Below are 72,089 nucleotides of genomic sequence, written 5' to 3'. Positions count from 1 at the left end.
CAACAAATCAAGAGACTATGCCCTGGTTGATAAATCATCAGGTTGTCTCTGATGAACAGTCCAGAGGTAGATCAAACTGGTGAAGGCGATAAAGAAACGCATAGGCGTTTTGTATTTTTTAAAATCTGATAATTACCTATCACCTAAAATCGTCAAAATATGTAACAAAAGTGTTGATAACATGAGTTTACACAATTGCTCAAGTAAAAAAATCGACTTTACCTGAAAATGTTGATTTTGATGAGATTTCTTACAAGGATTAAAAATGCATCGCCTCAACACAACTGAAATCACCTTCTTGTGGAGCCAAGAGCATGCACTCTGGCAAAAAAATCCAAATTACTATCGGAAATCGGCGTTCGTTGTTAAGGAGTTTCAAGGTCAAATCACTACGCCTTGACGCCATCGCCATTGAAAGAATGCACGCTGGAGATTACCAACCTTCAGTTGCCAGGCGTCTGAATGTTAGTCGAGCACGATATCACGGGTTGCAGCTCGTTACAACCAAACAGGTATAACAAATGACCGTCCCCGTACAGGCAGTCCTTGAGTCACCACTACAGCCCACGATCGGTACATCCGGGTACTACATTTGCGTGATCGTACTGCCACGGCTGAGAGCACAGCAGCCAGGGTGCCTGGACTTCAGAGGATATCCGGTCAAACTGTACGGAACATGTTGAGAGATTGGACTGAGAGCCAGGAGCCCCGACCGTCGGGACCGTGCGGGATCGCGCTCAACGTCTCCGTTATCTAAAAGTATCCACTTGGTTGTATAGACATTTCCTTCTTCTAAGTGATGTAAAATTGATGTACTAAAGTTTATTTGTGGACGAGTTATACATGTTTGAAAATACAACACTTTTGCAACAGATTTCTAAGTTATATGTTTCTTTTTTGAATAGTATATATGATTCAACACAATTGCATAGAAATAGTGAAATGTTGCTAACGATTCTATGTGCATTCATGTGGCAAATGTTACAGACAGATAACTAATTACTTTAGAACCAATCCTTTTCCAACAGGCCTGTGGGAGAGGTGGTGTAGCCCAGTGGTTAAGCATCCGCTCGTCACTCATCAGGCCCGGGTTCTATTCCACACATGGGTACAATGTGTGATGCCCATTTATGGTGTTCCCCGCCGTGATATTGCGGGAATATTGCTATAAGCGGCATAAAACCATACTTGCTCACTCACTCCGGCAGACCTGAACTTTTTATTACAATCTTCTAAAACCCTTTCACAGGCCTTGACAAGTTTAAACTGCCTGTTACACCTATCCAAAGGTGCTATTGAATAAACTTCATGTGCGTTACTAAGTCAGTACCCGTAAGTTCAACTGACAAAAGCATTGTCCAACGTTCCTGAAGCTATTTTAAGTTATCATCTCGAATTCATAATTCCTACAAATTAAGGGTTTCAAGTCTGCATTTTCTCTTTTTTTAAAGGTATTTAATAAAAGTAGTTTTAGCCAACCTCTCTCCAATTTTCCCCAAGAAAAGAATAATCATTCAAAATGTCTTTTCAAAGAATTGTGGTATAAACTCTGCGTATTTTATGTAACGTTAGGCCAATACAGTACTCTGAGCAAGAAGACTTCTACCTTCAACCGTAAACAACTATAAACAAATTATTTCCATCATATTGTTATAAGAACATGTCCCCACATTCCTTTACATGACCTTTTCTAAATGAAAGACTTTGAAAACTCACAATATAAACAAATGAATGAAACGTTCTAGTGTCAAGACAACCCTGTACCTAAGATTGCTATGTTTGATTGTATTGGTTTGAACTGACATCATTCCATGGACAGAGCATAACCAGTTCGGCTATTCTGGTGGAAATGCTAATAGCAATATTCCAGTTATATGCCGACGGTTTGTAAATAATCGAGTCAACACAATCCAGTGACCAACAGCATAACCATCGATATACACAGTTGGATACAATGACATGTGTCAACCAAGTCAGTGAGCCTTACCACCCGATAATGTTAGTCGCCTCTTCCGACAAGCATGGGTTGCTGAAGATCAAATTTAACCTGGATCTTAACACTGGGTGAGCATTTTCAGATTACACGTAATTGAAATAAAACAGTCATAACACCTACACTTCTTCTTTCTCATTTTCCGGTTTAAATTCAACATTGTTTTGTTCAGCTGGGTTATAATCTGCAAAGCCTCGTAAGGTTACGACCAGTCGTAATTCTATAGTTTACCATGGTTTTACGAATGTTGAAGCTCTACGAGCGCTTTGTGGATCGGGACCAGTACACATTGCTTTGATACCCATTCCTTTTGTAGACTTTAGTTTAAATATATTTGATTGTTGTGGCATCAGTGTGGCTCCTGTTATGTAGATGAACACACCGACACACGTCTACACGTACCTGAGTAACAGGGGCTGTAGGTAGCCTAGTGGTAAAGGCATTTGCTCCTCATGCCAAAAAGTTCGATTCCCCAGATGGGTACAATGTGAAAAGCTCATTGCTGCAAAATTGCTAAAAGCGGCGTAAAACTAAATTCACTCACTATCTAAGTAATATAAACATATCTTACACTGGGTCGATTCTCAGGATGAACGCTGGATCTGCCTGTCTCATCAGTCCTTTTGGATTCATCATTTAACCGACGACAGGATGCAAATATGAAGACATCTTGAAAACATTCAGTCTGGCACAACTTCATATCAATGTTTCTAAAAATGAGAGATCTGGCTCTCATTTTTTCTGTCATCTGAAGTCGACATGCTCTTGTGCTGCATGTAGAAAGTACAACCATTAAAGAAACAATAGCTGTTGAAGCAATCTGGAGACTGCCACTTAAACAAGGTGGCATCATCATGAAGTTGTTCACAGATCACTGAAAGTTCCAAACACTGGTCCGTGGACTATCAGAGTCTGCAACACTATAAAGAGACTGCCTTCAGGCAGACAGACTATTGATTATAAAGAGCGGTTGTTATAGTGACAGCACGTGACATTTACATATATAGAACAATATATCATGGGCCAATACGGTGGAATATATTTTGAAGTTTTCTGCTAAAGTATATCAGCAGATTATCCTTTGTGCCTCAAGTCGGGTACCCACTTGTTTTTTAGCATTGTCTGTATGAGACTCCGTGGTGGGTAGGAGCTCGGATGATGACATTTATACTTTAACAGAATAAACATCTATTTCACTGATCGTGAGTTGACTCCTGGCTGCTGGACACTTTTCATGGTGATTGAGACTCTAGATAAGACACCCCTTTAAACATTGTAGGCAAAAACATTACACGCTTGCCTTCAAATGCATCGCTTGTCGAATGCATGTTTGATCAAGGTTACAATATTCAAGGCCTCAGTGAAGCTCTTAAGGTGAGGTGAGGTGAAATTTGGTTTTACATCGTGCTTGAGAATATTTCGCTCATATGACGACGTGCATGCGTGTGTATGTGTATGTGCGGCTGCTTGTACTAGCCCAGATTTAAGCTGGTTTTATAGTGCTAGCCCACTGAGATACCATGAATCAGTGAAGCATGAATACCCCACTGAAACACATTATACTGACTCCGAGCCGACCAGTCCTTGTTGTACCCATTAATGCCGAGCGCCAGGCGGGGACCAAGAATTACCATATTATAACGTCTTTTGGTATGACGCGGTCGGGGATCGAACCCGCGACCTTCCGCTCTCCGCGGCGGACGTTCTAACCACTACACCACGGAGGCGGTCTGTAAAGCTTTCAAAAAAGTTTTATGGTAGACATGTGTCGTATCTTATAGCATGGCGACAACCAATGGACTGTCGGGTCCAGACTTGATTTCTTTACAAACAACATCCCACAGATATAATACTCCTGAAACAAATTTACTCAGCAGCAAAAAAAAACGTCAGTACGAATTCAAAATTAGATAGGCACTGTAATCAAATCATTACAAAAATGGACATAATAAGCGGATCAGAAACATTTTTTTGGGTACAATATCTTGACACATCAATGAATAACAATTTCAAGACATTACGTGAACGTTTGCAGTCCATTCAGACTCTTGACTTCAGTATGTAGTGTGACCACCACGAGCGGCTATAACTGCAGCACAGCGTCTATGCACCAATCGATTGATAAAGGCCATTGGCACCTGGAACCACACTCTGAGAAAGGCCTGGCGCAATAAATCGGCTGTGTTCGGCCTTGGTATGACATTATTCTGTCTCCTCTGAATTTCATCTAAAAAATGTTCAATTGGGTTTAAATCAGGACTAAGGGCTGGCCACTGCATAATGATGACACCGTTCTGCTGTAGGAAGTCCCGTGTAGCTCTGGCAGTATGTATGGACCTAGGCGTTATCATGCTTGAAAATGTTGTTCCGGTGACGTGCGAAATGCGGTATGATGTGGGGTCTGAGGAGAGCTTGGTCGATGTAGCGCACCACTGTGATGCCGCCTCCTCTCCATGGACCAAGGTTCTGGAACACCACAGGACCCACTCTCTGGTTCAGGCCTATTCCACCCCATACCATGATGCTTGCACCTCCCCATGAGTCTCTTTCCATAACACATTTGTCTGAGTAACGCTTGCCACGTCGTCGCCATGTTCTTGTTCTGCCATCTGCAGTTGATACGCAGTACCGACTCTCATCTGTGAACAGAACAGTTCTCCATTGCCTGTATTGCCAGTTTTGGTGTTGTAGGGCAAACTATAGGTTCACGCCGATGACGAGGGGTGAGGATAGGTCCACGGTAAGGTCTACGGCAATGGAGGTTCCCGCTGTTAAGTACTGATTGGTCTTCCGTGTGTTCCCACTGGCGTGCTGTTGCGGATGCCTGCATGGAAGGATTCTGTACATGCTGTCGGACAACATGGCGGTCTTGTCGTCTTGTGGTCACCCTTGGTCTGCAAGTACGGGGGCGATCATTTGTGGTGTTGGTGGCCCGGAAACGTTGCTGCAGCCTGTAGATGGTCCGAACGTTTACCTGGAAGTGATTGTCGTGAAGCTGTCGTGAGTCGCGGCATCCTGCTGACGTTGTAATGTGAATGTTTCAACCAGGTTATAGGGCTGGTCCTTGTGAACAGCACGTGCAGCATGAGTTGCATGAAAAACATGGAGAACACCGTACCATCTCCGAGATCAGGCTGCGTTTTTTAGACCATTTCCTGGGTTCCATTCTGAGTTTGGGAAGGAATGTCTTTGCTCAGGTAAAGTTGTAGATGATGTCTACAAAAAATATACCATCAAAACATTAAATGAGTTTACAATTATCCGTTTCTGCGAAGGAAAATTCCAAACTGACGTTTCTTTTGCTGCTTAGTATATATATGCTCAAGACATACAGTCCCTTTGATTTCATTTGCGACATATGAGTTACTCACTAACACAAATTCTAATAATTGCAACAAAACCAAATTTTGCACAGTCACATGAAATCGACAGACCATCACTCTGATGATTTGCCTCATAATTGTGGACACCCGAAGAAACCAGTTGTTTTAACATGTCATATAAGGTGTTGTAACTTTATTATGCGTGAAGATAAGTTAATATTTTTCCCATATTGTTGTTAAGATAATTGTCAATGTTCTAACACTTCTAAATCATATTTTGGAAGTTTGTTTAAAGGATGACGAGGGTCCAAAATACCCCAAAAATCGTGTTTTCAACCGAAAACGGTCTTTCAAAAAGCTGACAAATTCAATTGCATTATTTCAAAACTTTTTTCACATGTACTTATAAACAAATGATATAGGTGTATAATGGCATAAGAAATTTTATCATTGAAGCTGGAATTAAGGTCTCTTACGACAAGCATGGGTTACTGAAGATGAATTCTAACCCGGATCTTCACTGGTCTGTTCCCATATGGGAATATTGGCAGGATCATCGTTAAATCAGTATATTCACATAATGGATCAGAAAAACAATGAATGATCTGTTCAATTCTTTAATTTTGAATAATATGATAATAATATTATTATGTTTTACAGATTAAACATAGTATGCAGCAGAGAGGGTTCGGGCTACCCTGGCACAGTCAGGCTGGTAATGCTCATCATCAGCTCAGGACCCTTGCCCCTTCTACACGCAGCCCAGACAGTGAACTTCTCCCAGAAAACACTGCCTAGTCGAACGCACAAAGAACTTTCCGGAGAATATGAAGGCTCCCCAACACTGCACCCTTCTGCATTACCCAGAGTGTTGACCCGGGGCATATTGGTCCACAACACCTGTTGCTGGTCAATAAGACCGAATTGGGCAACCTTTTTATGTATTCATGTCATATTCACTTGTGTATAACACTCCTGTATTCCTGGTGTTAGCCATAGCATCTTGGAGATCCGGTTGACACCGTCCTTGTTGACACCTGATGGAGGGTGGGGAGCAGGGGTGCTGAACCATATTCTTTTCACTATGACAACACAACTACCTGGTTCATCACGAAATGAAAAAAAAAGAGACGAATTGACAATGTCGATGAATCTTTGAGAACTGTTTCCTCCAATGCTGATTCCTGGTCTCATTTCCTAGTGATTGAGGCAACTGACCGTCTCCCCATTAAACCAAATCCTTTTGCTATTTCTAAGGCAGTTTCAGGAATTTGTGGCCAAGTAAAGAACGTCACACGTCTCCGCAGCGGTTTACTTCTGGTGGAGTGTGCACGGAGACAGCAATCTCTCCATCTTTTGTCTATCAAAACATTTGTCAACATTGAAGTTGTTGCGTCTGTGCACAGAACTTTTAATTCCTGCAGAGGCATCATTCGGGACAGGGTTCGTTGTCTGTCCAACATGTCGGAGGGAGATATTACCTTGTAGGGCAATGTGTTACGGCAGTAAAACGTTTCACCATCAAGAAAAAGGGTGTAATCATGAAGACCCATACATATTTTTTGTCGTTGCTCATACATCCCTACCACAGATGATTAAAGCAGGGTACTGCAATATTAGAGTAGTCATGTATGTCCCTAGCCCACTTCGATGTTATAAATGTCAGAGGTTTGGACACGGGTCCAACTCTTGTCGTAACTCTGTTATATGCCATCGTTGTGGTGATAGCTACGTGAATTCAGATTGCAATAAAGAATATAAAAGCGCAAACTGTCTTGGTCCGCATGGTGCGTCATCAAACTCCTGCCCTGTGTGGCGCAAAGAATAAAAAATAAATAAACTTAAATGTGAAGAAAATAAGCTTTTGACAGATGAGATCTCACCTTCGATGAATCTCACATGCTCTGCTGCAGTCACCCACTCTGTGGCTACATCTATTGTGACATGTCAGACTGACTTGGGTCAAGTCAGAAAAACCCATTACTTCAGCTTCAGTTGTGCCACCGAATCCCCGAGTCACTCAGTCTTCATCAGGATCTCCGACTGCCATTCAACCTGAGATACCATCACAATCACCTGAGCAACAGCCCGATACTGTGCAGTCGTCAAAACAGAAAGGAAAGAAACCAAACAGGAAACAGACACCTACCATCCCGTTACCTTCAGAGGTTCCTCTAGAGAACCCGTTTGGGCCTCTAGACATGGCGGTTACACTGTCCTCCTCACAAGCCACCATCACTCAATTAGCCAATCTAATTCAGTGGAATTGAAGGGGACTGAAGAATAAAAATTACCTATACAAGATCTTGAATCATCAGCATTGTGTCTCCAAGAGACATATCTCAAAGATGCAGATAACTTTAATTTGAGACATAATGATTATCACTCCTTTTCTTCTCCGGGAGATAGAGCAACAGGAGGTGCTTCCGTTTTAGTACGTCAGGGTATCATACACATTCCTGTCATGTGACCTTGCACACTGCAATAACACTGTGTAGCTTGTATATCCCTCGAATATTCGACAGTCGGAGCTTCAAAATCTGTATGATCAACTTTGTCAGGGCTGATTGGTCATTATATGAGACTTTGTGTGTTGAACACTTGAAGCATGATCTTTTCAGGAACAGTGAAGATCCTATACAGTAGTTTTCGGATATTCTAAATGACATTGCTGACAGAACAATTCCACAGTCCTCTGCAACTCCACACACTCGTAAACCATGGTTTAATAATGAATGTAAGCAGGCCAGAAAGAGTAGGAAGAAAGCTGAAAAATATTTTCGCAAACATCCATGATTTAGACAAAGTTAAAATTTTAAATGCCAAGGCTCCACGCGCATTTAAGAAGAATAAACGTCAGTCTTGGAGGAACTATGTTTCCAAACTAAAAAAATTCCCGCACACCGATGTCAAAGGTGTGGAACATGGTCCAAATAATAAAAGTAAAAGGTTCAAAGTCTACCGTTTACCTTTTGAAGGATGGTGATACTCTATTAACTAATAAAACTCACAAAGCAAATAAACTTGGCGAAACTCCTGCCAAATATTCTTCATCATCCAATTATGTCCCTGAGTTTCAAAAGTATCAGAAACAACGTTACAGAAGGAAAGATTCAATTTTAACCCAGACAATGGTGAAGACTATAACGAATTATTTTCGTTACATGAGCTCCACACCGCCCTTTAGCAAGCTCATGATACAGCAACAGGGGCTGATAATAAACACTATCAGCTTTTGAAGCATATTCCTGAATCATGTTAAGGAATCCTTTTAGAAATTTTGGATCAAATATTGAATTCAGGGAATTTCCCAACTTCGTGGCGTAATGCCATTGTTGTCCTTATTCCGAAGCCTGGCCGGGATTATACTGATCCGTCTAATTACAGACCAATCACTTTAACGAGTTGTGTCTGCAAAACCATGGAACGAATGGTAAACAATAGATTAACTTGGTATCTTGAAACCAGTATATAATAACAAATATTCAATGTGGTTTTATGAAAAATCGTAGTACCATTGATAAGTTGGTACGTCTAGAATCCTTTGTTAAAAATGCTATAGTAAATAAACAACATCGTATATGGTGGAGCCTGTAAAAGCTACCTAAAGCTTCTTGAATCTGTCCACAACCAAGGTCTTAGACTTTGCCTTGGGTCTTTTAGAACGTCTCCTGTTGATAGTCTCTATGTTGAGGCAGATGAGCCTTCTTTTACTCAACGCCGTATAAAACTATCTCTACAATATATTACAAAAGTACCATATCGTACCATTCAAACGAGTCTAATTCTGCATTTAACTGTGTATTTCATCCTCTCTATGGGGATTTGTACAACAAGAAATCTTCTCTTCTTCCGGGTCTTGGTGTCAGGATTAAGCCATTCATTACTGCTGCCGGTATTGAGCTGGAAAATATAGCTCCTCCCCGTCTTCTTTCTTCTCCTCCTTGGCAACTGATGAGGCCTGAAGTTGACCTAACTCTGATAAAGTTTAAGAAATCTGTAACTAATGAATTACAATATAAACAAGAATATAATCAATTAAAAAGTAAATATAATACATATACATCCTTATTTACAGATGGGTCCAAGGATGGTGGCGCGGTGTCATTGAATCCCGGACCATATCTTCTCGACTACCAAATAACAGCTCTATTTTCACAGCAGAAGCTAGCTAACGCTATATTAACAGATCTTAATTATATCAATAAACACCGTAAACATAAACAATATATAATATTTTCTCTCTTTCTTGCCTTCAGGCTATTAAAAAACTTTCTTGTAAACATCCATTTTTTAATTGAGATTAGTGAACTTTATAATGATCTAGCTACTGACCAATGCGACATCGTCTTTTGTTGGTTACCCAGCCATGTTGGTATTTCAGGGAATACAATGGCCGATCTTGCTGCCAAGGCAGCACTCAACAAATCTGTGACACCACTTCTTATTCCATACTCTGATTACAAAGCTAGCATTAGAACCTACATCCATGATCTGATGCAGAAGAAGTGGACACCCAAGTTGGTATCAATAAATTACATGAAATAAAACCCTATATTAGTTACACCTACTTGGGTTGTCAGTCCAGATTTGAAGAGGTCATCATACGACGATGTCGTATTGGCCACACAAGATATACACATGAATATTTGCTTAAAGGTGAGGATCCTCCGTTTTGCATCCCTTGTGATGAAGGAATCAGGGTCAATCATGTCCTGCTTGACTGTATTGATTTTTCCATCACAAGGGATAACTATTTCAATGTTAAAACAGTGAAGGATCTTTTTAATGTAAATTATCATTTAATCATTGAATTTTTAATAGAAATAGAATTGCTAGATAAATTTTTAAAAATAGTTTGTAAATAAATAAGTATTCTGTTATTGGTAGCTTGGATTAGTAACTGGGATTGTTAGTGGCTGTACCCCCAAGGGGGGTTGAAGTATTGTAAAATTATTGTCCTCCTGAGAGGGTACATAAGTCCCCAAACTTTCAAAGTCAATTTAAACTTACCAGGATTTTTAAACGTAGTATTCTTGTTATTTTAATTTTGGCTAACATTTCTTACAATCGCCAGCAGCAGAAGGGAGGGAGTATATCCAACTAGGGTCCATGCAGGTTGCAAAGGTACTGTAAGTCCCCGTGGTCCCTAGTACGGTGATCTACCTTCAGTTGTTGGCGATATATAGCCTGTTTTTATATTGTCTTGTCCAAATAGTACTATTAGTTTAAACTTTCCACGCTAGTTTTAATTCTAATTGTGATATTCAAGTTGTTTTACTGTCCTTTGACAACAGGTTTATATAATATCCACACGATATGGTTGAAATATTGCCGATATGACGTGAAATATTAACTCACTCACTCACTTAAAAGAAATAAAAGATGTGTTACAAACATAGTTTTGTTTAATTTTTCACGATGATCCTGCCAATGTTCCCATGATAGCATACCTGTATCTCTGGAACCGTTTGTGATATCACTATAAAATTTGTAAAGTCCAGATTCGATTATTTACAGACCGCAGACATATAGCTGGAATATTGAGGAGTGCGGTGTTCAACAAGAAAACAGCCACATGAGCCTGCTTGTCGAGGTTGGGTAGTTTTATCACCAGGAGGCAGACAGAAATCAATAAAATATTAACAACCCGACAACTCTCTTTTGGATAAGAGGCGGTGTCTAAGCTTTGTGGTTAAAGCGTGACTGCCAGTCAGTATATTAGAAAATGAATACATGATATGTCTCTCTATTTAAAGGGCAAATTTACGCGGAAATTATATATATATATATATATATATATAAGAAGAGAAGTTTCTGAAATAATTACACAACACGGATCTTCTCCAACATGTTTCACTTTTATCTTCAGGGAGAAGTGATTACAGTTAAACGGATTATGTTATGACGTCAATTTGTCATGACGTCACAATGCAACTGTATACAAATGTTGTGACGCGGCGTTGCCATGACGTCACATTGGCGGCTTTATATTGACAGTACTAGTAGCACAATGAAAACAAGTATAATTCAGACACATTGCGTTACCTATTTAACGATGGACACAATTCTTTAATGAAAAAGTTTTCTTTAGCTTTACGCTGCATGGCGTCAGCAGTATTCATTTTATAGAAAGGGAATATTTTAAATTTTATTTCCTTTCCTGCTGCGCAATTGTCAATGTGAGCGCTTAAGGGGATGCACCTTGTTTTGGGGTCCTTAATCTGTTGTTTATGGACGCGCATTCTGTCCCTCAAGCACTCCGTTTGTCCAATGTATTCTTCATGACACCCTTGGCATATAATAACATAAATAATATGTTTTGCGGAGCAGTCCATGTTAGAGCGTACATGAAATAATTGTTTCCTGTTTTTGAACTTTATACATGAAGTTTCAAGTATATATTCACAAGTTCCACAATTTCCCCGTTTACATTTTGAGACACTGAATTCTGTAGGTTTAATACATGAGTCGAATGTGGCACGTGTCAATATGTGTTTTAAGTTACGGCTTTGGCGTTTACTCTTTATCATTGTTACATGAGCCATAATTCGATTCATTTTCATATCAGCATTTAAAATTGGAACATTTTGTCTTATGATATGAAAAAGTTCCGGATTCTTGGGGTTGTGCGTTGAAACATAGGCCAGATTGACAGTGTTATTTATTTGTTTATCACGAACTTTCAACAGTGTCCTTCTGTCTATGTTTATTGCTTTCTTTATTCCATCTTCCACAAGAAGAACTGGGTATCCACGGGACTGTAGATATGATTTTAGTTCTGCAAGTCGTATGTTCCTTGTCGGTATTTGTGACACAATCATGCAGATACGTCTTGCTAAGTTATAGGGAATGCTTCTCTTTATATGACTCGGGTGGCAAGATGAAAAATGAAGGTATTGTTTAGTATCTGTAGGTTTATAATATATATCTGTTTCTAGATTACGTCCACATAGTTTTACCATGATGTCCAAAAATGGAATTTCAGAATAATTTGAGTCCATGGTGAAATGTAAATGTTTGTTCAATTTATTTAGGATGTTATAAAACAGAGTTAATTTTTCATCTCCAAAGGGCCATAACATGAAGCAATCGTCAAGAAAACGTCGCCAATTTGTTCTAAAGTATTCAGCGACTTCAGGTCCTAACTGTTCTTTCACTTTCGTTTCCAGAGTTTGTTCCAAATAACCTAAAACTAACGTAGCATACGTGGGTGCCATTTTGAAAAGCTGAAAAGCGGATTTTGAACAAAGGACTTAAATTTACACCGACTCCAAATAGTAATAATGTGAATGAACTTCAAAGTGATATCAATAAGTTTTGTCGGAAATTAAGGAATATTGAGTATTTTGATGATTCTTACACAGGAGAGGATATATCACTCGTTAAAAACAAAAGTTATTGGATTCCAAAGAAAGGTAGGAATTCACATCTAGATAAATACATTGATTCTATATCTAATGTCCCTTTATTACCACAAAAATGTTCAAATAAGTCTAACATTTCCAATTCAGAACGGATTGCACTTAAAGATATTCTTAATGATAAAAACATCATTATCAAAGAGGCCGACAAAGGTGGGGCTGTTGTCATTATGGACGTTAAACATTACAGGAAAATGTCTTTGGAAATAATTAATGATCAGGAAAATTACAAGGTTATAAACAATGCCAATGTTCATAAAAAACTTACAGATTTTCTAACTACATTTTCAAACGAAACAACTAAAAAGGAGTTAGATTACCTAACAAATTTCGTTTGCAAAGAAAGCAACTTTTATGGATTACCCAAAGTGCACAAGTGTCGGGATATTAAAGATAAATGTGAAAATGCTACTGATAGCTATATTGAAACAGAACACCCTAATGATTTGACACTTAGGCCGATAATTGCAGGACCTAGTTGTGCTACACATCGGTTGAGTAATTTTATTGACATAGTGCTTAAACCTTTTATTACCAAAGTGCACAGTTATACTAGAGATACGATGGATTTCCTAAACTATTTACCTCAACAAACTCAAGAAAAAAACCAAACTAGTTACGTTTGATGTAAAAAAATTTATACTCTAATATTCCACACAATTTAGGGATTGAAGCTATATCATTCTGGTTACACGAATATCCAGCATTACTCCCAACACGATTCTCCAAGGAATTCGTCATAGAAAGTGTTACATTCATATTGAATAATAATACATTCAATTTTGATGGGGAACATTATAGACAAATGAAGGGTACAGCAATGGGAACCAAAATGGCACCCACGTATGCTACGTTAGTTTTAGGGTATTTGGAACGAACTCTGGAAACCAAAGTGAAAGAACAGTTAGGACCTGAAGTCGCTGAATACTTTAGAACAAATTGGCGACGTTTTCTTGACGATTGCTTCATGTTATGGCCCTTTGGATGAAAAATTAACTCTGTTTTATAACATCCTAAATAAATTGAACAAACATTTACATTTTACCATGGACTCAAATTATTCTGAAATTCCATTTTGGACATCATGGTAAAACTATGTGGACGTAATCTAGAAACAGATATATATTATAAACCTACAGATACTAAACAATACCTTCATTTTTCATCTTGCCACCCGAGTCATATAAAGAGAAGCATTCCCTATAACTTAGCAAGACGTATCTGCATGATTGTGTCACAAATACCGACAAGGAACATACGACTTGCAGAACTAAAATCATATCTACAGTCCCGTGGATACCCAGTTCTTCTTGTGGAAGATGGAATAAAGAAAGCAATAAACATAGACAGAAGGACACTGTTGAAAGTTCGTGATAAACAAATAAATAACACTGTCAATCTGGCCTATGTTTCAACGCACAACCCCAAGAATCCGGAACTTTTTCATATCATAAGACAAAATGTTCCAATTTTAAATGCTGATATGAAAATGAATCGAATTATGGCTCATGTAACAATGATAAAGAGTAAACGCCAAAGCCGTAACTTAAAACACATATTGACACGTGCCACATTCGACTCATGTATTAAACCTACAGAATTCAGTGTCTCAAAATGTAAACGGGGAAATTGTGGAACTTGTGAATATATACTTGAAACTTCATGTATAAAGTTCAAAAACAGGAAACAATTATTTCATGTACGCTCTAACATGGACTGCTCCGCAAAACATATTATTTATGTTATTATATGCCAAGGGTGTCATGAAGAATACATTGGACAAACGGAGTGCTTGAGGGACAGAATGCGCGTCCATAAACAACAGATTAAGGACCCCAAAACAAGGTGCATCCCCTTAAGCGCTCACATTGACAATTGCGCAGCAGGAAAGGAAATAAAATTTAAAATATTCCCTTTCTATAAAATGAATACTGCTGACGCCATGCAGCGTAAAGCTAAAGAAAACTTTTCATCAAAGAATTGTGTCCATCGTTAAATAGGTAACGCAATGTGTCTGAATTATACTTGTTTTCATTGTGCTACTAGTACTGTCAATATAAAGCCGCCAATGTGACGTCATGGCAACGCCGCGTCACAACATTTGTATACAGTTGCATTGTGACGTCATGACAAATTGACGTCATAACATAATCCGTTTAACTGTAATCACTTCTCCCTGAAGATAAAAGTGAAACATGTTGGAGAAGATCCGTGTTGTGTAATTATTTCAGAAACTTCTTCTTATATATGTACTACTGTACGCTCGGTATTCTCATCACTTTCTTTATATATATATATATATTCAACCACCGACAACTGAAACCTTCATCTGACTGTTGTCATCGGACAATATCCATATTTTAAACAATGAGTAAATATCTTTCACTAGTTAGGTCAGTATAAGGAATAAATAGATATAACATTAACAAGAAGACAAAGTCATCAGTATCCCCCTCAATGTCAAAATACTCTTCATGATTATGTCTACGAGTTAGGATTATGTCAAATATTTAGGGGTGTACATAGAAAAGTGGAAGGAGAGTATTGAAAGGTGTTTAAAGTTCTGCTCCAGAAAGGAACACTATGACCCATTTCAGTCTATGTCAAACTTGTTGCAATGGAAATGCCAAAAATATTTTATTCAGAAATCCAAAACTACCAAAAGGCACCAGTACACCACCAGATCTATCTATGTGCCAAGTTTGATGAAGAAATATTGAACGGTTTTAGAGTTCTGCTCCGGAAAAGACAAATGTGCACGGACGGACGGACGCACGCACGGACGGAGTCCATTTTAATACACACACCCCCACACCTCCCGGAAAAAAACGTGTTGCGGGGGATAATTAATAGTAAACTATACTCAGCTTTACTCAATATTTATTTACTTTTGCCAAATGTATATTATAAGCCTTGGGCCTAAATTACCGAATAAACCTGTCTGTCTGACATATAACATTATTATGCATATTGGGTGCTTGGATATAGGTTCTCATGCTTCTTTTGCATTTTTACATACAGTTTTACGTGATTAATGGCAGTATTAGTATCATTTGCTTTGGGACTAGACAGGAGACCAGTTTAAATCAATTGGCACCAATTACGTCATAATCAAGGGGCGGTTAACTCTGGCCTGTTTGGCTCAACAAACAAATGTCTCATAATGGCATAACATTTCAGCACATATATTGGGGGGGGTTATTCTTTCATTTTAAGAAAAATGAATGTGTATTTTTAAGCATTGATATTAATCAATTAAAAGAACCCATTTGGTTTCACACAAGAAAAATAGTGATTTTTTCGTGTACACTTCCACTTTAAACACACCAATATTCATGAAGCATTCTTGAAATTCCAGGACCACGGGTTCCTGAAATCCATCTACAGATGGGACATTTGACTTGTTTGCAATACCTATCACTAGTGCTCAGGAGTTTTTTCCCTGATTTGTAAATTGAAATAAAGCTTTATGTTAGGTCCTATAGAGATTAGTGGTGGTCCGATTAATTGAAATAATCAAAGATTGGTCGCAGTGACGTGACCAAACGACCAAGCAATCGATCACATTTTCTCATTATCGAACACAAACGATTTTGGAACTGCTGTAATAGAGTTTGAAATACTTGATGATGGAACATGTAGGACGTTGTCAGGGCCTGAAAACCTGTTTATTTCTAAGAAAACTCACTTCACTTTCTGAAAAGTCATGACTGAATATTTCTTGAAGAATCTGGCAAGTTAATGTTACACTGGAACTGAATCATTTTACACTGGGTGTGAAGTCTGCAAATGTAATTTGTGCAGTTTCTCAAAAAAACCAACAGAGAACCAAATGTTTTTTGTTTATACTTGTCTGCAACTACAACCTGAATAGGAAAATCTAAAAAATGCCGCAAACCGATTTTTTTCGATTTTTTGGTTGTTGGTATTGAACCAATCATCAATTGTGAGATTTCAATAAATTCCCAACACTAGTAGAGATATGGCCTCTGATGCAATAAACACATAATGCTTCTTGATTAAGAAGCAACAATTATGTCAATGTAATTTTATTAGTAAAAGCTTTGAACTGTGAAACATCTTGGACAGAGACGAAGACATCATCACATTTTTTATACATGGCTAAAGTAATTACAGTTACCTCCTGAAATATACGTTACATTGGACAATGTGTATTGGTTGTCATCAAGAAAGTTTTCTTTAAGATGGCTGTCAGGCAATGTTCTTTCTGCAGATAGGATTAAAAACAACATTGGACTAAAATGTTTCTTGGGACATTTCTATTACCAACATGAGCGACTTGGGTCTGCCGAACACTGGAGCACTATGTTAAAACATTCCCACACAAATCTTGTGGTTCAGCCATTGGTACCAGTACGGACCACTTTTAATGGATGAGATTCTCTATGTGGTCAACTTCTACTCTTTCTTCTTGTCCCATTTCACTCAAGACAGCAAGCCAGTGCTGAGAGATGTTTTGAACATACACACATCAAAATAACATTGGAAGTATCACTGACACAATATGTACATACATTATAAACATCAGATACGTTAATATATATATATAACTTATATTTACAAATAACCATTGGTTTGGCAAACTGTTCAGTCTTGATTGTTCCCTTACTCGTGAGTGTTGGTTTAGATTCCCTGGTCTACAAGTGCCCACAATATTTCAGCAAGGTTACCAGATAAGGTCTCACCAACTGCACCACAGTGAGGACAGAACATGGGTGAAAGGCAACTGTAACAGCTTGTCTAGGATATATTTCGTAGATGGCTAAGAGGCAACAGTTCTTCTTTCTGAAAGGAAAGGGAAGAGAAGAGCAAGGAAAGAAGAGCAGAGGAATATGAGAGGAAGAAAGGGGAGGAATGTAAAGCAAATGTTGTTTCAAGGAATAATAAGAAAATGGTTTCTGGTACATAATCATATTAAGGCATGGCAAACCTTGTGGATGAAATAATGAGCATTGTGTTCACACGCAGGTAAATATGAAGCACAATCGTCCAACTCCACATCCATATTTTTTCAGAAAATCCAGTTGAAGTACAACTTGTTAAATCTATATTTTTACCCAAGTAAGTAACTTATTTGTCAAGGATTTCCAACAAGGTGTTTGTAATGTCCAAAAAATGTCTTGTACCTGTCTGTCTACCCCCATCCAACACATATATTATATTTCCCTGACATTTTGCACAATCATGTCAATGTGTCACAACACTGCACCAGACATCCAACACAATTGTCCTTTGATTTTCTGAGTTGATTGGATTCTCACCATCTTGCCCAGTGACGGGAGTCATGTCACCTGAAGAAAACAAAGCAAAAATATTGCTGTAAACAGAGATAGGGCTCCAAGCAAAACATCTCTTTGACAAGTATGTTGACAAGTTTTTTTATGGATACACAACTTCTTTATTCTGTATAGGCGACATACATTCTAATGTCGTTGTCAAGCAATTCTAAATCAAAACGTCGCCAATACAGAATAAAGAAGTTGTATATCCGTAAAAGATTGTCCTCATTCTTCATCCACTCAACTTCAAGTATGCCAATCATTGAAATCTCTTTGACAGTTTGAAATTCCAGGAGACCCACTCAAATTGTCCTCAAATGCAATATAGTCACTATTCCTGACTGACAGTATGATGTCAGCCAATAAGGAGGCAGATCAGAATATCTTGCTCGACTGATATCACAGCATGCCATACACAAAGTGGTTCCAGCAGCAATTGCAACAAGACTCATCAGAAGATGATATATCCCCCCGGCCCCCACATTATTTGAAAGAACAAATTATCTGACAGTTACTTAAAGTCCAGCTTGATTTTTTTTAAACTAAGTCCAAATCGTTTCCATGGAAATTATGAGAAATATGAATGGCAAAAACCTGTAAATAGCAAAAGGCACCATTTCAAACTTTGCCTAATATATCTGCCAAGTTCTATTAAAAGATACTGAAGGCTTTTCGGGTTGAGCATCGGAAATGAAGCCCACCCCTCCATTTTGGGACTAAGTCCTAACCATTTCCATGGAAACCAGGAAAAATAAATGTGCCAAAAATCTGCCATATAGCAAAAGGCACCACTTTGGCATCTGCCTCACATATCTGCCAAGTCTTGCTGAAAGATATTAAGAAGTTTTCCAGTTGTGCCCCAGAAACGAAACTCACCCCTCCCTTTTGAGACTAAGTGCGAATCGTTTCCATGGAAACCCCCAAAATATAAATGACAAATATCTGTAAATAGCAAAAGGCACTACTTCAAGATCTGTCTCATATATCTGCCAAGTTTTGATGAAAGATATTAAGAAGTTTTCGAGTTGTGCTCCGGAAACGAAGCCCTACCATCCGTTTTGGGACTAAGTCCGAAATCGTTTCCATGGAAACTGGGAAAAATTAAAATGCCAAAAATCTGCAAATAGCAAAAGGCACCACTTAAGGTTCTGTTTGATATATCTACCAATTTTTGTTGAAAAATATTGAACGGTCCTTGAGTTATGCTCCGGAAAGAAGCCCACCCCTCCCTTTTGGCACTAAGTCCAAAACGTTTCCATGGAAAGCGAGAAAAATAAAAATGACTAAAATCTGTAAATAGCAAAAGGCACCACCTTAGGTTCTGTTTGATATATCTACCAATTTTTGTTGAAAACTATTGAACGGTTTTTGAGTTATGCTCTGGAAACAAAATGATAACAGATGGACGGACGAACCGACGGACAGACGGATGAGGCGGATGTCGACTATATCCCCCCGCATTACATGCCGGGGGGATAATAAAGAAGTAGTCAATCCATAATACTACAGCATATTTGTTCCCTTAACCTAGATATTCATATAACTTGAAAATGCAGGTATTGTTAATCGAGCAACTCAAGCATTTTTATTATACTCGATGGTTACATGAGTCATTAAACAAGAGGAACATACAATTGACTGGCTGTACAAATGATGGCATATGAACCATTTGAGGATGTTCCTGAGGAACCAACACAATAATGTGATACAGATGCCATCTCTGGTGTGATCAGCAAAACTGCCTACCTAACAATGGCTGGTGCATGTGGCAAGTCGATACCATCATTAACCCCTCTCTCATATTCATCAACGTCAGCGAGGTCTTCATCCAGCGAGGAGGAAAGTTGTTGCAGCAGCACATCCAGGGCCTGACAACATGTGTTTATCACTATGAGTGAGTGAGTGAATGAGTGAGGGAGGGAGGGAGGGAAGGAGGGAGGGAGGTCCAAGCAACAAATATGCTTGAAAGTTGGTAAGTACTTCAGGTGGCATTCCAGCAAAAGAAACAGGTCTTCTGATGACCTTTGACACACAAAGAAATAAAATTCACAAATCATAACTGGGTGACAGAGCATGCTGACCCTGAGCCAAGATGTCCATATTTTACTCCTTAAAGCAGAGACACTTTGCAGGGTATCAACAGGTACACTTTACAACTCATCTAAAAACACTAAACACTAATTGTCATGCTTGCATAATCAATGTGCGTCACAGGGACGTGATAAATCTTGTAATCTCCAGGGGGAAAAAAACCCCCAAACTATCAAGTTTTTCATAATAAGAGTAAACACACACATATTTTTGAGTGACAAGTTGTCTAAGATGTGTTCAATATGAAGCATTTTTGCAGAAGGTGACAGTACTGTTTCCAAATATCCTTGATCATAACAATTACTAACTTATCAACTAAAAAAGTTCACTTGAGGTGGTGTGTGATCTGAAAAAAATGTTGTGGTCCAAAGAAAACTTGTCTGATTCTTCTTTCCTCAGATGTCTGTTTTTGTAATCAATCTTAACACCTCCCATTAACACCAACAATCAAATGGTAGATCCCTCATGTTTAAGTCTATATTCAGCCAAAGTACAGGACCTACAAGTGAGTAGCAATTTTCCAGCAATATCGCGGCGAGGGACACCAGAAATGGGCTTCACACATTGTAGTCATGTGGGGAATCAACCCCGTGTCTTCGGCGTGATGAGCCAACGCTTTGACCATTTGCCGACCCCACTGCCCCACAGGACCTACAGTTTGGACTTAACAAACCAGTGATCAAAAGCATGAGCAAAGATGGGAATATTGACAGACAATCACCAGATTCAGTCTATGTTGGCTCTTCAGATGAAGGACCTCAGGGAGTGAGAGAGTGAGTTTAGTTTTATGCCGCTTTTAGCAATATTCCAGCAATATCACGGCGGGGGACACCAGAAATGGGCTTACCGCATCGTACCCATGTGGGGAATCGAACCCTGGTCTTCAGCGAGCGCTTTAACCACTACGCTACCCCATCGCCTGCTTTGACCTCAGAGTTCAAATGACTGAAGGCACTCACCACATCTGTTACCACCTTTTCATGCAGTTTACGGAGGGGCTTGCACTGAATTGTCTTGTCGCGATTTGTTTTCACTCCAAAATACTGCCGAAGTAAGATGTTGCCCATCATTTCTGAAACAATAAGTAACTGTTGCATCAGTCCTACACCTATCACTGGTATTTGAAAAACAGGATCTTTTCTTAGTCAGTACATCATCCTAAAAAAGCATCTACGTCATGAATGTTACTATTTCCTGAAGGATACTGAAGAGGTGACATCAGTGAATTAAATATTCACATTTATTTTCCTTTCTTAGGCCAGACCAATTTTTTTCTTGTTTACGGATCTGCCGGTCGTATTTTTCAAGAATAAGAAAAAAAATAAAATTCATTTTCCCCAGCTCAAAAAATCAAATCCTTATGTTTTTATTGGCCAAAAATGTAAACTTACAAGAAAACATTTTTGGGATTGTTTTTTTACCCCATATACACTTCATAAATTGCCGGAAGCAAAATACTTTTAATATTTAGAAGGAATATTACTTTAACTGGTGATTTTATTTTATTTTTATTTTTTTCCCCTCCTGCCCTTAGGTTTTCTGAGGACAAATAAAACAAAAACAAGAAATAAAATTGGTCTGGCCTTATTTTCATTAGTTCAGCTGGTAATGAGGTAGAAAGAGGATGAAATATAAATACAGCAAAAAGAGTCTATGCTATGACTCTTACCATCAACAAATCTGTTGGCGAAGTCACTCTCAGTCCAGACTTTGCCTTGTCGAGAAATGAGAGTCAAGAGGTAGTCCAGACACAGAGACTCCACCAGCCTGTCGCCAGCTTTCTCCTTCACCTACACACACAGACACAGATATGAGACACCTGGAGAATGTCCAGACACAGAGACTCCACCAGCCTGTCACCAGCCTTCTCCTTCACCTACACACACAGACACAGATATGATATACCTGGAGAATGTCCAGACACAGAGACTCCACCAGCCTGTCACCAGCTTTCTCCTTCACCTACACACACAGACACAGATATGAGACACCTGGAGAATGTCCAGACACAGAGACTCCACCAGCCTGTCGCCAGCTTTCTCCTTCACCTACACACACAGACACAGATATGAGACACCTGGAGAATGTCCAGACACAGAGACTCCACCAGCCTGTCACCAGCTTTCTCCTTCACCTACACACACAGACACAGATATGAGACACCTGGAGAATGTCCAGACACAGAGACTCCACCAGCCTGTCGCCAGCTTTCTCCTTCACCTACACACACAGACACAGATATGAGACACCTGGAGAATGTCCAGACACAGAGACTCCACCAGCCTGTCACCAGCTTTCTCCTTCACCTACACACACAGACACAGATATGAGACACCTGGAGAATGTCCAGACACAGAGACTCCAGACCAGCCTGTGAGCCAGCTTTCTCCTTCACCTACACACACAGACACAGATATGAGACACCTGGAGAATGTCCAGACACAGGAGACTCCACCAGCCTGTCCAGCTTTCTCCTTCACCTACACACAGAGACACAGAATGAGACACCTGGAGAATGTCCACATAAGACACCTGGAGGGCATATCACAGACATGAGACACCTGGAGAATGTCACCATGAGACACCTGGAGAATGTCCAGATTTTCTCAGACTCAGAGACATGGAGAATACCCGAGACACAGACATGAGACACCTGGAGAATGTCTACACTCACACAGACATACTTGAGACACCTGGAGAATGTCCAGCCAGACACCTACACTCGAACACAGACATGAGACACTGGAGACACACAGACATGAGACACCTGGAGAATGTCTAGACACAGACATGAGACACCTGGAGAATGTCACAGACAGACACAGGAGAATGTCCAGACACAGACATGAGACACCTGGAGAATCTCACAGAGACACAGACATGAGACACCTGGCAAGACATGAGACACCTGGAGAACCTACAGACATGAGAGACACCTGGAGAATGTCTAGACACAGACATGGAGGAGAATCTCCAGACACAGACATGAGACACCTGGAGAATGTCCAGACACACTTATGAGACACCTGAGAATCTCTCAGACACAGACATAAGACACCTGGAGAATGTCTACACTCCAACACAGACATGAGACACCTGGAGAATGTCCAGACACAGACATGAGAACCTGGAGAATCTCCAGACACAGACATGAGACACCTGGAGAATGTCCAGACACAGACATGAGACACCTGGAGAATGTCAGACACAGAGACACAGACATGAGACACCTGGAGAATGTCCAGACACAGACATGAGACACCTGGAGAATGTCCAGACACAACTTACTTTCATGAGACACACCTGGAGAATCACAGACACAGACATGAGACACCTGGAGAATGTCCACAGAGACATGAGACACCTGGAGAATGTCTGAGACACAGACATGAGACACCCTGGAGAATGTCCACTCAGACACAGACATGAGACACCTGGAGAATGTCTCCACCTGGAGAATCTACCAGACACAGACATGAGACACCTGGAGAATGTCAGACACACAGACATGACACCTGGAGAATGTCATGAGACACCTGGAGAATGTCCAGACACAGACATGAGACACCTGGAGAATGTCCAGACACAGACATGAGACACCTGGAGAATCTCCAGACACAGACATGAGACACCTGGAGAATGTCTACACTCAGGCTCCAGAGACACAGACATGAGACACCTGGAGAATGTCCACACACACAGACACAGACATGAGACACCTGGAGAATGTCTACACACAGACATGAGACAGGAGAATATCCAGACACTGGAGAATGTCCAGACACAGACATGAGACACCTGGAGAATCTCCAGACACAGACATGAGACACCTGGAGAATGTCTAGACACCTGGAGAATATCAAGACAGAGACACTGGAGAATGTCTAGAGACACAGACATGAGAGGAGAATGTCCAGACAGACATGAGACATGAGAATGTCCAGACACCTGAGGGAATGTCCAGACACAGACATGAGACACCTGGAGAATGTCCAGACACAGACATGAGACACCTGGAGAATGTCCACCACACAGACATGAGACACACCTGGAGAATGTCCACAGACACAGACATGAGACACCTGGAGAATGTCTAGACTCAGACACAGACATGAGACACCTGGAGAATGTCTACAGACACAGACATGAGACACCTGGAGAATGTCCAGACACAGACATGAGACACCTGGAGAATGTCTAGACTCAGACATGAGACACCTGGAGAAGAGTACACCAGACACAGACACACCTGGAGAATGTCAGACACAGACATGAGACACCTGGAGAATGTCCAGACACAGACATGAGACACCTGGAGAATGTCTACAGACACACAGACATGAGACACCTGGAGAATGTCTACCTGAGAATCAGACATGAGACACCTGGAGAATATCCACACACAGACATGAGACACCTGGAGAATGTCTAGACTGACACAGACATGAGACACCTGGAGAATGTCTGCAGAGACACAGACATGAGACACCTGGAGAATGTCCAGACACAGACATGAGACACCTGGAGAATGTCCACACTCACAGACATGAGACACCTGGAGAATGTCCAGACACAGACATGAGACACCTGGAGAATGTCTAGACACAGACATATGAGACACCTGGAGAATGTCCACACTCAGACACAGACATGAGACACCTGGAGAATGTCCAGACACAGACATGAGACACCTGGAGAATATCCAGACACAGACATGAGACACCTGGAGAATGTCCACACAGACATGAGACACCTGGAGAATGTCCAGAGGTACACAGACATGAGACACCTGGAGAATGTCCAGACACAGACATGAGACACCTGGAGAATGTCCACACACAGACATGAGACACCTGGAGAATGTCCAGACACAGACATGAGACACCTGGAGGAATGACAGACATGAGACACCTGGAGAATGTCCAGACACAGACATGAGACACCTGAGAATGTCCAGACCTGGGAGAATGTCCAGACACAGACATGAGACACCTGGAGAATGTCCAGACACAGACATGAGACACCTGGAGAATGTCCACACACAGACATGAGACACCTGGAGAATGTCCAGACACAGACATGAGACACCTGGAGAATGTCCAGACACAGACATGAGACACCTGGAGAATGTCCAGACACAGACATGAGACACCTGGAGAATGTCTAGACTCAGACATGAGACACCTGGAGAATCTCCAGACACAGACATGAGACACCTGGAGAATGTCTGGACACAGACATGAGACACCTGGAGAATCTCACTCAGACACAGACATGAGACACCTGGAGAATGTCTGGACCTGGAGACATGAGACACCTGGAGAATGTCTCAGACACAGACATGAGACACCTGGAGAATGTCTACACTCAGACACAGACATGAGACACCTGGAGAATGTCCAGACACAGACATAGACAGACACCTGGAGAATGTCCATACACAGACATGAGACACCTGGAGAATGTCTAGACACAGACATGAGACACCTGGAGAATGTCTAGACACAGACACAGACATGAGACACCTGGAGAATCTCCAGACACAGACATGAGACACCTGGAGAATGTCCAGACACAGACATGAGACACCTGGAGAATGTCCACACAGACATGAGACACAGACATGAGACACCTGGAGAATGTCCACACACAGACATGAGACACCTGGAGAATGTCCAGACACAGACATGAGACACCTGGAGAATGTCCAGACACAGACATGAGACACCTGGAGAATGTCCAGACACAGACATGAGACACCTGGAGAATGTCCAGACACAGACATGAGACACCTGGAGAATGTCCAGACACAGACATGAGACACCTGGAGAATGTCCAGACACAGACATGAGACACCTGGAGAATGTCCAGACACAGACATGAGACACCTGGAGAATGTCTAGACACACAGACATGAGACACCTGGAGAATGTCTGAGACACAGACATGAGACACCTGGAGAATGTCCAGACACAGACACAGACATGAGACACCTGGAGAATGTCCAGACACAGAGACATGAGACACCTGGAGAATGTCCAGACACAGACATGAGACACCTGGAGAATCTCCACACACAGACATGAGACACAGACATGAGACACCTGGAGAATATCTACACTCAGACACAGACATGAGACACCTGGAGAATGTCCAGACACACAGACAGGAGACACCTGGAGAATGTCCAGACACAGACATGAGACACCTGGAGAATGTCCAGACACAGACATGAGACACCTGGAGAATGTCCAGACACAGACATGAGACACCTGGAGAATGTCTAGACACAGACATGAGACACCTGGAGAATGTCCAGACACAGACATGGGACACCTGGAGAATGTCCAGACACAGACATGAGACACCTGGAGAATGTCCAGACACAGACATGAGACACCTGGAGAATGTCCACACACAGACATGAGACACCTGGAGAATGTCCAGACACAGACATGAGACACCTGGAGAATGTCTACACTCAGACACAGACATGAGACACTGGAGAATGTCCACACACAGACATGAGACACCTGGAGAATCTCCAGACACAGACATGAGACACCTGGAGAATGTCTAGACACAGACATGAGACACCTGGAGAATGTCTACACTCAGACACAGACATGAGACACCTGGAGAATGTCCAGACACAGACATGAGACACCTGGAGAATGTCCAGACACAGACATGAGACACCTGGAGAATGTCCAGACACAGACATGAGACACCTGGAGAATGTCCAGACACAGACATGAGACACCTGGAGAATCTCCAGACACAGACATGAGACACCTGGAGAATGTCTAGACACAGACATGAGACACCTGGAGAATGTCCAGACACAGACATGAGACACCTGGAGAATGTCCAGACACAGACATGAGACACCTGGAGAATGTCTACACTCAGACACAGACATGAGACACCTGGAGAATGTCCACACACAGACATGAGACACCTGAGAATGTCCAGACACAGACATGAGACACCTGGAGAATGTCTAGACACAGACATGAGACACCTGGAGAATGTCTAGACACAGACATGAGACACCTGGAGAATGTCCAGACACAGACATGAGACACCTGGAGAATCTCCAGACACAGACATGAGACACCTGGAGAATGTCCAGACACAGACATGAGACACCTGGAGAATCTCCAGACACAGACATGAGACACCTGGAGAATATCTACACTCAGACACAGACATGAGACACTGGAGAATGTCTACACTGGACAATCTCCAGACACAGACATGAGACACCTGGAGAATGTCCAGACACAGACATGAGACACCTGGAGAATGTCCACACACAGACATGAGAAACCTGGAGAATGTCCACACACAGACATGAGACACCTGGAAAATGTCCACACACAGACACAGACAGACACAGACATGAAATACCTGAAAAAATCCAGAGGCAAGAATAAAAATGTCATAAGATACAGGGGAAAAACGTTTGTTATATCCATCAGTTTGTGTTTTCTGCATGGTTGTACTAAACAGGATGGACTGTACTCACCGCCTTCATCTCGCGCCGTGTGATCTTGCTGTCGTAGTGTTGGATGATGTCTTTGGCAACAACCACAGCTTCGTCCTCCACCTCTGGACCGATCACTTCCTCCTCTAAGAAGTCCTCTGCTATGATGTCAAACACAGCCTCCTCTAGCTGAAACATCCATAAGGAATCCTCAATTAACCCTACCTCTACTCATGCCAAAACAGGGAATCCTTACCCTATCCCACCTGTGACTGAACCACAATAGGATATCCTCAATAGACCCTATCTCTCTTCAGGCCGAAACAAAACAGAGAATCTTCATTTAACCATATCCCACCTGTGGCCAAAATTCAATAGGAATTCTCAATAAACCCTCAACCATTATAACAGTCTTCTGATGTGACATGTTTCTATTACAGATCGGTGCTGAACTCCAACTCGGAAGAATCTTGATTGGCTTCTGATTTGAACTTACTGAGAGAGACTAATAGAAAAACAATAACCTCGAGCTCTACTGTTAGGTCACAGTCAGTCAAGATTTCCTTGTCAGAGTCAGATTAACGTCACATCAGCAATGTTTCAGCCATATCGTGTCGAAAACAATTTTGACGCTGATTAAGAATGTGTATATTATAAAACATGTCATCAAAGGACAGTAAAACATCTAGACAAGTTCGAATTTAAAAGTAGCATGTGAAGTTAAAATTAATGACACAATTTGGACAATACATAATATAAAATAAGGCTATAGATCGCCAACAAATGAAGGTAGATCACCATACTAGAGACAGGTGGTCCTTGGATTCTAATACCATAGCAGGGACAAGTTCAGCCAAAGATCACTCTGCAGTAATAATTATCGCGGCACTTAAGAATATTTACGACAGGCATGCGTTTGTATGTGTTGCTGCCTGTACTAGCCCAGACTTAAGCTGGTTTTATAATGCTAGCCCACTGAGATACCATGCCGCAGTGAAGCACTGAATACCCCACTCAGGGAGGTAATAAAATCATCAGGCCAAGCCATGAATGCATCCAGGGTATAGTGGAGAGTGATCATAACATATACCCTGGAGATTATTGAGGATGCAGCAACCCATGCATGTTGTAAAAGGTGACTAACGGGGTTGGGTGGTCAGGCTCGCTTACTCCTTGACCCATGTCATCGTATCTCAGTTGTGTAGATTGATGCTCATGCTGTTGATCACTGGATTGTCTGGTCCAGGCTGGATTATGTACAGACCGCCAACATATAGCTGGAATTTTGCTGCATATGGCGTTAACAGCGGAACAGATAAGCTGCTTATCTGCATAAATTATGCAAATATTTATGTGAAAACTCAACTCCTATTAAGTCTATTGCGTACAAGTACGGTTGAATTTAAATACTCAACAGATTTGATCTTACATGCGTACAAACAAAAATAGATAATATAATTGAGGTATATTGAGAGGTACTTTTTCAGCACCTGAACTTTGCAACTTGTCTTTTTTTTTCTTATCGTTTCTCATATTGCCGATCGAATATAAATAACAAACATGTAAACCAACACTTTAACGTTAACATATTTTTACAATGAATGGAAAAATGGCAATTGGGTTTGGGTGAGGTGGGTCCAATTTATTTGGTTACTCAAAGGAAAATTAGGATACCCAATTGTAGGGCTGCGCAATATAACCGGTTTACCGGTATATACCGGTTCAGACATGAAAACGATACGTATTGCGATACGTTGATCGAAAACCGGTATTTTGACATGCATTCGGAAAACTTCGTAACACTCGGAAATCTTCGGATATTTCCGTTTTTCACACAGGAAGTCATGCATTTGTTGTAAAATCTCGACCCCCAACAACGAACAATATTTATTGTGGCGCCAATTACTCGGGAAAAGCTTCAGTACTTATGGCAGCATTTTGGGTTGAAGTTCACGGTAGATGGAACTATTGATAAGAGTAACGCGGTATTAAAATATGCAATGGTTAAGTAAATTGAAAGTTTTTATTAAAGCTTAATCAAGCATAGTGATTTTGTTGTATTTTTGCTTTATAAATCAAGCATTAACTTCTTGCAATATATTGCAATACATATCGCAATATATGCTTTCGCATCGCAATATATCGCAATATGAAAATTCTCTGCAATACCCACTCCTACCCAACTGAGATGAACGCAAGCGAGTACATAACTCAATGACCCAAGACGTTATCTGTAGCTCTGGTTAAACAACAAACCAACCTACCAACCACACAACCAGTGCAATGTTTCTCACCAGCTCGCTTCTCATGTCCTGGACCTCCTCAGCGAGTAGTTCATCCAGGATGTTGTCTGCCATGACATCCTCCAGGTAGTTGTGGGCAAGTTCCAGCACCGTCTCACGCACAACCTCCCTGCACTGCTCCGTCACCGCAGCCTCCACGACGTCATCCAGGAACAGCTCCAGGGGATCTGGTGGGGGGATGTAGTAGGGGGTGAGGGGGGTGAGGGGGAGGCTGATCTTGGTGTACCTGCAGAGGTGAGAGATGTCAACACATTCAACCTATCTGTCAACCGTTCATCATCTTGTGTGCAGACTCTTTCAGTGTTGTCACAACCCCTAGTGTACAGTACACAACCCAGTGCACTTAAAAGAACCTCATGAATCCGTTGGTAAATGACCAGATGGTGGCTACATGAATACGTGCAAACGCCTAGTTGCGGGTACAGCAATGTGCAGTAAACTTGGACAAAGTACGGTGACTATGTGTCCCAGTCCACCCAGCTGTGAATGGGTACCTCGTAAGGATGGGAAAGCCACATTAACTCGGTGTGCCTTGTGGCTGCAAGAGTTGTATGCTCCCTAAGAGTTGAGATTGATAATACGGAGTACCGCTGAGACTGACATCCTATGATCGAGGAAAAAAATAACAAAGCGCCTGTGAGCAGCCTAGCTGGAACTCGGCGCTATATAAATAGATTATAATAACATAATAATAATATATGATTATGTGTCAGAAGAACAGGGGAACATTAATACACATGTATAAGGTTCAAGATTCAGTTGGCCTAAATTATTCCCACAAGAGACTAGGGCTGTGCAATATTACCGGTAAACCGGTATATACCGGTACAGTATCTCGTGATACGATTATCGCAATATGGTTCAGATTCTGCAATATATTGGGTCATCCAGAGTTAGCTCCCTTGGCATTATCTGCCCTTGATTTCCATAGCAACAAAATGTGCTCTAAAAGTGCCAAATATACTTTTGTTTCTTTTCTGTTTCATGTAACATTGTACAAGTGGAAGTGTCTTTATAAGTGGCTCCAATATTCTACCAAATGATTTAAGTTTTGGGGTTTTAATGGTTTCATATGTGATGTTTTGGAGAAATTAAGTGGCCTCAAATGGACCATTTTTAAGAAAAGCAAGAGTAATGGATATCAACTTCTTGTTGTGAACAACAGAATGGTTCGGAGTGTATGCTTGCTCCTTCATCAGGTAATGAATATTCACAATAAAGAAGTTGACATCCATAAATCTTGCTTTTCCTATGCATTCCACTTCTAAATGCCCTTCAAAGATTTGACCAATCTTTTATTTGAACTTATAAGTAGAGACACTGGTTCTGAGTGACCACTCTCACAATTCACATTATTTTGTTATTTTTGTTTTGTTTCTTAATGGGACATATGTTCACATTTTACGATAAAGGCCAAAGTCTTATAAATCTTAGAGATTTTAAGCTCAAGTAGTTCACCTAAATCATGTGTTTGTTTCATTTTACAACAGTTCATGTTAACACATATTTATATTGGAGTTGAATCTGAATGAATCACTGACATACAGTAACAATAATTACATACTGCATTGAAGTGCATTCAATTTGAATCAAACAACACTGACCATAAAAATCATGTTGTACTATTACCTTTATCATTATGTTCGCAAAACTTTGTTGCAATATTTACTTCAATGAAACATTCCCCATTAAGGCTCTATATACTTTATCTGTACACCACTGGCATACACCCATACACAATGGGGACGGGGAGCCTGAAAGTATGGCACAACAGCAACAAAGAAGATGATGTCACACACAGAGAGCTATTATGAATTTATGATGTACACACTTGCAAAGAAACCTTCCAGTCAATATATCACAATATGTATTGCAATATCTCTTGAATTATTGCAATATAATCGCAATATGAGAATCTGGGTAATATCCAGCCCTACAAGAGACACAGTCATCCATCCACCCATCTATCTGTCTGATCAACAAATAATGGTAGGGATAGCCTAGTAGTTGCCTAGTTCCGATTCCCCACATGGGTACAATGTGTGAAGCCCATTTCTGGTGTCCCCCGCCGTGATATTGGCGGTGTAAAACTAAACTCACTCCCTCCCTCGAGCTCACTCTTGTTCCAAAAAACATGAACAGATTACAACTGCTATAATAATGATGCTAACTTTATGCTCTCATGCTATCAACCACCAGTTTGCTGGACACAGAGATGATTATTTGCGGGATGCCACGATACAGATGGAGAATTGCTATTTGTGCAGTAAAACAACATTCCCACTTTAATGTGGACCACTTTTGGAGAAAACATATAATTTCTAAAGCGGCGAGTTTGGTTTTACGCCGCTTTTAGCAGTATTTCAGCAACATCACGGCGGGGGACACCAGAAATGGGCTTCACACATTGTACCCATGGGGGAATCGAACCCAGGTCTTCGGCGTGACGTAATTTCTAAAGACTTTATGACGCAACATTTCACCAGAATTTCTACAATTAAACAAAATATGTTTTGAGGTTCCATAGTGAGAATGATATGCTTTTGAGAAGTGAGGGAGTGAGTTTAGTTTTATGCCGCACTCAGCAATATTCCAGCCATATTGTGGCGGTCTGTAAATAATCGAGTCTGGACCAGACAATCCAGTGATCAACAGCATGAGCATCCACCTGCGCAATTGGGAACCGATGACATGTGTCAACCAAGGTAGCGAGCCTGACCCTCCGATCCCATTAGTCGCCTCTTACGACAAGCATGGATTACTAAAGGTTCATTCTAACCAGGACCTTCACTGGTTGCTTTAGAGAAAGTATGTGAGAGCATTTAAAACCATTTTAGACAATATTGCTGTTATACAGTGGCACATTTGCTTGGCTCGGGTGCTGACAAACTCGGAATAATGACGAGGGCAAATCAGGGATAAGAACCCCACATCCAAGGATTCTGGCACACATAAGGGAGAGAACTCTGTACAGCTAAGTGTAGTAAATGTGAAAATGAGCCCGCTGTATCTTGATGTATAAGTCTGATGAGAAACGATGACCTACGGTCTAGCCTCCTCCAGCATGGCTTCCCGAGCAATCTCTTCCGTCATCTCTTCGATCTCCCGTGAAAGGATGTCGTCACATGCTCGCAGCGCTGGCATGAACCATGGATGCTCCGCTGGCTGCAGCACAACATCATCATCATCAATATCATCGTCATCATCATCATCATCATCAATAACATCATCAAAATCATCACCATCATACAGATTATAGCCCTACATCTGCTATCAACCGAGAATCTTCACACAAGAATCCATCTAGTTATAACAACCTGTACAATCGTTTACTGCTAAAGACTGACCTCTGTTTATCAACTCTAACGATAGGTTTTTTCAGCAAAAAGATGAAATGTGATAATTTGGATCAGAACTTCAGATTCTGATTTCCACAAAACACATACTGGTGTTCATCTACACCCTATCTAAGATAATAATAATAAACTTCCAGAGAATTAGAACTTCCTGATACTTATAAAGCTGAATATTAAATTATTGATTAGCATATACTTTCATCTAGTCTGTCGTACAGACCCTGAAGTAAATACATCCAAGAAAGCCCACGCAAGTCTAGAAAATGTGGCAAGTCTAGATTTCCTCAGCTTCAGGCAGGGCTCCTTTTCATTATATATATTTTTATTTTTTTTACAATGAACTTTTTTCAGTAAATTATGTTCATTTCAGAGACTAGTTGTTAGTCTAACTTTCATCACATATATGGAGATTCTAGTTGGTTTTACTGTTCTTCATTGGCAGGTTTTAATAACTTACATGTATTCATGGTGAATTTAGAACTTGTTTTAGTCACGAAATGGCTGAAATATTGCCGGTGTGATTGTAAATCTTAACTCACTCACTCACTCATATATGAAGACTATACTTAAGATGAAATGATAAGTTACTATTTCTGTTTCACCTACTGGCACTCCAACCTGCGCGGGGTGGAGGAGCCAAGGGACATAACTCCACACAGTTATTGTTGGAATCTAACACCTCTGTGCCATCTCTCCTCCAAAGTAACATGACATCATATAAGTGAGATGAGGTGAAATTGGGTTTTACGTTGTGCTTGAGAATATTTCGCTCATATGACGATGTGCATGTGTGTGTATGTGTATGTGCGGCTGCTTGTACTAGCCCAGACTTAAGCTGGTTTTATAGTGCTCGCCCACTGAGATACCATGCCACAGTGAAGCATGAATACCCCACTCAGACACATTATACTGACTCCGAGCCGACCAGTCCTTGTTGTACCCATTAATGCCGAGCGCCAGGCAGGGACCAACAATTACCATATTTTCACGTCTTTTGGTATGGCGCGGTCGGGGATCGAACCCAGCGACCTTCCGCTCTCCGGGCGGACGCTCTAACCACTACACCACGGAGGCGGTCAACATCATATAAGTAGTGATAACAACAATGTCTTTAAAGTCCACAATGATGATTCTCCACGACAGGCTGGTTTTGTGTTGGGCAGTCTTTCAAAACAGGCTGACTCATCTGTTTATAATATTCAGGTATATAAATATACCGATCAGTTGATGTGTGATCTGATTGGCAATTTATAACAAGGCTTTCTGGTTTGTCTGTCTCAGACTTACCTGAAATTGAAATACTGTGAAAATCAAATTTACAAGAAGAGTATTCGTAATTAATTTTTTTATTTAAAAACAAAACTGGCGATAGTATGATTGTCTAAACTAATATTAGTTTGGTGCTACTGTGAATGAAATAAAATATTAATGTCAAATAGCGACTACTCTGTTAGTTTTAAGAATTAGATGTAAGGAAGAACAGGGATAACAACATGGCTGTCAGTTTGTGTGGAGGGTTGGAGTTAGGAAGAAAAGGGATTCAGTGATATCAACATGGCTGTCAGTTTGTGTGGAGGGTTGGAGTTAGGAAGAAAAGGGATTCAGTGATATCAACATGGCTGTCAGTTTGTGTGGAGGGTTGGAGTTAGGAAGAAAAGGGATTCAGTGATATCAACTTGGCTGTCAGTTTGGGAGGGTTGGAGTTAGGAAGAAAAGGGATTCAGTGATATCAACATGGCTGTCAGTTTGTGTGGAGGGTTGGAGTTAGGAAGAAAAGGGATTCAGTGATATCAACATGGCTGTCAGTTTGTGTGGAGGGTTGGAGTTAGGGAGAAAAGGGATTCAGTGATATCAACATGGCTGTCAGTTTGTGTGGAGGGTTGGAGTTAGGAAGAAAAGGGATTCAGTGATATCAACATGGCTGTCAGTTTGTGTGGAGGGTTGGAGTTAGGGAGAAAAGGGATTCAGTGATATCAACATGGCTGTCAGTTTGTGTGGAGGGTTGGAGTTAGGGAAAAAAAGGGATTCAGTGATATCAACTTGGCTGTCAGTTTGTGTGGAGGGTTGGAGTTAGGGAGAAAAGGGATTCAGTGATATCAACATGGCTGTCAGTTTGTGTGGAGGGTTGGAGTTTGGGAGAAAAGGGATTCAGTGATATCAACATGGCTGTCAGTTTGTGTGGAGGGTTGGAGTTAGGAAGAAAAGGGATTCAGTGATATCAACATGGCTGTCAGTTTGTGTGGAGGGTTGGAGTTAGGAAGAAAAGGGATTCAGTGATATCAACATGGCTGTCAGTTTGTGTGGAGGGTTGGAGTTTGGGAGAAAAAGGGATTCAGTGATATCAACACGGCTGTCAGTTTGTGTGGAGGGTTGGAGTTAGGAAGAAAAGGGTGTCTCAGGGATTGGGATAGAGAACTTGACAATGGGCCATTTTCAGGATTATTAGCCCTTTTCTCAATTTAGAATGGGCCACTACCCTTGTATCAATAGTAAACTTCAAAATTTTAATGGGCCATTTTGTATTCTAATGTGCAAAATGGCCCATGGCCCCTGCCTTTCCCAATCCCTGGGTGTCTACAGGTATCTATGTGGATTTAAGGTTAAGAAGAGTGAGTTAGTTAATGATCAGCGTCACATCAGCAATATTCAGGCTATAAGGTGATGAGAACAATTTATACATTTATTATAATTAATATATTTAGAACGTGGGACCTGTCGGCAATGGACAATAAAACTACTAGAGTATCACAGATGTTAAGTTAAAACTAGCATGTTATCAGAAAAGATATCACTTTGTGCCGCTGACTATGAACGTAGGAATGTACTGTATGGGTCTAGCAGAGATATGTCAAACTTGGTCAGTTCTGTCGCTTACATGACATCCTGTATTAAACTGCATCCCTTATGAAGTTACTTCCAATATGTACCTATGAAGATTAGAATTGATCTTCAGTAACCCATGCTTGTCGTAAGAGGCGACTAATGGGTGGTCAGGCTTGCTGATTTGGTTGTCACATGTCATCGTATCCCAATTGCGTAGATCGATGCTCATGATGTTGATCGTTGGACTGTCTGGTCCAGAGTCGATTATTTACAGACTGCAGATATAGTTGTAATATTGCGGCATAAAACTTAACTCACTCACTCACTTCCAATTCGCATCACTCTCTGAAACCTGACCATGCTGGGATTTTATGACACATTACGTGGTCTATTAGAAACAGTGAAATTCTAGTGCAAGGGTTACCTCCCTTCAGAAACTTCAGAAATATTATTTGGCAAACAGACATGACCAAGTCTACTTAGGTGTGAAGGATGGGTCTATGTGCAGGGTTATTACGATATTTATACACACCAACTTGTCAACCTCCGTAAGAGCATCGATTAAAACATCAGGTACAAATTCCTCCTCTAAACAATCCGTTATAAACCAATTGACAAAGTCCTCAGCAAACAGCGGATGTTTAATGAAAAATGTGTGTGTTTCATCCTGAAAATAAAATTAAGTCAGAAACCATCACCAACACAGCAAAACATGTCAACAAAACACAACAAAATACTTCAACAACTCAACAAAACAACACCACAACACTGACTGACTGACTGACTGAGTTTGGTATTACACCGCTTTTAGCAACATTCCAGCAATATCACGGCGGGGGACACCAGAAATGGGCTTCACTCATTGTACCCATGTGGGGATTCTAACCCGGGTCTTCGGCGTGACGAGCCAACGCTTTAACCACTAGACTACCCCACCCCCCCCCACATCACCACAACAAAACATCATTAAAACAAAACAAAACACGTCAATTAATCACAAAGATTGGAAGCATGATCATACATAAATTGATCAATATCATAAGTAATCCATGAAGATCAGGGTTGGAATTGGCATCGGGAGGTCAGGCTCGGTTACTTGGTTGACACAGGTCATTGTATCCCAAATACATAGGTCAATGCTCATGATGTTGATCACTGGATTGTCTGGTCCAGACATGATTATTTACATACGGATCAGTAAACAGTTCCACACATGAATATGAAATTTTTAGAGTAAAATTAATATTTTTATACTTATCCTGACTCATGCTTATTTGCTTGTCTTCTTCTTCTGGCGAACCTAGTGGAACACTTGTATCTCCCAATTGAAGCTCCCTTCAATAAAAAATCACTCATTAGTACTCACCACGAGTTACCTCCCTTCTGTAAGCTCGGGAACGAGGGCGCCACCCAAGCCCATGTGCCCCACTCTCTCCTTTTTTGCTTTGAGCCCAACACTTTCTTTTTTCGAGAAAACCAAAGTGTTAAGTGGGGAGGCCGGGGCTTACCTCATGAGTCAGGATAAGCATAAAAATATTAATTTTACTCTAAAAATTTCATATTTTTCTTATCCTGACTCATGCTTATTTGCTTGTAGAATCCTATGGATTAGGAGGTGGGATTATATATACTTTGGATTTTACTAATTAGTGATTTGAAGTGATATGATTGTAATAACCGAGTATGGGAACTTCATGAAGGCACTGAACTGAATTCCTGCTGTTAATATAACAGCTGCCTTTAAAGAAGGTTATTACACTTTACTGCATATAATAAAAGTATATAGAACATTAATTAAGCTAAGGCCATTAATGTGATAGTATAAACTGTTGATAGTTTATAATGAATACTTTTATAAGAACCAAAGTAGTAAGCTTACAATATGTATATATATAAGCTATGACAGAATTGTGCTTAAGGTATAAAGATAACTTAAGCTGTATAATAGTAACCAACTACTGATAGTTTGTTAACTTATACATGTTATGAAATGAACATATGACTGAGCTTAAGGAAGAACTTAAGCTGAACATATATATAATAGTAGAAACTCGTAAGAGTTGTAGGTATATATATATTATGATATAAATCATAGTACTGAGCTTAAGATAATATTTTAACTTAAGCAAATATATATAGCTAAAGTTGAAGCTAGTGCTCTAATTTCGTGAGGATTAGTAGCACTTGGAGGGTCCAGTCCAGCTGCCTTGTAGGCTCTTAGTATGACAGTTCTGATCCAAATAGAAATGGTAGTGCGCGACACTTCTGTCGATGAGCGATGTTATGAATATCATCAAATCGTGTTCTGAGACACAGGCGTTCTCACGTCCAGCTCACTGGGCGAAGAAGGAGAGAGTGAGGCACATGGGCTTGGGTGGCGCCCTCGTTCCCGCGCTTACAGAAGGGAGGTAACTCGTGGTGAGTACTAATGAGTGATTCTTTATTGAAGGGACCTTCAATTGGGAGATACAAGTGTTCCACTAGGTTCGCCAGAAGAAGAAAACAAGCAAATAAGCATGAGTCAGGATAAGAAAAAATAAACATTTATCATCATTACTTCTTCACCGGGGCGGTAAGATAGCCGAGTGGTTAAAGCGTTCGCTGGTCTCATCGAAATCCTGGGTTAGATTCCCCACATGGGTACGGTGTTTGAAGCCGATTTCTGATATCCCCATTCTGATATTGCTGGAATATTGCTAAAAGCAGCCTAAAACCATATCCACTCACTCACTCACAACCTCACCAACATATTTACTGATTGTTAACACAACACATTTACACAACACAACACAGCAAAACACAATAAACAACACAACTGTATACAACACATGAAAGCACCATATCTATTTCTTTAATTAATACACACGCTTATCTCAGTGACTCAAGCATTCTCTCATCACGCCAAAGACCCGGGTTCCATTCCCACATGTGTATAGTGTGTGAGGTCAATTTTCAATATCTTCATCATCATATTGCTGTAATAATGCTAAAAGCAGCATAAAACCATATTCATTCAGAGGCCCAGATAAGCTGCGTATCCGGGTAAAATACGAATAGGAAATTTCCAATTACGCATTGAAAAATAATTGTTGCGTACCAATTACACATTTAAAATGTTAGATACGTAAAAAAATTAAACAAATGCGTATATATTATAAAAATCGCTTGCGTAATGAAAAAGACATCGATTGCTATCAAGTTGTACTGTTAGTATAGGACTAGTGTTGTACTGTCAGCATAGGATGAGTAATTTTTTATGAAATCATTTCCATTATATTTAAGTTGGTTTTGATTAGGTATGACATAAGGCAGAACATACCTACTTAGTAAACTTACTCAATGACATAATACTTAGGTGAGTAAAATGACTGAAATACACACATATTAGAAAGCAGTGGGTAAAGGAAAATGAAATACCCACTCAACACTCATAATACACGATCCAAAAAAATACAGTGGGTACAGTACCCACATGAGCTAAATCTTATCTGGAGCTCTGTTCATTCACTCACTCACAACATCTCCACACAAATGCAGTTCAAGAAAAGATTACAATCCACCATTTGTTTAAGCCCAGTCCCATCACTACATGCCACATGAAACAGATACCAACCACAATCACAACTCACCGAGACATCTTCCAGCTCAATGTCCAGTAGTGGTTGGGCATACTGAAACACGATATACATTTCTCAATTCCTGGAACTGGAAGCCAAACAATGCACTTGATTGCTGGGTCTTAAGACCCCAGGGGTGTGGGCTCTACGTATATAACAAAAAATATTTTGAGGTTACATTTTCAACTGAATCCCTGAAGTTATGTTTTATCTGTTCTCTATGCGGCTTTTCTCGAGGTAATTGTTTTACGTTTTCTACCAGATGGGTCTTAGTACTATATAAAAGGAAAGGATTGTAACGGGTCAACACACCAAGTTCGTTTCAGGGCGAATTCAACAATGCTCAGTTGAGTTGAGATTGAAAATAAGATGTGCCGTTTGAGTTTGACATCCAATGATCGAGGGAAAGACAAAGTGCCTTTGAGCAACTGAGCTGGATATCGGCGCTATACAAATGTTAGTATAACACATATAATATACCTTTAAAAGTATGTACTTTGTATTAGAGTTTTGACGATATATCGTAGTATCGATAATCGTGATACTTTTTCTGACAATAAATATATCGATACTTTTTTCCGTATTGTGATATGTATCGTTGACCTTAAAATTGTGACTTTTCACCAGAAATTGACGGTTATGTCCAACTTTACACTGTTTCTTGTTATCAAAATACACTTTTTTAAAGAAAATAACTAAAGATAGCATATCGTGATATGCATCGTATCGAATCGTATCATTCCATGATATCGCGATACGTTTCGTATCGTGAAATATCTGTATCGTCACACCTCTACTTTGTAAAGCTAGCATCTTCGGAAGCTCTAACAATAGTGATTTATCGATTCTGAAACAAAATCCCTGCTCAGAATTAGTACCAATAACGTAGATAGGGACAGTGGGAATCTCGTTAATCTATTCATGTGCGTCACTAATTAGATGACGAGGCATTTGGCTACCTTAAGAGAGTCATAGTTACCGATTTTCTTGTTTATTTCATCATAAACAGTGATCGCATTTAACAACCCTTAACAACCCTGGACATGACCTGCCTCACACTGAAAAGAGCCAGCGATCAGATGGGACGTATTTTACTTATATCCAATCAGATCGTAAGCTCTACCTACCTGGTACGACCTTCTGGGTGGGGTGTAGGCTCTTCGCCGGGGTAGTGGTTCTTCCTCCGAGTGTTCGCCACTATCGTCCGAATCTGATCCATCTGGTACGGTGTGTACAGGCATCACATAAGCATTCAACATAGGCACCGGGTACCCGTTCAAGGGCCCCGGGTAGCTGTGTATGGGGACTGGATAACCGTTATTCAAAGGGACTGGATACCCGTTATTCAAAGGTACCGAATTCCTGGCAGGATCACGACGGGACTTGCGGCCCTTCTTTTTGGAAGTGGACCCTGAGAGACGTAACCTATCTCTGTGAATGTCCTTATACCCTCTGTTAGACTTCTTCTTGTCTCTGCGCTTTTGGTGCCGCCCCGCTCCTTTGGGTGGGGGAGGGTAGTACATGGGGAAAGGCTGACCGTAGACCACAGAGGGCGGGGCATACATGGGGTAAGGTAGAGGGTGGGGTTTAAGTTGGTCGTCCTCATCATCGTCAGTTTCTTCTCCCCAGCTGTCGTATTCAGGAGGTCTGTAACCATAGCAACAAGATGGCACAAACATCAGAAAATGAATATTGCATTTAACTGTATCCATAGAAACTACTCTTAAAAAACATAATGCATTTCTCTCAATACCACTAACTTGGTCAGCTACCATATAAAGCTACCTTATTTAAAAAAAATTAAGCATGTAAATTACAATATTAAATTAAAAAGTTCTAACAAATTAGGCCCCCCAAAAACATATGTCAGCTTCCAGTAACCCAACTACACCCCCAACCCCCCACCCCGACCCTAAATCTTTTTCTAACCAAGTCATAATCATGTCTGGAGTGCATTTCTTTTCAACTCATCATTTTCATCCCAATCGGGTATGATATTTTCATCTTTTTCAGTTTACGTAGGGCTAAAATGGATTGTATTGAATAGGCACAATGGGCTCTCACTGACAAATACTGCAAATAAATGACATAAATAATGAATCGATATAGAAAGCTTTCTATATTTCATCACAAGGCATTGCCACTACATGATATGGTTGTCTTGAGGACCGTCTCCGGTGCCACCTGATGCTACTAAAAAAAAAGAAGATAAAACCGACCCACCTACCCTGTTTTTAAAGAGCATGTAATAGGAAACGGACATATATTTTTTTGGGGGGTGCCTTAATGCAACGTTGCATTAACTCATTAAGCCCGAGAGCCCCATCACTACTCAACACCTGGAAGCCCTCGCTGATTGCCCACTCTCTGTGCCGAGACTAATTAGTGCTAGTCACACCTGATTTCCTGGCAGGTTTCGGGGATCACAGGAAACTGTGTAGTCGTACAAACAAGTCCTGATTGTTTAATTGTGTCTTAAAGATATATGTTGAAAGAAATCAGGTGTGAATACATGTCGTGTATTGCAAGCTTTATGTAATTTTATTGCAAGTTTCTCTTGTAGACCTTTTGTCGGCTTGTACATTTATATTTTATCACAATATGCATACACATGTATTCTTTGTATGTAACAGATGAGACACTGCGTTAACAAATTCTCTCTCTTATATCATTGTGTGAGGTTTAAATTTACAAAACATCTATGACAATGACATACTGTAAAGAAGAATTTACTTTCATACTTTATAATCTTCGACTGAAAATAAGCGGTTTTGCCGATACATTTCTAGTGTTTACTGAATTATTTTAATGAAAGTACTATAACGCTAGTCTGTGACTAGCACAAAGCACATTCATAGCATTGCACTTTATTTCATACAGATTTAATGCAGAAAACATACGTGACCATACAAACATACATATACAAAATGTATACTACATATTCCTTGCATAGACATAAAACAAAGAGTCATTGATAGGGCTGTCATCAAATTTTTGTAGTGGCGAAATAGAACGTTCGGTATCTCAACTGTTCAATGTAGTGGCTGGTCATATGTTATCTATGCGACCAGTCGTTATCATGAGATACCTGTCACAGAGGAAAGGACAGGTGATGGGGCTGGTGCTTAAATTTCTGAAGAGCACGTTTGGTCACTCAGCAGCTTGGATAGAGATTGGTTATTGGCTATATCCTTGACCAGTCGATATGCTGGGTTTCGGCTTTATCAACTCAAGCTATCATGTAACAGTTTGTGTATTGTAAACATACACACTGGTAACAATGTATGAAATATACACATAAGACAAATAGGAGTTGATAGTCACTTTGGCGAGTTTATTTGTCCTCATTTTAGTGTTTTTCGATAAGTAAAACAAAGCGATTGAAATCCAACCACTGAGTAGAGGTAGTATATATTTTCATATACATTTTATGCACACAACTAGTACATAAAACATAATGGTTTGCTGTTCATGTAAATATAATCTTCACCTTGATACGAATGACTATCCAAACTAGAGTACACACACGAGGTGACACTATACTGAATTATTATAGTGTATAAACTTGCAGTTGACACCCCCACCCCCAATATTTATGAAGGTGGGCGTGCCTATATCTTTACTGAATGCAAACGAGGTTCATAAGATTACAGATGTGCATGCATGTATAAACATCACAGAGAGGCGTGACTCCATAAAGCAAGATGTCCAATGATATAACAGCATCTGTTTATTTTACACTTGTCACGGGGACAAACCTTTCAACAAGGACGTAACTCTACATATGCATTCTACCGGAGGCTGTTATTTCAAGGTCGAAGAGGCGTTCAATTATCTCATTACTGTAATCTGCTTGAATGATTATACACATGTGTATCGATACCGTAACTGATATACTATCCAGCTTTTATTGACGATGGATCAATAGAGACTGAGTTGATTGATACACGTGATAATTGCACCGGATTTGATAATTACACAGATCAAATACAAACGTTTTACAGAATGCTCATGTAAATTGCATAGAAAACTGACAATTCAAATCAACATGAAACTTTCAACAGCTTGAACAAACATGCTTGAAATACCTTTGTATGGGCTTACATGTAATAACTTATGATATTACTTCTGTCCATGTGTGACAATGTTTTGAATTACCAACTTACTGTCTTTTGTAACAAACGTAGTAAAACATTTCATTGTTGTAATAACACTGACATGTATATATGTATTCGATGCAAAGGAGCGACTTATCACTTTATATTCGCTTAGGTAACATTACGAACTTTAGATTATGGAAAACAACTAGTTACAATTCAAATTAGTAAGTTCAAATTATGTTTAATCTATTCGAGCTTGGATGTATAATTACTTGTGTTTATACATTATGTTTCAGTATATGAAACATGACAACGTAATGATGCCTAAAAAGTAAATTCAAACTATTCTATTGTGTTTGAATTCTTTGTATGACCTTGAAATTTCGTATATTGTTTCCTATTTATTAGGTAGTTGAAGGAAATATAATTTTTAGTAACCTCTAAACCATTACATCTAATTCAATCAAGGTGCATACGAAGTATTTTAGTATCCATTCCCAAGGAAGAGTACCAGGCACTTACCTCTGTAAAAACATCAAAATCCCCTTTCTCGCCGACATGCATTCATTTGCTAAACGCTGTACAAGCCTATGATAATGATTAGCAATTGTTATCAAAACACTTTAAATACTTCTTCTGATTGATACTAAATCTCTAAGTGGGATCTCTCGTAAGAAAAGCTAACATTTGCTCAGTAATGCTAAATTGGTTGAAATAATAGGTACAGTCAGCGGAATCTTAAAATGCGATTTTTAAAAGTACAACACATGACATGGTTTGATACAAAACAGATTACCGTGAATTTGCGACTTCGGAAAAATAACCATGCACAGATTTCCATCTCGCTGAATAAGAATCATGCTTTCTGTTGGCGACTGTATGTGGCTCTAAGACTCGCCAATTATTGTGAGAAGCTGCTAATTACTGTGCCCCATAAACAGACTGGCAGTTCACAGCTGTGAGTAGAGAGCTGATTAATTTGCCCCATATATTTTAAAATAACACATGTTCGTCTCTGCGAGATCTCTCGGCCTTAATGAGTTAAATCGACTCTCGCACCCTCTACCAGCCAAAACATTATTTCAAGCGAACCATATAGAGTTATTTCCCTTGGAGCGTTCCTCATGAATATCCTATGCACAACTATGTGATTGAAACCAGCTCGGCAAACACTGACAACACCGCGTGCGTCAATTTTCGATGTCTGAAGCAATTGTTTACATTACATATGTGGCAAGTGTTCCCTGTTTGGAAAGCTGTTCGCCTCGAAGTTTCAATTATCGATTTCAGGCAAGTCGTAAGGGATAATAAATCTTTTATTGCAACAACAGGAAGCTAAAGTGAGTGCATATGCCCCAGTATATATAATATACCCCAAAATAATGTCGAAAATGTGCGACATTGTGCCTTTAATGATTACTTGGTCTTTGGTGAGTTGAGATGAAATTGAGAGAATGGCCCATTCAGGAATAATGCACAGTTCCAGCAACATGCATGCATGTCAGTTTGCTTGTTCTGACTACTACTAGTTTTTAAAATGCTAGCCTACTGAGATTCTCTGACGCAGTCTAACATGGTTGTCCCACTCAGAGATAGAAGACTGACAGCGCCGATCAGAGTCAACCATGTTTAGGTATAATGCTGCATACAGGTGTAGCAGCCCAGAATACCCCCCCACCAGATTATACCCCAGGGTAAACTATAGGCTAGCCCAGTTTATACCCCGGGGGTATATTCTGGACCAGGCCAAAGTATACCCCTCCAGCCCAGACTATACCCCTAAAAAAATTATGTTGACAATTCACTCAATATGAGTGTGTGACTCAGGGCAATGGTCTTGGTGTCATTTAAAGGAATTTGTAGGTGCATTTCATTTACATTACTGCATAATACAAAATTTATGAGGTATTTGTTGAGTGCCTCTCTGCGATGTGATATTTTCGACTTTGCGTAACCCAGCCATGCTGATACATCATCAAGGTAAGTAGTTAGTTATCTGCTTTATTTAGTGTCGCATGCACAACTAAGGTATTTCGGCGACGGGGTAGTACACTTATTAAGAAATGAGGTGGAACAAAAAATAGAAAATTTGAGAGAAAACTGATTTGAAAAGTTAAAAGAAAATATATACATATTAATTACAATTTTTAATATGGTAAAAAGTGGAATTATTGTATTATTGTTTTGGGAGATTAGATGGTCTATGGAGATCATCAAAATGTTTGTGGAATTATTTTATACAGGACTAGTTTAACCCCGGGTATAGTCTGGGACAGGGGTAACCTCTGGCCTGTTACACCGGCATCTAACCCCAACCTTCCACTCTGTGAGTAAGTGCTGTGTCCACTAGACCATGGAGGAATTTGTTTGAGGAACATAGACGACAAAGAAAAGTGAGAAGAACTGGTCGTTTGTATGCCAAGTATGTTACATATTTTTCACCTGTCTTACAATACCCTATCATACCATATGCTTCTTCCCAAAGACAAAAACAGTTACAAGCCTAAATCTTAATCCAATGTTTATCTAAAAGGCCTTTTTTCATCATTGATCTTAATTACAGAAATAGCAACAATTCCAAATCTGAAAGGGGAAAAATAACATAATAATAAAGATCTTTTTCTCTTTTATCACAGACTGAAAATTTAGATATTCAGCACCAAAATTTCTGTATTGAGCATGAACATTTGGAATAAAGAAGAAATATACCAGAAATGACCACTTTAAATTTCCACCAACCAAATTTTCACAAAAAATATCAGTAAGCATGGAAACTAAAAAGGCATTGACAGTTATGTTTTTATTTTCTTGTGACAGAATCTAATCCATATGGAATTCAGTGTGACAACAACAACAAAAATATTTCACCGACGTTCTAGCTGGATTAATAGGGGTTATTTAGAATGTATGTTTTCTTTTCTTTGCAGCCATAACACAAACAACATGTCTGACCATCTAACTGGTCGAAATATCTCGACGCGATGTTGGAACAGTGAAACAAATGCATGTGCGGTATGTGATGAGCGTTAACCTAGACCAACCCTACTTGTTCTCAGTGTTTTATGTAATATGCATACCCCTTGTAATACAAACCAATAATAGCGATTTGAAACTTTTATCCAAAGTTAAATAAAATTCTGAGATTTTAATGTTCAATTGGCAAGGTCAAATTATGGGGATTCGCAATCTTCATTTCACTTTATTTGATTTACTTTTTTGTTTAAATTGATATTTACCGGTACATTTTCAGTGTAAACAGACTATAGTTTAAGATGAAAACTGGAAGTCTGATACATCAGTGAAACGACTCTGGTAAGCAGGGGCGTAGCTGCCATTATGAAAACAAGCCCAGGCTTACACATGATTGTTTTTAAAAAGGTTGGGCAAGCCCTCGATACTATCTAAATATAAAGCTTTGCAACCTATTGGGCTTACACGAAACAAACTGGCTTGCTACGTGCCTGGTAAGGTCTGACTTACTTGACAAAAGCTTTCCTTGGTTTTACTGGCGGCACTTCCTCGTATCTTCCTTTCCGTAAATTTCTGTGAGTCCGGCGTTCTTCATGTTTTGGAGGTGTGTCGAGTCTGTCATACAAACAGCAAGTACATACGATAACTGTCAGCTGGGATGGGACAATGTACAATAAAAGCAAATATATTTAAATAACCAACCCAAACAATAACATGCCAAATACAAATTACAACACAGAATAAAGCCACTAACAAGTCCAGGGGTGGAAATAACCCATTGCCCGACGCCCGAGTCCAGTGTTTTTTTCTGTTGGGCAAACAGCTTTGTATATCACACTGTACCGGTGTCAAGTTGACTTTCCAATATTAATTATGTTGTTTATTTAAAAATTCAACAAGAAAACGGCCGGTATAGTGGAAAAATTATCAGGGCAAGTGATTTTACATGTGCCACTGTACCGGAGTACACTAGCAATTATAAAGTTATTTCCATCCCTGGAGTCGCTAATTGTATCTACCAAATTTGACAGACAGACAGATTAGCAGTACAAATGTTACCTAGGTAAGTTAGGGGGTGTGGCTCGCCTGTACTTGCCATACGGGGGATGGGTGTTTCTGGCAGCCGGTGACCTCCGGCCATAGACCGGGGTCCGGGACTTGGTGGCAGAGCTTTTCCTCCCACTCACTAAATGGGTCCTGATTCGGCGCAAACTGAAAAAGAAGATGTTTTCTTTCAGCTTATATTACATTTTAGTTTCTCAGCGAGCAGCCTTAGATACTACTCCAAAGCAAAAATATGTTCAGTCCAGTAACCTAGCTGATAACTGTCCACATTATAACCGAAAATGCTGCCGAGAGCCAGACTTGGGATACAATCTTAATTGTGGACAGTACACATATCAGAGCATATTGTGTTCGTGTCAATCAAAAACTGCTTATAGCAACAATTTTCAGTAATATTGGTTTTCATTTACAGAAATTCAATAGTTTGAGGAATATGTGTTAGAAGTGCTTAAACAAGGCTCGATTTAAGAGTTGTTAACCTACTTGCACAAGGTGCAACCTAAAATTAAAATCTAGCTGCACCAGACAAATTCCAGTTGCACTGCTTTTATAGCAGCATGTAATGAAAGAAATATGCTTTTGAATTACGTTAATGTTTTATTCAGAAGTTTACCCACTCAAAAAATTTACTTATACTTATACTAAAATTTAGTTATACTAATAGCTAGGTTGCATTTTGTAATATTGGGTTGCACCAGTGCAAGGAACAAAGCTCTAAATCGAGCCGTGTTAAAAGTAACATGAACTAATGTGTATGTGTATGGATAAATAAAAAACAGTGGATAAACAACTATGGTGGTGGTGGTGTTGGAATTGGGTTTAACGTCGTGCTTGAGAATATTTCGCTCATATGACGACGTGCATGCGTGTGTATGTGCGGCTGCTTGTACTAGCCCAGACTGAAGCTGGTTTGATAGTGCTAGCCCACTGAGATACCATGCCGCAGTGAAGCATGAATACCCCACTCAGACACATTATACTGACTCCGAGCCGACCAGTCCTTGTTGTACCCACTAATGCCGAGCGCCAGGCAGGGACCAACAAGTACCATATTTTAACGTCTTTTGGTATGACGTGGTCGGGGATCAAACCCGCGACCTTCCGCACTCCGGGCGGATGCTCTAACCACTACATCACGGAGGCGGTCAAACAACTATGGACAACTGAAATTAATTTAATGCTTAATAATAATATAGTCAGATCCATGAAATGTTTAAAAATATATTGTTTGCACCCTGATTCATTGACTGTCGTAACAAAGGTAATCCTAATTAAAGTGGCAGTGAATTCTTAATTCAATCTCTGCATTCAACCCGTGAAGATCCAGGTTAGGATATTGATCTTCAGTAACCCATGCTTGTCGTAAGAGGCCACTAACGGGATCGGGTGGTCAGGCTTGGTGACTTAGTTGACACATAGCATGGGTTCCCAATTATGTATATCGATGCTCATGCTGTTGATCACTGGATTGTCTGGTCCAGGAATATTGCTGAGTGCAGCGCAAAACTAAACTCACTCACTCACTACATTCATCAATCAATAGAGCATCTGATATAGACTCAAAGTTACCATATCATTACAGAAATATTGATATAACAATATCACGACATATAAGATGACATACAAATTGTTTAATCCTGAAGTTGGTGAGTCAATAATGAAACATAAAACTTTATGGAGAACCAAAATTTGTAACACATGATTACAGAAAAATTTATACATCACGATATAAGATGACATTCCTATTTATGATAGGTAATTACTCGAAAATCTCTACTGGCTGCAGAACAGTTATCGCCGCGTAACAGTTATCGCCAAAACATCAGTATCACACGTGCGCAGTTTCGGTCAATTACACTTTCGGTATTTTTTTACACGGTATTTGACAACAATAAAGGTCAGCAAAATAAAATTCTTCATGGTAAGTAACATAAGAGAAAAATAAAAGATAACGTTATGAAACATACAAAAAGGTTAACTCAGTCTAGGGGGATGTCACATGATCTATATAATAGCAAGTTCAAGTTCATAAAAGTCTTTAATTGTTTCATTGCCTTTCAATCTACTGTGAAAAAACTCCACACATCACACAATCAATTATTTGAGTTTTTTTATGATATAAATATATGTTATTTCACGAATGACATGAGGAATCCTGAAATGGTGATAACTGCTACAGTTAATTGTGAGGAAACACCCATTTGTCCTGTCATGATTCCCTTCCGCCGCGTTTTATAAAAACATGATCAGCGGCAGTGATCGGGCTGGACACATCGGTGAAGAGCTAATTAAGTATTACGATTAATTTTGTTTCATTAATTTAACGAACGGCGGAGTAATTTTGTAAATACTGCTAAAATATGGCGATAACTGTTCAGCAGCGAGTACAGCAACTTCAAAATTATCAGCTGTTTCATTAATAATGCAGTCTAAAAAATATGCCTGTGACAAAATGCCATAAGAATATATGTATGATTTTACATATTTTGATAAGATAGAATATGTAAAATTCAGCCCCCGGGTAATTTTGAATGGTAGACAGTTACTTCATCAAAATGTGGGATTTCTCTGAATGGCATGTCCATTATAAACTTGTGATCCCGTGAAGAAAGACAGCTTTTGTCTGAATATTTTCCCATGGACAGTGGAAATCACCTTAAAATAAAAATCAATGACAACTGACAACCAGGTTACTTTATTTGTTGACTGGCATTTTGGTACCGGCCTTTTCCTCCTGGCAGTACGAGGATGAGGCTGTTGTTGGCGTTATGTCCGCCTGGTCTAAACTGTGACACACTAACTCAATTAGTAACTGACAGTCTGACTCTGAGAGTCGCTGTGGCGTGCAGCTCTGGAATGCGCGAAGAAAGGCGATTCGATTCAAGCACGGCTTTCACACTTACGAATCTTGGTGTTCCCTCCAAAAGTGTTCTTTAGCTTCTACCGACATAATCCACGGGTGTCACATCGTCTGCGATGTCCCAGACGGTGTATATCATAAAGTCGAAGTACTCAAATAAGTCTCTCGTAAAGTTGTTTACATGCCGCCATGGATGCCGAAGCGCCGTCTTGTGTCCAAAGGGGAATAACTCTGCTCCAGAAAATCGCATTCCACTAATATTTTTAGGCTGAAGGATGGGATGTTTTCGTCGATGACATCTGTTTGGGTTTTTGGAAAAGATAATTTAAACTTTTCCGGCGAAAGGAGATATTATGCTGTAATACACGCTATATTGTTGAGATATGGTTCCTGGAATTCTGTGAAAGCAATAATGATTAGAACTTTTCTTAAAGCCTATTTTCTCTTTTTTTCTCGTTTTTGTTCTGTTTTATTTTTATTTAAGTGCTCTGTTTGTTTCCTATATTTGCCTTATTGTCTTTACTTTTGTTGTTTTTCTTTCCTATTTTTCATTTAATTTCTTTCTTTATATATTTATTTGTGGGGCAGTCCAGTGGCTATTTAAAGCGTTCGCTCGTCACGCCGAAGACGGGATATCGATTCCCTTCATGGGTACAATGTGTGAAGCCTATTAGTCATGTCCCCCTACATGATATTGTTGGAACATTGCCAAAAACGGAGTAAAACCATACTCACTCACTCACTCATGCCTATCTACAAGAATTATGTTGGGAACGGCCCACCATACACACCTAGCGATTCATTCCTGGAAACTCCGCTAGAGTACCCGTTAATAAATCACGTGATTGAAAACAGATGACGTCAACATCAAGTTAACTTTCGAAGCATATAAGATAGATCGAGGACTCTTTGCCAATAGGGATGCAGCAAAAATCACCTTTTGAATACACAACCTACATGAACTTAAATTTAGAACCTTCTGCCCTCGAAATACCGTCCTAACCAATCGGAAATAACTCTTTACTTATCAGCTTGTTACAGAACGGATTATACCAGTTGTGAGTTGCATGTGTAAATGTTTAATGAACCAGAGCCGTGTGCAATTTAGACAAATGCATTCAGATCAGATCGTGTTCAACTTCGAAAATGCATCCATGACATGCTGATTGTCAAATGGCACGTTTCCCCGCCAGCAAAGAGTAATGAGCAACTTATTGATCGGAAATAACTGATATTTTACGCGCTCTTGCGTAGAGTGAGTACGTCGTGTACGTATGTAGAGTGAGTACGTCGCGCACGTATGTAGAGTGAGTACGTCGCGCACGTATGTAGAGTGAGTACGTCGCGCACGTATGTAGAGTGAGTACGTCGCGCACGTATGTAGAGTGAGTACGTCGTGCACGTATGTAGAGTGAGTACGTCGCGCACGTATGTAGAGTGAGTACGTCGCGCACGTATGTAGAGTGAGTACGTCGTGCACGTATGTAGAGTGAGTACGTCGTGCACGTATGTAGTGAGTACGTCGTACGCATGTAGAGTGTATGTAGAGTGAGTACGTCGCGCACTTATGTAGAGTGAGTACGTCGCGCACGTATGTAGAGTGAGTACGTCGTGCACGTATGTAGAGTGAGTATGTCGTGTACGTATGTAGAGTGAGTACGTCGGGCATGTATGTAGAGAGTACGTCGTGCACGTATGTAGAGTGAGTACGTCGTGCACGTATGTAGAGTGAGTACGTCGAGCACGTATTCACACTGGATCCACAGGATTTTGAGACACATCAGATTTTGTTGTTTTCAGGCAATGGTGCTTTGTGCATTCATCTAATTATGCACATAAAAATATAAACTGTGAAAACTCCATAAAAAGTATTAAATTTTAATTAGGTCGATAACTGAAATCAGTTTAACAAACCTGAATACATATATTAGGTAAAGTACATTTCGATCATGGCCCTTTATTTGTTTTAACATCTACATCGCTAAGGAAATGAGTTGGTTCAATCTGGCCTCAGTTTCGAATGTGTTAAAGGTGATCAGAGCTCCAGCCTATGGCCTCATACAGTTTTATACATAACATTTAATCCTTTGTGTGTGAGTGAGTGAGTGAGTTTGGTTTTACGCTGCTTTTAGCAATATTCAGGTAATATAACGACGGGGAACACCACAAATGGGCTTCACACATTGTACCCATGTGGGGAAGCCACCCGGGTCTTCTGCGTGACGAGCGAACGCTTTAACCACTAGGCTACCTTGCCGCCCCATATCATCCTTTGACCCAGTCTCAAGCACATGATACTCTGTCATTAGTCAGCACACTGAGAATGTAAGGCTGCTTTCGCTTCTTTTGTGTCAAATGCTGCCGGGTGATTTGTTTTCCCGCTCCAAGTTGGAAGATTAAATTGTCCTCATCGCTCAAAGCGTTGTATGTTGGTTTGAAAGCTGGTAACATGTAAACAAAGTTGTCAAGGACCAAAGGTTTTGTTTGGTTGTTGTGTTGACACGCCACTGTGGCATCTACTGGGTGGTCAATGTGCTATCTACTTTAAACACCCGCTGGGGTTCATAATATCAATTACTGGTCTCGAAGCAAGGGGCACGTCAGACTCAAGGCATCAGATTCGAGATATACCAGTCTAAACATGGCACATAGTCATGGGGACACAACCGTCTCAAGGGGCACATCAGACTCGAGGCTTACCAGTCTAAACATGGCACATAGGTCATGGGGACACACCACTCACAAGGGGCACGTCAGACTCAAGGCATCAGATTCGAGATATACCAGTCTAAACATGGCACATAGTCATGGGGACACACCAGTCTCAAGGGGCACGTCAGACTCAAGGCATCATATTCGAGATATACCAGTCTAAACATGGCACATAGTCATGGGGACACACCACTCTCAAGGGGCACCCCAGTATCAAGGGACACACCATACTCGAGATATACCAGTCTAAAGGTGGCACATAAGTCAAGGGAACATATCGCTCTCAAGGGGCACACTAGACTCGAAACATACCAGTCTACCAGTCTAGGTGGCACATAAGTCATAAGGGACACACCACTATCAGGGGCACATCAGACTCGAGGCATACCAGTCTAAAGGTGGTACATAAGTCATGGGGACACACCACTCTCAAGGGGCACATCAGACTCGAGGCTTACCAGTCTAAAGGTGGCACATAAGTCACGGGGACACACCACTCACAAGGGGCACATCAGACTCGAGGCTTACGAGTCTAAAGGTGGCACATAAGTCACGGGGACACACCAGTATCAAGAGGCACACCAGACTCGAGGCATACCAGTCTAAAGGTGGCACATAAGTCATGGGGACACACCACTCTCAGGGGGCACATCAGACTCGAGGCATACCAGTCTAAAGGTGGCACATAAGTCATGGGGACACACCACTCTCAGGGGGCACATCAGACTCGAGACTTACGAGTCTTAAGGTGGCACATAAGTCATGGGACACACCACTCTCAAGGGGCACATCAGACTCGAGGCTTACCAGTCTAAAGGTGGCACATAAGTCATGGGAACACACCAGTATCATGGGGCACACCAGACTCGAGGCTTACCAGTCTAAAGGTGGCACATAAGTTATGGGAACACACCAGTATCATGGGGCACATCAGACTCGAGGCTTACCAGTCTAAAGGTGGCACATAAGTTAGGGGGACACACCAGTATCAAGGGGCACACCTCACTCGAGGCTTACCAGTCTAAAGGTCGCACATAAGTTATGGGGACACACCAAGGAGGGCTAAGCCGTAGGGAAAATAATGTGGATCAGGGACTGTGATGTTAATGACGTTGCCAGATACATGTATTGCCGTCAGATATCTGGAATATGGCTGGGCGGCCGTTTACCAGCAAACATGCGAATCATAGGGTCAGTAAACATATAGCTCCGAAGTATGGTGGGGTCAGTAAGTGAGTATGGTTTTACGCCGCTATATTCCAGCGACGGGGACACGAACAATGGCTTCAAATGTGTGCCCCTGACACAGACGAGAGGAATAATTAGGTTGAGATTGCATTCGCATCTTCATACGCTGTTCCTTTCCACGAAAAGCGGCGGCGGGGTAGCCTAGTGGTTAAAGCGTTCGCTCGTCACGCCGGAGACCTGGGTTCAATTCCCCACATGGGCACACTGTGTGAAGCCCATTTCTGGTGTCCACCGCCGTGATATTGCTGGAATATTGCTGAAAGCGGCGTAAAACTAAACTCACTCACTCACTCCTTTTCACGAATAGTGGCGGCGGGGTAGCCTAATGGATAAAGCGTCTGCTCGTCACGCTGAAGACCCGGGTTCGATTCCCCACATATGGGTACTATATGTAAAGCCCATCTCAGATGTCCCCATCCGTGATATTGTAGGAATACTGCTCAAAGAGGCGTAAAACCATACTCACTCACTCACTTTTCACGAATAAAACCTTTAGAAACAATCTTGATTTTTCAGTTTCAGCTGTAGTGTCAGTGTGACCTATAATAATCATTTGTGCACCCCGTTGCTTGCACTTCCTGAATCCGTGTTTTAACAAAACATGTTTCTTCTAACACCACATAATTTATACGATTTTAATTGGTGACCCAGAAGGAAATGAAAACTAGAGATGAATTGTTCATGCAGCTTTAAACAAACTCACTGACTGAAGTTTAGTTGAACTTTAGTTTCGGCTAGATAGTTTTCTTAAGTTTATTTCACGAGGTCATGGGACTTACGAATGCTTACATAGAACCTTGACCTTGATAACCACCAATACCATCCTGCTGCTGACGTGTGTTGTTATGTGTCCATTTTCCAGTTGAAAGACTACTTTAACTAGAAGTTTCCACATTAGCTATAGGTTAACTCGATATCTATATTTAAAAAAACTCCATGTGGAACCAACAGGTGATTGAGTTTAGTTTTACGCCGCTTTTAGCAATATTCCAGCAATATCACGGCGGGGGACACCAGAAATGGGCTTCACACATTGTACCCATGTGAAGAATCGAACCCGGGTCTTCGGCGTGACGAGCGAATGCTTTAACCACTAGGCTACCCCACCGCCCCTGCAGAACCAAAAAAACCCAAAACTGTATACAGTTAGCAATTACATTTTTAAATTGAGTTTACAATTCAATACCAAATTTCAGCAAAGGAATTACAGTGGCAGAACATACAACGGCAGTACAAATACAAATGCAGTGTTATCTAGACTCAGTAATTATAGCCACAAAGACAGTGAGTGAGGGAGTCACTTTGGTTTTACGCCGCTTTTAGCAATGTTCCAGCAATATCACGGCGGGGACATCAGAAATGGGCTTCACACGGTGTGCCCATGTGGGGAATTGAACCCGGGTCTTCGGCGCAAAGAATGAAGGCTGTGATGGCAATATTCACCTCGCTGCCAAGCTTCCAAAAGAGACCCAAGTCGGGTGTCCTGGTGAAAAGGCATATTAAAAAGTCTCTGTTCTTTATTTACTGGGACATTTCTCGTGTCCCCGGTCGTGATATTGCTGGAACATTGCTAAAGTCGGCGTAAAACCATACTCACTTACTGACTCTCTCACTCACTCACTAGATTCCCCACATGGGTACAATGTGTGAAGCCCATGCCATTTCTGGTGTCCCCCGTCGTGATATTGCTGGAACATTGCTAAAGTCGGCGTAAAACAATTCTCACTCACTCACAGACTCTCACTCACTCACTCCCTAGGTTCCTCACAGGGGTACAATGTGTGAAGCCTATTTCTGGTGTTCCCTATCGTGATATTTGCTGGAACATTGCTTAAAGCGGCGTAAAAGCCTTACTCACTTACTCAACCAATCAACCACTCACTCACTCTATTTACCTGAAAGCGCTTCCCGGAATTTCTTTACACAGTTGATATTCTTGACCCCCAGTCTAATATAATAACTACATCTGAGGTCGACTGAAATAGTAACTGAAACAATGTAATAAAAAGATACAACGCTGTTCCACAACGATTTACACTTCCATGTGAACAAAGCCCGTGAAAGTTCATCATTAAACTCTTTAATAACACAGGTGGGAAAACCCAATTGTCCAGCGACGGGACACGAGCAATGGCTTCAAATGTGTGCCCCTGACACAGACGGGAGGAATAATTAGGTTGAGATTGCATTCACATCTTTATACGCTGTTCCTTTTCACGAGGGGCGGTGGGGTAGCCTAGTGGTTAAAGCGTTCGCTCGTCACGCCGAAGACCTGGGTTCGATTCCCCACATGGGTACACTGTGTGAAGCTCATTTCTGGTGTCCCCCGCCGTGATATTGCTGGAATACTGCTAAAAGCTGCGTAAAACCATACTCACTCACTCACCATTCTTGTTGGCAGAGCATAGAATCTCAGCTAGCATAGAATCTCTGCGTTAAATAACCTAAAGAAAAAATACGAAAACGATATTGTCTCTGCTTTGCTCCATTGTCATCGGCCACAGTTCGTGTACAGAGAATTTGGAAATGCGCATAATGAACGAAGCATTCATTTAAGTACTAACTTCCTTGGATTTTCATGATACTAAGTTGAATTTTCAAGAAAGGATGCTGAATTTTCAAGATAGTAAGTTGAATTTTCAACATAAAAGATGCTGAATAATAGCGTAGCGTGGCCCTAAGAAAGATGACATTCATATCCTCGATACGTTCAGGGCCAGAAGACTCGCTCGCCTTTTACGCGCTCGCCTGGGCTACAATAATTCGTGTCTGCGGATTTCATTTCTAACTTCCTTTTCCCCAACTGTGTCTACCTGTTCACAGAAACAAATGTTTGAATTATTGTCAGTTGTTGACAGTGTAACTATGATTTCAAATGTCTTTTCTCCTCTTAGTTCTGGTATGATTGTTATTCTCGTCTCTTGCCTTGATCGACACATCTTATGATGTGTTAGGCCACATAAAATACATATCTGTTTCTCATCACTTTTAACAAAAATGGGTAGATAGGGCGGTTAAATGTTTTTGTTTTTTTCTCGTTTTCTATACAATGTTAGTCAAAAACTTGGAATGCCGGAAGCTGAGACGGATTTCGGAAGTCTGTCGGCTTTATAAACGCAAATTTGTCAGTGCAAAAAAATATATACGAAATTCAGGGTGGGGCGGTAATGAGAAACAATATATTATGCTTATGTGGCCTTACTATCCATTGACTGGATCTGAATTTGTTAGCGTGTCAATTTATGTGTCTAAATTAATCACGTCGCGCCACTGTATGTTTGCCTTCACCACGAATGTTGATCAATCTCGTAAGTTTTGTCTGTTTTGATTTACGTAATTGATGCTGATGAAAATTTCGTTGATACCAAGTTTTCTTTATCCAATTTAAGGATTGCCTCGGTGGGCAATACAGACAGACAGACAATACGTATACTTTATTACCTTTAAAGGAATTCGTTTTGTATCACAGAGCTTGACAAAAATACAAATGGATAACATATAATATAAAATTATTAAAAACATAAAAAGAGATCAATATGAGCTTGAATATAATTAAATGAATAAGATGATAACTGGACATTCAACATTTGTTTAAAATTGCAATACTTTGAGGTACGAAAGACGTTCGAGCTCGTTTAGTCTTGGTGATTGGCACTGTATAGCGGCGGCCCGAAGGTAAAAGCTTATACTCTAGTTTTAAAAATAAACCGTGTTGTGTCATTAATGATTTGAAAGTACGTTGAAACTACTTGCCGCCCATAGAGAAGTGAAAGATTATCGAAAGTGACCCCGGCTATTTTACTGGCTGTATTTACAATTTGTTAAGTTTTGATTAGTTTTTGACTGAAAGAGACTCGAACCAGCACTGAGAAGAAAAAGTGAGTATACTCTGAATAAAAGTGGTATAAAACAACATCATAACAGATTGGGAAACATTAAAAGATCGCAATTTGATGGATGCGTTGTTGACATTTACTGTACAGAGCATCTGTTAACTTTGGTATTCCACGTTTACTTTGGTATTCCATGTATGTTAACCTTGGTATTCCACGTTATACTTCAAGGCATGCAAGACACGGGAAATGATTACAGGACCATGGTGACATATGTATCATATCAACACTGGTTAATAACTAAAGTATACAGGAAACCAGCGAGCATAAATATTAAATACAGGCCACCATTCGCTCTGCACTTGCATTTCAGAGTGAGTAAGTGAGTGAGTTTAGTTTTTACGCCTCACGACCGCACGGCTCCCACGACCGAAAGCTGTGATTACACAATGCCATTTAGAAAGTGGTCAGTAACATATGTTATATTTGGGATTACACTTTCTTAGTAAAGGTGCCTAACTCTGAGGGTGTGGGTTCGAATCCAGGATGGAACTCAACCCCAAAAGTACTAGAATCTGTACTTTAATAAGAAAGTGTAATCCCAAATATAACAAATGTCAGTTAAAACTTTTTGCCACGAATTCCCGATTACTCAAAAATTGCAAGAACTGACTGCGACTATATTACGAATTAGTTAAGAACTTCACGAACTGATTACGATTCAACTGCAAATTCTCACATTTGTCAATTCGTTTCGATTCGTGGTCTGTGTAGAATAGGGGGCATTATGTATCCGTTTCCGGATTAGCTCCACAGCCGGAGAATGAATTGTGAACCTTGAGTAAATAAACAGAATAAGTAGCAAACACAACAATACTCACATCTCTAGAAATTATGAGAAAAGACAAATCCATAAACACAGTATTTCCTGCTGTCAATATGCACACAGAATAAATCAGCTCAGGAGCGAATGTTCTTGCGATAACAATGTGCTTCTTCCTGTGGTATATCGTGACTTTTTTGTGGTTTAATTATTGTAGTGAGAAAGATACAGTGAAACCTGTCTAAACCAGACCGAAATAAAATGCCGGTTCAGACAGGGTGCCGGATTAGACAGTGACGATCATTTTCCAACATGGCTGCCATTTACACTCGTAAATCCAATCTGTATTTATTTACTGTCTGACACATGTATATGTGTGTGTATATGCACGTTGGGAGATATATTACTGGAGTCAATTATTTAATAGTGGATGAGCCAAGTTATTTTGGACACTGGAAATATTCATTCACTCTCTCATTCAGACGAATGTAGATATCTTCAGTCAAACCTAACCAGGACATTCGCCGGGGAGATTGTGGTCGATAATGATCGTACAGTCCTCACTAGTCCTCGTAAGTCCTCACACGTACTCACCAGTCCTTACAAGTACCTACCCGTCCTCGCATGTCCTCTCAAGTACCTATCCGTCCTCCCATGTCCTCTCAAGTACCTACCCGTCCTGGCATGACCTCGCACGTACCTATCCGTCCTCGCATGTCCTCGCTCCTACCTATCCGTCCTCCCATGTCCTGGCTCGTACCTATCCGTCCTCGTCTGTCCTCTCAAGTACCTACCCGTAATCGCATGTCCTCTCAAGTACCTACCCGTCCTCGCATGTCCTCGCTCCTACCTATCCGTCTTCCCATGTCCTGGCTCGTACCTATCCGTCCTCGCATGTCCTCTCAAGTACCTACCCGTCCTCGCATGTCCTCGCTCCTACCTATCCGTCTTCCCATGTCCTGGCTCGTACCTATCCGTCCTCGCATGTCCTCTCAAGTACCTACCCGTCCTCGCATGTCCTGGCACGTACCTATCCATCCTTGCATGTCCTCGCTCGTACCTATACGTCCTCGCATGTCCTCGTTCGTACCTATCCGTCCTCGCATGTCCTATCAAGTACACATCCGTCCTCATACGTGATCACTCGTCCTCTCTAGTACCTATCCGTCCTCGCATGTCCTCTGAAGTACATATCCGTCCTCGTACGTCATCACTCGTCCTCTCTAGTACCTATCCGTCCTCGTACGTGCTCGCATGTCCTCGCTCGTCCTCACAAGTACCTACCCATCCTCGTATGTTTTTACACGTATTCACGCCTACCTACCCGTAGTCATACTTCCTCAGACTACTCATCCTATTGGAGAAATAAAGATCATTCATTCCTTCATTCCTTCATTCCTTCATTCATTCATTCATTCATTTTCAACAAACCATATTCAATGCGTCCCTTTCCAGTTTCAGTGGCCGGATGACAATGACATCTTTTAATTCCAACATTGATTGGATTCAGTTCATGTTGGGATATCATGCTCCAAGCGTAGAGATCCCTGTATCGAGTTTCAATGCTGCTATTCAGAAATACAGATTCTGCCTTCATGGAATCGATATGTGAAAGCATGAATAATTCATTCACTGGGGTATAGTGAGATTCGGTCGCGTTGCAAGACATGCTATGTGTTGATACTGTGTTGTGAATATTTCTATCGGATCAATAACATGTATTTTGATGACTTGGAGCATTGCATCATAGTTACGTCCCTTGATCAGGGGAATTATAGATACGTTACTATTGGTCTGAGTCATTACATGATAGGTCCCTTGATCAGGGGCTTTATAGATACGTTACTATTGGTCTGAGTCATTATAAGATACGTCTCTTGATCAGGGGCATTATAGGTACGTTACAATTGTTCTGAGTCATTAAAAGATACGTCCCTTGATCAGGGGCATTATAGATATGTCACTATTGGTCTGAGTCATTAAAAGATACGTCCCTTGATCAGGGGCATTATAGATACGTTACTATTGGTCTGAGTCATTATAAGATACGTCCCTTGATCAGGGGCATTATAGATACGTTACTATTGGTCTGAGTCATTACATGATACGTCCCTTGATCAGGGGCATTATAGATATGTCACTATTGGTCTGAGTCATTAAAAGATACGTTCCTTGATCAGGGGCATTATAGATACGTTACTATTGGTCTGAGTCATTATAAGATACGTCCCTTGATCAGGGGCATTATAGATACGTTACTATTGGTCTGAGTCATTATAAGATACGTCCCTTGATCAGGGGCATTATAGATACGTTACTATTGGTCTGAGTCATTACATGATACGTCCCTTGATCAGGGGCATTATAGATATGTCACTATTGGTCTGAGTCATTAAAAGATACGTTCCTTGATCAGGGGCATTATAGGTACGTTTCTATTGATCAGCGTCATTATAAGATACGTCTCTGTTGATCTAGTTTATTTAATAATTTCAGATGCACTCGTATACACAGTGAGAATGACGGTAATAGAGATGGCGAGATGATCTCCTCTGATGCATGGTGTGTCGCTTCCATCACATATCTGATATGGTGCTGGTGATGCTTCTCCTGGTTCAGTGGCTGCTGTTGAGAAAATAAAACAAATTTAGTCTACATTTTTATAATGCAATGTATAGTGTGGGTACTTGCAGTCTTAAAGCTCTTCTAGCGTCAAAAGGGGCAGTGTGATAGCTTAGTGGGTAAAGCGTTCGCTCGTCACGCCGAAGACCCGGGTTCGATTCCCCACATGGGTACAATGGGTACATGTGAAGCCCACCCTGGTGTCCCCCGTCGTGATATTCCTGGAATATTGCTAAAACCCAACTCACTCACTCCAGCGTTTAAACGTTCCTAGTTTCAAAGCCAAGACTTTGGCCTTGGCGAATATGTTGTGGCCTCTTTCATGTTCAGCTGAAGAAGAAACCTATGACCGTGGGTTCGTATCTCGGATTCGCTCCAACCATATTTCTCAGTTTGCCTACACCATGCCCATATTCAGGGGTTTCGTGGATGCTGAACGCCTGAGACATGCATCACGTGATTTTCCTCCACGTGAAGCTGATACGCAGTGATGTAACTGAAATCATTTCTCCGGGTTAAATCAACTTCTATCCTAATGAATTTGTTCCTCGTCATTAAAAAATATACACCCGCTTAACCTTGAACCGTGGATATAAGGGAAATGCGTCGAAAATCAATATTTTAAATGCACGATTTCATTTGATTATTGACTGTTTGATTATTTGACTGATTATTTTATTCATTGATTCAGTAAGTTGAAAATGCCTGATATTCCACTCGTGAATGAAATGTTTGTTTACCGAACCCATTTGCAATCATCACCCTTTCGTGTGCACACAAAATGTGACGTCACCTTGTTTCGTGGATTACGTCGGTTATTATATATCACTAAGCATATTGCAGTAAGTATTGACACCTGGAAAAGCAGACGACGAGATGTGAGAAGGTTGGTGCTTACTGTGTCGTTTTACTTGACACTTTGTAAAAAAATAGAACTTGGTATTAGTGGCATTTGTGATCTTGGACTATTTATCTCAGTGCTGGACAATTAGATTCATGGCTATCCACGAATTTAGGTTACGGTTCTGTATACGAAATTGTGTCAGCTTCCTCTTGCCTAATTAGTACTAATAATTTCTATTGACGGTCGACACCGGAGAATAATCACTCTCAACTGTATGATGAAATAGATTTAAATAGGCGTAAATGCTGTAACAGTAGTGATAACACTGAAGGGATGCATGAAAACAGTTACTATAGTTTGGCATGAAATGCATGTGGACCCGTTTTTTGTAAATATCTCTTCATCCAATGACCCAATCGATCTTAAACTGTGCAAGTGGATGTTTTTTCAGACAACCTAATCACATTGTAAATCACCGATTTTATGCATTTGTATTAAAGAATCTGTCTATGTAACTGTCAACAAAATAAACAGCAGAACGCAGAATGCTTGCAGAGGGAGGGAGCCAATGACCCGTAACAGCGTCAGTGTTGGGTCATAAAGGTCAATGCACGTGCAGTTCATGATAGTTACCTGTGCACTGCACAGTGATAGACCGTTTGGATCATTCACATTGACTACTTCTAGCTGTCATCATGAAAGCTTATTCAGATGATGCTAAACGGTTAATTAGAAATGTGTTGAATATTTTTTAAAAAGAGAACAAACGTAGCAAACCGATTTATAAGGTGTCGGATTATATGAAACTACAACTTTTGCTCTTGGCATGAAAAGAACATCGTGCTAAAAATTGTGAAAAATAAACCCACAACCAATAAACAAAACCTTGTACAAAAAGGTAGGCATCCAAAGTTAGATTCTTTTGACATCAGGGTCATCAGAGATGTCTTTCGCCGGCTATTTCCAAAATTTAAAGATTTAAACCTACAGAATAATTCTCACTAATGGGTTTTGTGGTTAATGATGAACAACTCAGAGAAACAAACTCCGTATGATGGTTAACAGTTGACACCCACCTTACCCTATTCACGACCTGTGACACCTCTTCATATCTGTCACGTGCATAGCTGACCTACATTGACGAACGTTGACCTTTATGACCCAACACTGACGCTGTTACAGGTCATTGGCTCCCGCCCTCTGCAAGCATTCTGCGTTCTGCTGTTTATTTTGTTGACAGTTACATAGACAGATTCTTTAAAACAGATGCATAAAATCGGTGATTTACAATGTGATTAGGTTGTCTGAAAAAACATCCACTTGCACAGTTTAAGATCGATTGGGTCATTGGATGAAGAGATATTTACAAAAAACGGGTCCACATGCATTTCATGCCAAACTATAGACATGTTGTGAGTATGGTTTTACGCCGCTTTTAGCAATATTCCAGGATAATCATGGCGGGGGACACCAGATATAGGCTTCACATGTACACATTGTACCCATGTGGGGAATCGAACACGGGACTTCGACGTGACGAGCGAACGCTTTAACCACTAGGCTACCACACTGCCCTACAAAACAAATAGAATTTATGTCAAAGAATCCATAGCAACAATATAACTCACCCGAAATCAGTTGGTCAAGATGGCCGCATCTTTGACTCTGGTTCTTATCAACGCTGTTGAAGGTTATAGTCACGTTTCCGAAATGACCCTCGCGTAGCTGCAACGTTACCACGAGTGTCTCGTTCGCCATTTCGGTAACGAACTTACTGATGGAGATTATTTGAATATTTCCAACAACCAGGGCAATCCTTGCAAGCTCGGTCGAGAAGTAGTCGTTGATGTTCACCGTCAGCGTGATGACATCATCAACTCTAAGTGCACTTGTATTCCTATCGCCAGTCATGGTGCATGATGGTCCCTCTGAAATGAGAGGGTTTATCGAACCTTGAATAACACGATCAATTTACGAACGTCGACACAAGAGTGGTTGACTGTATCTCTATATTATTATTATCAGCTATATAGGATATTTGTTATAGGATGTAGATATAGTGTAGATATCCACGCAACTAGTGCATGCTCAAGTCGCTGGTATTTTCCCCTCGATCATTGGACATCAGTCTCAACGGCACATCGTATTATCAATCTCAACTCCCCAGGGATCATACAACTCTTGCAGCCATTTCGGCTTCTTCATCCTTACGAGGTACCCATTCACAGCTGGGCTGACTGGGACACATTGTCACAGTAATTGGTCAAATTTACTGCACGTTGCTGTACCTGCAACTAGGTGTTTGCACGTATTCTTGTGGCCACCATCTGGTCATAACCATCGGATTCGTGGGTTCTTTTAAGTGCACAGGGTTGTGTACTTTACACTAGGGGTTGGGACAACACCGAAAGAGTCTGCACACAAAGTTGACTCCAAGGTTTTTACACCTGGTCACAAGTGGGCTCGATCCCGACACATTAAGATCGCTGGATTACTAGCCTGGAGCCTTAGCCAGCTCGCCCACCACGCCCCGCACAGACTCGTAAAACAGTGCAATGACTGACAACCTTCTGTGGGGTGATGTATAATTATTTGTTAACAACACGTGTACTATTTTACGTGTTTCCTAGGGTAACTTATACCTACTTGCAATGACGACGTTACACGTTGTTGGCGTTGTAGAGTCTGCATCGTTGACACACTTCCACACACCTGCATGTGTCTTAAGTGCATGGGGTATTGTCAGAGCACTGTGACTGGCATTGAGGACAGCTGACTTGAAGTTTCCAAAGTTTATACACTGTCCGTCATTCAGATCGCACGAGGCAGCAGTATTTCCACCAGGTGTCGAGTAGGCGTGCGCGTGGGCCGCACCAGCTCCAATGCAAGTCAAGGTCACAACAGAACCCAGCTCGCTGATTGGTGGACAGATAAGTTCAGTTGTACCTGAGATTTAAATGTTGACAGTAAATGTACGGAGAGGTTGGAAAACAAGTAAAAGGTAAAAGCCAGCGTGTTGTAAAGACAAATAAAACCGCGAACCATATGTTCACGTTTCCTTGTATATGAGTGAGTGAGTTTAGTTTTTCGCCGCTCTCAGCAATACTTCAGCTATATGGCGGTGGTCTGTAAATAATCGAGTCTTGTATCCAGTGATTAACAGCATGAGCATCGATCTATGCAATTGGGTGAGTGAGTGAGTTAAGATTGAGCGTCACATTGGCAATATTGCAGCCATATCGTGAAGATAACAACTTAATTTATATCAATATTAAAATCACTAAATTTAGAATGTAAAAAAATGTCATCAAAGGACAGAAAAAATACTAGATTATCACAGGTCTTAATTCAAACCTAGTACGCATTCATAAAAATAGATCACTAGAGACAAGAGTACAATATAAAAACGGGCTATAGATCACCAGCGACTGAAGGTTGATCACCATACTAGGGACCATGGGAACTAACAGTACCTTGCTGAAATCATTTTGATTTTCTTTGTCTTATCCACAGTCAGATACTAAAACAATAGTACTTGAATACAGTGATCTCAAAATAAAATGCTTCATAAGTGATATAAAAGGAAAGGGCTTTGAACAATATGTTATAGTGGTTGTTTAAAGATGATTTGGAAATTGGGGTATTGTTACAAGTGAAGGCGAGATTTGTACTGGAATGTTGGGAACAAAGTTTTTTTAATAAGAAAGATAGCGAGGTGAGAGAAAGATACAATGCAAAGAAAAAATTGGAATATTGTTACAGAAGAATGCTAAATTTGTACCATATTGGAAACAAAAAAATTATGGATAGGAAAAATATAGAGGAAAGGGAGAAATAAAAACAATGAAAAGGACGACATAGACGTTTGTGTGTAGGAAAAAAGTAAAGATAATTTTTAAAAAAGAAAAAAGAAAAGAATTTAGAGTTAAAAACCAAGAAAAAGGGTGGACTTCTCCACCTCTCTTCCAAACCCAGCTATTATTCGTTATCATTGATATGCACATATATTTTTCATCATTCAATAAGGAAAAGAAGTTAGTGTATTGATTTGATAAAAATGTACCGGCTATGACAACCTCGTTCGTGCGGTATAAAAGCATAACAAATGGGATAATGTATAGATTACGGACAAAATATTTAACCTTAGTTAGATTCAAATGTAAATAGTAACTAATGTGAAGAGTCCTATCAACTAAGTTAGATTCAAATGTAAATAGTAACTAACGTGAAGAGTCCTATCGACTAAGTTAGATTCAGATTTAAATAGTAACTAACGTGAAGAGTCCTATCATCTAAGTTAGATTCAAATGTAAATAGTAACTAACGTGAAGAGTCCTATCAACTAAGTTAGATTCAGATGTAAATAGTAACTAACGTGAAGAGTCCTATCAACTAAGTTAGATTCAGATGTAAATAGTAACTAACGTGAAGAGTCCTATCGACTAAGTTAGATTCAGATGTAAATAGTAACTAACGTGAAGAGTCCTATCGACTAAGTTAGATTCAGATTTAAATAGTAACTAACGTGAAGAGTCCTATCATCTAAGTTAGATTCAAATGTAAATAGTAACTAACGTGAAGAGTCCTATCGACTAAGTTAGATTCAGATGTAAATAGTAACTAACGTGAAGAGTCCTATCAACTAAGTTAGATTCAGATGTAAATAGTAACTAACGTGAAGAGTCCTATCGACTAAGTTAGATTCAGATGTAAATAGTAACTAACGTGAAGAGTCCTATCGACTAAGTTAGATTCAAATGTAAATAGTAACTAACGAAGAGTCCTATCTACTAAGTTAGATTCAAATGTAAATAGTAACTAACGTGAAGAGTCCTATCAACTAAGTTAGATTCAGATGTAAATAGTAACTAACGTGAAGAGTCCTATCGACTAAGTTAGATTCAGATGTAAATAGTAACTAACGTGAAGAGTCCTATCGACTAAGTTAGATTCAGATGTAAATAGTAACTAACGTGAAGAGTCCTATCAACTAAGTTAGATTCAAATGTAAATAGTAACTAACGTGAAGAGTCCTATCGACTAAGTTAGATTCAAATGTAAATAGTACCTAACGTGAAGAGTCCTATCAACTAAGTTAGATTCAAATGTAAATAGTAACTAACGTGAAGAGTGCTATCGACTAAGTTAGATTCAAATGTAAATAGTAACTAACGTGAAGAGTCCTATCGACTAAGTTAGATTCAAATGTAAATAGTAACTAGCGTGAAGAGTCCTATCGACTAAGTTAGATTCAGATGAAAAATAGTAACTAACGTGAAGAGTGCTATCAACTAAGTTAGATTCAGATGTAAATAGTAACTAACGTGAAGAGTCCTATCGACTAAGTTAGATTCAAATGTAAACAGTAACTAACGTGAAGAGTCCTATCGACTAAGTTAGATTCAAATGTAAATAGTAACTAACGTGAAGAGTCCTATCAACTAAGTTAGATTCAAATGTAAATAGTAACTAGCGTGAAATGTCCTATCAACTAAGTTAGATTCAGATGTAAATAGTAACTAACGTGAAGAGTCCTATCGACTAAGTTAGATTCAAATGTAAATAGTAACTAACGTGAAGAGTCCTATCGACTAAGTTAGATTCAAATGTAAATAGTAACTAACGTGAAGAGTCCTATCGACTAAGTTAGATTCAGATGAAAAATAGTAACTAACGTGAAGAGTGCTATCAACTAAGTTAGATTCAGATGTAAATAGTAACTAACGTGAAGAGTCCTATCGACTAAGTTAGATTCAGATGTAAATAGTAACTAACGTGAAGAGTCCTATCGACTAAGTTAGATTCAAATGTAAATAGTAACTAGCGTGAAATGTCCTATCAACTAAGTTAGATTCAGATGTAAATAGTAACTAACGTGAAGAGTCCTATCGACTAAGTTAGATTCAGATGTAAATAGTAACTAACGTGAAGAGTCCTATCAACTAAGTTAGATTCAAATGTAAATAGTAACTAACGTGAAGAGTCCTATCGACTAAGTTAGATTCAGATGTAAATAGTAACTAACGTGAAGAGTGCTATCGACTAAGTTAGATTCAAATGTAAATAGTAACTAACGTGAAGAGTCCTATCGACTTAGTTAGATTCAAATGTAAATAGTAACTAACGTGAAGAGTCCTATCGACTAAGTTAGATTCAGATGTAAATAGTAACTAACGTGAAGAGTGCTATCGACTAAGTTAGATTGAAATGTAAATAGTACCTAACGTGAAGAGTCCTATCGACTAAGTTAGATTCAGATGTAAATAGTAACTAACGTGAAGAGTGGTATCAACTAAGTTAGATTCAGATGTAAATAGTAACTAACGTGAAGAGTCCTATAGACTAAGTTAGATTCAAATGTGAATAGTAACTAACGTGAAGAGTGCTATCAACTAAGTTAGATTCAAATGTAAATAGTAACTAACGTGAAGAGTCCTATCAACTAAGTTAGATTCAAATGTAAATAGTAACTAACGTGAAGAGTCCTATCGACTAAGTTAGATTCAGATGTAAATAGTAACTAACGTGAAGAGTGCTATCGACTAAGTTAGATTCAAATGTAAATAGTAACTAACGTGAAGAGTCCTATCGACTAAGTTAGATTCAGATGTAAAAAGTAATTAACGTGAAGAGTCCTATCAACTAAGTTAGATTCAAATGTAAATAGTAACTAACGTGAAGAGTCCTATCGACTAAGTTAGATTCAAATGTAAATAGTAACTAACGTGAAGAGTGCTATCAACTAAGTTAGATTCAAATGTAAATAGTAACTAACGTGAAGAGTGCTATCAACTAAGTTAGATTCAAATGTAAATAGTAACTAGCGTGAAGAGTCCTATCAACTAAGTAAGATTCAAATGTAAATAGTAACTAACGTGAAGAGTCCTATCGACTAAGTTAGATTCAGATGTAAATAGTACCTAACGTAAAGAGTCCTATCAACTAAGTTAGATTCAAATGTAAATAGTAACTAACGTGAAGAGTCCTATCAACTAAGTTAGATTCAGATGTAAATAGTAACTAACGTGAAGAGTCCTATCGACTAAGTTAGATTCAAATGTAAATAGTAACTAACGTGAAGAGTGCTATCAACTAAGTTAGATTGAAATGTAAATAGTAACTAGCGTGAAGAGTCCTATCGCCTAAGTTAGATTCAAATGTAAATAGTAACTAACGTGAAGAGTCCTATCGACTAAGTTAGATTCAAATGTAAATAGTAACTAACGTGAAGAGTCCTATCGACTAAGTTAGATTCAAATGTAAATAGTAACTAACATGAAGAGTCCTATCGACTAAGTTAGATTCAAATGTAAATAGTAACTAACGTGAAGAGTCCTATCGACTAAGTTAGATTCAAATGTAAATAGTAACTAACGTGAAGAGTCCTATCGACTAAGTTAGATTCAAATGTAAATAGTAACTAACGTGAAGAGTCCTATCGACTAAGTTAGATTCAAATGTAAATAGTAACTAACGTGAAGAGTCCTATCAACTAAGTTAGATTCAAATGTAAATAGTAACTAACGTGAAGAGTCCTATCGACTAAGTTAGATTCAGATGTAAATAGTAACTAACGTGAAGAGTCCTATCGACTAAGTTAGATTCAGATGTAAATAGTAACTAACGTGAAGAGTCCTATCGACTAAGTTAGATTCAAATGTAAATAGTAACTAACGTGAAGAGTCCTATCGACTAAGTTAGATTCAAATGTAAATAGTAACTAACGTGAAGAGTCCTATCAACTAAGTTAGATTCAAATGTAAATAGTAACTAACGTGAAGAGTCCTATCGACTAAGTTAGATTCAAATGTAAATAGTAACTAACGTGAAGAGTCCAATCGACTAAGTTAGATTGAAATGTTAATAGTAACTAACGTGAAGAGTCCTATCGACTAAGTTAGATTCAAATGTAAATAGTAACTAACATGAAGAGTCCTATCGACTAAGTTAGATTCAAATGTAAATAGTAACTAACGTGAAGAGTCCTATCGACTAAGTTAGATTCAAATGTAAATAGTAACTAACGTGAAGAGTCCTATCGACTAAGTTAGATTCAAATGTAAATAGTAACTAACGTGAAGAGTCCTATCGACTAAGTTAGATTCAAATGTAAATAGTAACTAACGTGAAGAGTCCTATCAACTAAGTTAGATTCAAATGTAAATAGTAACTAACGTGAAGAGTCCTATCGACTAAGTTAGATTCAGATGTAAATAGTAACTAACGTGAAGAGTCCTATCGACTAAGTTAGATTCAGATGTAAATAGTAACTAACGTGAAGAGTCCTATCGACTAAGTTAGATTCAAATGTAAATAGTAACTAACGTGAAGAGTCCTATCGACTAAGTTAGATTCAAATGTAAATAGTAACTAACGTGAAGAGTCCTATCAACTAAGTTAGATTCAAATGTAAATAGTAACTAACGTGAAGAGTCCTATCGACTAAGTTAGATTCAAATGTAAATAGTAACTAACGTGAAGAGTCCTATCGACTAAGTTAGATTCAGATGTAAATAGTAACTAACGTGAAGAGTCCTATCGACTAAGTTAGATTCAAATGTAAATAGTAACTAACGTGAAGAGTCCTATCGACTAAGTTAGATTCAAATGTAAATAGTAACTAACGTGAAGAGTCCTATCGACTAAGTTAGATTCAGATGTAAATAGTAACTAACGTGAAGAGTCCTATCGACTAAGTTAGATTCAAATGTAAATAGTAACTAACGTGAAGAGTCCTATCGACTAAGTTAGATTCAGATGTAAATAGTAACTAACGTGAAGAGTCCTATCGACTAAGTTAGATTCAGATGTAAATAGTAACTAACGTGAAGAGTCCTATCGACTAAGTTAGATTCAGATGTAAATAGTAACTAACGTGAAGAGTCCTATCGACTAAGTTAGATTCAAATGTAAATAGTAACTAACGTGAAGAGTCCTATCGACTAAGTTAGATTCAAATGTAAATAGTAACTAACGTGAAGAGTCCTATCGACTAAGTTAGATTCAGATGTAAATAGTAACTAACGTGAAGAGTGCTATCGACTAAGTTAGATTGAAATGTAAATGGTACCTAACGTGTAGAGTCCTATCGACTAAGTTAGATTCAAATGTAAATAGTAACTAACGTGAAGAGTGCTATCAACTAAGTTAGATTCAGATGTAAATAGTAACTAACGTGAAGAGTCCTATCGACTAAGTTAGATTCAGATGTAAATAGTAACTAACGTGAAGAGTCCTATCAACTAAGTTAGATTCAGATGTAAATAGTAACTAACGTGAAGAGTCCTATCAAC

The 72,089-nt window shown here is 39.9% G+C and overlaps 2 protein-coding genes across 5 annotated transcripts; both read right to left on the bottom strand.

Annotated features, from left to right (window-relative positions):
- Window positions 1-16,838: 16,838 nt before the first annotated feature.
- On the bottom strand, window positions 16,839-50,941 carry LOC124273990. 3 transcript variants are annotated; one of them, XM_046709324.1, is made up of 13 exons: window positions 50,758-50,939; window positions 47,849-48,001; window positions 47,300-47,404; window positions 40,847-41,366; window positions 39,732-39,773; window positions 36,635-36,769; window positions 32,970-33,088; window positions 29,915-30,149; window positions 27,663-27,809; window positions 21,801-21,921; window positions 21,091-21,203; window positions 19,787-19,908; window positions 16,839-18,052 (listed from the first exon to the last, which is right to left on the bottom strand). In XM_046709324.1, the coding sequence occupies exons 1-13, from the start codon at window positions 50,802-50,804 to the stop codon at window positions 18,049-18,051; spliced, it is 1,863 nt and encodes a 620-aa protein (XP_046565280.1). In that variant the 5' UTR covers window positions 50,805-50,939; the 3' UTR covers window positions 16,839-18,048. The 3 variants fall into 3 exon arrangements, with proteins under 3 accessions (XP_046565280.1, XP_046565281.1, XP_046565282.1); XM_046709325.1 differs by lacking the exon at window positions 36,635-36,769; XM_046709326.1 differs by lacking the exons at window positions 16,839-18,052; window positions 19,787-19,908; window positions 21,091-21,203; window positions 21,801-21,921 and adding an exon at window positions 22,058-22,351 and having other exon boundaries at window positions 50,758-50,941.
- Window positions 50,942-59,503: 8,562 nt separating this feature from the next.
- LOC124273989 lies at window positions 59,504-65,755 on the bottom strand. Of its 2 annotated transcripts, XR_006897805.1 has the most exons (4): window positions 65,443-65,755; window positions 64,425-64,724; window positions 60,491-61,952; window positions 59,504-60,420 (listed from the first exon to the last, which is right to left on the bottom strand). XR_006897805.1 is itself a non-coding variant. In XM_046709322.1 (3 exons), the coding sequence occupies exons 2-3, from the start codon at window positions 64,705-64,707 to the stop codon at window positions 61,810-61,812; spliced, it is 429 nt and encodes a 142-aa protein (XP_046565278.1). In that variant the 5' UTR covers window positions 64,708-64,724; window positions 65,443-65,755; the 3' UTR covers window positions 60,850-61,809. The 2 variants fall into 2 exon arrangements, 1 of the variants encoding a protein (XP_046565278.1); XM_046709322.1 differs by lacking the exon at window positions 59,504-60,420 and having other exon boundaries at window positions 60,850-61,955.
- Between the last annotated feature and the right edge of the window lie 6,334 nt (window positions 65,756-72,089).

Source organism: Haliotis rubra, unplaced genomic scaffold (genome assembly GCF_003918875.1).
Source record: "Haliotis rubra isolate DU_JTF1 unplaced genomic scaffold, ASM391887v1 Scf1868, whole genome shotgun sequence".
In the NCBI taxonomy this organism is placed as follows: domain Eukaryota; kingdom Metazoa; phylum Mollusca; class Gastropoda; order Lepetellida; family Haliotidae; genus Haliotis; species Haliotis rubra.
Note: the sequence above shows the minus strand (reverse complement) of the source record. Positions and strands in the feature narration are given on the sequence as shown.

Excerpts from the sequence above, each read along its gene's own strand:
- LOC124273990 (XM_046709324.1), bottom strand. The coding sequence starts at position 50,804 with ATGTCGGTAGAAGCTAAAGAACACTTTTGGAGGGAACACCAAGATTC. Across the intron at positions 47,405-47,848 it reads ACACCCCCTAACTTACCTAG|ACTCGACACACCTCCAAAAC; the intron begins GTAACATTTGTA and ends TTTGTATGACAG. Across the intron at positions 41,367-47,299 it reads CCAAGGAAAGCTTTTGTCAA|ACCTCCTGAATACGACAGCT; the intron begins GTAAGTCAGACC and ends CTATGGTTACAG.
- LOC124273989 (XM_046709322.1), bottom strand. The coding sequence starts at position 64,707 with ATGACTGGCGATAGGAATACAAGTGCACTTAGAGTTGATGATGTCATC. Across the intron at positions 61,956-64,424 it reads TCTTGACCAACTGATTTCGG|CAGCCACTGAACCAGGAGAA; the intron begins GTGAGTTATATT and ends TTTTCTCAACAG.